Source organism: Myodes glareolus, chromosome 4 (genome assembly GCF_982192425.1).
Source record: "Myodes glareolus chromosome 4, mMyoGla1.1, whole genome shotgun sequence".
In the NCBI taxonomy this organism is placed as follows: Eukaryota; Metazoa; Chordata; class Mammalia; order Rodentia; family Cricetidae; genus Myodes; species Myodes glareolus.
Genome location: NC_142029.1, coordinates 83,702,210 through 83,766,881, shown reverse-complemented (window position 1 = coordinate 83,766,881; position 64,672 = coordinate 83,702,210). Strand labels below are relative to the sequence as shown.

Here is a 64,672-nt window from a genome sequence, read left to right as displayed (position 1 = left end):
TGCCATTTTCACTTTAAGTAGATATTTTCCCATTTTAAGGGTATCTTTATATATAAAATTTTTGTACATCTTAAAATTTTGGTTGAGACAATCTCATGTAGCCCAGGTTGGATTCCTGTTGTCACCTCCAAGTGCTGAGATAATAGTGCACACCATCTTGCCCAGCTTTTGTGTACTTCAGATTGTCTTTAGGATGAACTGTTCAGTATTTTAAGATTCCTAATGTGTGCTGTGAAACCATTTTTCCCTCAACATTGGAGATTTTGTGTGTGTGTGTGTTTGCATATGATGTATCACACACACACGTACACACACACACACACACACACACACACCTCCATTTTGAAACAAAGACAATTTGCAGTGTCAGGACTCAGTGTTTAACATGTATAAAGTTTTGGGTTCAACTTCAACAGAAAATGTGTTCTAGAAAACAATCTTGTAGTTTAAAAAATACATTAAAGGGATGGAGAGATGGTTCAGCAGTTAAGAGCATTGCCTGCTCTTTCAAAGGTCCTGAGTTTGAGGACAGCCTGGTCTATAAAGCATGTTCCAGAACAACTAGGATTGTTACACAAAGAAACCCTATCTAGAAAAACCAGTGTGTGTGTGTGTGTGTGTGTGTGTGTGTGCGCGCGCACACACACAGGCAATCATAGGCAACATTGTGGAGTCAGTTCTCTCCTTCACCTTTGCATGGCTCTGGAGATAGATAGAATCTGTGTGACCAAGCTTGTCCAGCAAGCACCTTCTATTGCACTGGGGCAATCATGCAGTTTTGTATTTCATTTATATAATGAACATTCACAATTTAGTGCTGACACAATGGATACATAAAATTCAATGGTCATACAAGCAGACTGTGAGGATTGTACATATACATCTGATTTTGCAATAGATGACTCATTTTTAGGTACTAATATGATACTTCTGGTACATGTTCTGAGAAATGCATCCTAAGGTGATCCCATTGTGCAAATGTCAATGCATTCATACAAACTAAAATGGCTACTAGGTGACATCTTAGAAATCAGTTCTATGTGGTCTGTCATTCACTGATAATCTCATTTTGCAAATGTCAATGCAATTGCACAAACTAAAATGGCTTGCTGTAGGAAATCCTACAGCCAGTAGCCCTTAAGTTATCTGCTCACTGGGGTGTGGCCTCTTACACTATTTATGCCTATGTAAAGCGTGCATCCGGCCTCTTTTCTGGCTGCGGGATTCAGTTGCTGTTCTCCATTCCAGCAGAGGATATTGATTTGTGAGTCTACCCCTAAATAAATAACCATCTATAATTCTCAATTCTGAGCTAGTGTGGGATTTCTTTTAAGCGTCCTTCTTCAATGGCTACTGGGTGACATCATAGAAACCAGTTCCATGTGGTCTGTCATTCACTGAAAAGTTATTATGTGGCCCAAACATAACCTGAACACCAGTGGATAGCCTAGTAGTTGTAAAACCTATCCAAACAACTCTCATCGAAACAGCAAGACTAGCTGTAACTGGTTATTAGGAAGCAAAACTGATATCAAGTGACAAATGCACCAAGGCTGTTGTTTCCATGAAGTCTAAATATACAAACTACCAGAATGCACTTGTGTTGGTACTTGCTTTTGTGACACTACCCTAGAATCTGAAATTGTAATCATTTTAGTCTTTGGATGTCAATGTTGGAGAATATTATTTTAAAGTGTGATGCATTTTTTCCCACTACTTTTGCTAACAATTCAAAGATGTGTTTGATTAAAGAAAATGAACCTGTGAGCAGGAGGATGAGTCACCAAGTAGCCGACAAGCAGTGGTAAGGAGGAACCATATGTAGCAAGAGTTTTTAAGTGGGGGCAGAGAGAATGATGGTGGATTTTTTTGGAAGATGCCAGCAAAAGGTTAGCCGCTTGCTATTCTGCTTGCCTCTCTGAGTGAGCAGAATTCCACCTCAAACCTTGAATTCTGAGTTCTTTAGATTTACATAGTTTCCCTTAGCAGCTTTAAAAGATTTGGGACCTGAGGGAACAGAATTCCCTCAGACTGCAGCCCTTGCAGCTGAAGCAGTTGCTTAAAGGACAGCCACTGTAGATAACAAAAAAGTCAAACAAACATAAGACAACAATTGGCACCCAGTGGGTGGTAGAACCACACAGAAGAAGGGGTCACACCAGCCAGTTCTTCTACATTTGCAGTCTGGACCTCTCTATGCTAGCAGTCCACTATGACTTGCCTGGAGAAGTCAATAGAATTAGGGAGAGATTTGGGAAATCCTTTAGAAAAGTAGGAGAGAGTTAAATAATATTGTAAGATATACTATAATAATATTATAAGATATACTAATGAAAAAGAAAAAAATGCTCAGACACAGACAGAGGAATCTAGAGCAGAACTTACCATACCATTGCGTTATGAAACTGGAGAGGAACAGCCTAAGGTTATTAAAACACCAACTTAAATATATCTGGTTACTGTTCAACAACAACTACCAGATGATATGCATCCCCAAGACTATGCAGAAGCTAATTGGAATTCTGTAGATATGTTAGACTTAAAGAGATTTAAGAGGCAGTAGTTTCATATGGCATGCATTCACCCTTTGTGAAACAAATGTCAAATTCATGGGCAACTGGAACAGAATTATTCCACAAGACTGGAAGGACTTAGTTACAGCCATATTATAATCTGGTCCTCAATTACAATAGAGAACTTGGTGTAGAGAGGAAACCAGGGCTCTAGAAGAATGAGGTAGGGCTAGAGGTCATGAGATTTCCCAAAACCAAATTATTGGTGAGGGTCAGTATGCTGGTTTGCAAAGACAGTGTATGTTGAATGATAACACCCTGATTCTATGTTGTATAGCAGATTTGAATGCTTGGAACAGGGTTGAATCAGGAAAGAGGGCTGAGTCATTTACTAAAATTTTACAAGGCCTGAAAGAATCTTTCACTGATCTTTTACACAGATTAACATCAGCTGTAAATAGAAAGATTCTGATCCAGATGCTTGACAAATATTAATTGAAACTTTGGCTTTTGAAAATGCTAATGCAGAATGTAAAAAGGTGATAAGGCCTTTAAGGCCAACATTGGACTAATGAATGTAGATCAACAAGGGATAGGCAGGGTTACCCTTTGCCATTGGGAAATGCCCTTTGGGGCCTCTCAAAGGCCCCAATATCAAATGTAGTTTAATCTGTACCTGACAGCATTGGGAAAATCTTCCACAAAATGATTAAATGATTTATGGCCTGTTGTTAAAAAAACATACTGAACTGGATGCTAGAACAGCTTTAGAAGATAAAACAAAATTTTCACAAGATATCATAAAGCAAATATTTTGGCAAACTTCTATAAATAACCAAAGGTAGAATATGAATAAACAGCATAGAAATTATTGAGGGTTTAGTAGACACAGGTGTAGATGTACCAACAATTGCACTAATCGTGGCATCCAGGTTGGCCTCTTCAGGAAGTAAATGTTCAGCTTTTAGGGACTGGCAGTTTGTCTCAAGTGAAACAAAGTGTGAGATGGGTTGAATGTATAGAGCTAGAAGGACAGATAGGAAAATTGAAACCAAATGTGGCTAACATAGCAATGAACTTATGGGGACATAATTTACTACAGCAATGGAAAACACAAGATTAACATTCCCCCAATCTCAGAAAAAAACTATAAAATAAGGAATGCTTATGAGAGAAATATCAAAAGATACTATCAAGAACAGTAACAGACCATTCAAATCATAGATAAGCAGGGCATCACAGCTGTTGGTATTCCAAAGGTACCAACAGCCCTACCTTTAAAATGACAAACCTGTTTTAAAATTGACAAACCTGTTTGGGTGGAACAATGGCCTGTGACATTCAATGATTACAGGCCTTAGGCTAGTTCAGGAGCAATTAAATGTCCAACATATTGAAGAATCAACCAATCCATGGAATTCTCCTGTAATTGTTATTCAAAAAAATCAGGAAAAAGGAGAATGGTAACACATCTAAGAGCTATTAATAAGGTGATTCAGCCAATAGGCTTGTGTTTGGAATTCCCCTGCCTTCTCTATTATCTGAAGGATTGAATATTATAGTTGTTGAGTTAAAAGACTGTTTCTTCACTATACTTTTACAAAAAAGATGAAAAATTTGCTTTCACAGTGCCTACTTATCATAATTCTCAGCCCATTAAGAGATATCAATAGAAGATTTTCCCTTGAGGGATGTTAAACAGCCCAACCCTGTGCCAATATTTTGTTAGACAGTCATCAGAAATAATTTGTGTACAATATCCTCAATCTCTTGTGTGAATTCATTCTGCCAATAGCCTTTTGGGTACCAGCCCATCAGGGCGTGGTCTGAGGTACTACATATGTACTGGTAAGAGCTGATGAAAAGCATGCTAGGTCTCTTGAATGGTGGTCAGAGTTCTGTTCTCAGCTTCCAGTGCCCAAAGAGGACCACGGCTCTCTACCATTACTGTGAGTTTTCCTAAATAAATACTTGGTATATTTTATTCTGGGCAATCATGGACCCTCTTTAATTACACCTACAATCTGTCATTATATGGAACATTTTACTAGCTGATTCAAATATAGATACTTTAAAAAAAAGGATTGAAGAAGTAAAGAAAATTTTGCCTTGCTGGGAATTACAAATTGCTTCTGAAAAAAATACAGAAGGGGAGATTCTATTAATTACTTAGGGTTTAAAATAGGTTTACAAAAAAATTCAACCACAAAAGGTACAAATCAGGAGAGATCAATTTCAGAATTTTAATGACTTTCAAAAATCGTTGGGAGACATTGCCCATATAGGGCCCACTATTAGAGTAACAAATCAAGAACTAAGTAATTTGTTTCAAACCTTAGAAGGTAACATGGACTTAAATAGTTCAAGAGAATTATCTGATGAAGCTGAGAGAAAAATGACTTTGGCAGAAAGCAGGATGCTCATGTGGATCGTTTGAATCTGGAGCTTGATTGCATTCTGTTTATTTTACCTTCTACACATTTCCCTGCAGGAATTTTAATGCAGAGAGAAGATAGTATATTAAAATAGATATTTTTTACCACATAAAGAAAGAAAAATTAAAACCTGCATGGAAAAGATTTCTGAATTGATTCTAAAAGGAAAATTAAGACTTCATTAATTAACAGGAATGGAACCAGCAGAAATTGTAGTGCCTATTACTAATGAGGAAATTGCTTCATTTTGGGCAAAGAGCTTGCAGTAATTTTTTGGGAAAGATAAGTAACAATTATCCAAAAAGCAAGAGATTTCAGCTTAAAAAAACTAATTGGATTTTATCTCATATAGTAAAAGGCACCACAATTTCTATAGCCCTGGTGTAGAAAGTTTTTCTGTTTGTGTGTTGCTTTCACTGGTTGAATAAAGAGACTGCCTTGGCCTATTGATAGGGCAGCCATTAGGTGGGCGGAGTAGACAGAACAGAATTCTGGGAAGAAGAGCAGAGACAGGCAGATGCCATGATTCTCCTGCCCAAGATGAATGCTGGTTAGATTCATGCCGGTAAGCCACAGTCAAGTGGCAATACACATTAATGAAGATGGGTTAAACGAATATGTAATAGCCAATAAGAGGTTAGAACTAATCGGCCAAGCAGTAATTTAATTAATACAATTTCCGTGTGGTTATTTTGGGTATAAGCTAGCCAGGCGGTGGGACACAGCTCGCTCCTCTCCATACAACAGGCCCCTTCATTGTATACTTATGCAAATAGTTTGGGAAAGGCACGTTACAAATCAGGAAAAATAAGTGGCTCAAAGCCCTTATGATTTGGTGCAGAAATCAGAATTATATGCCATTCTCATTACTAGATTTTCCAGAACCTCTCAATCTAATTACTGACTCTCAGTATGCAGAAAGGGTTGTCTTAAATATTGAAACCACTGAACTTATTCCTGATAAGTCAGAATTAACTTCATTATTTATACAATTACAGGAAATAGGAATAGGAATCATTTCTCTATATAATACATATCAGATCCCATACAGGTCTGCCAGGTCCTCTAGCACCAGGTAATGACTAAATTGACTGTTATTAATAGGAAATGTCCTGGAGGTCTCAGAGTTTAATAATAATAACAACAATAAAACTATGTCAATAGTAACTGAGTGTTTAAAAAGGGAATGTTCTATCACTTGGCAACAGGCCAAGGAAATGTTCTACTTGTTTCCTGTATAACCAAACTCCACTACCTGCAGAAAGTAACCAGAAGGGAAATTTGGCAAATGTATGTTTTATTTTGCAAAATACACCATATCATAGATACATATTCAGGATTTCAATGGGCAACCATTTTGAGTTCAGAAAAGGCTGATTCTGCAATTACACATCTATTAGAAGTAATGTTCATTATGCAGATAATATACAAATTAGGACTGACAGCATAGGTATCTAGTAAATTAGAACAGTTTTGGCTCAGCCTGCTCTTCCAAAGGTCCCGAGTTCAATTCCCTTGCTCATGGTGACTCACAACCATCTGCAATGCATCTGGTGCCCTCTTGAGGAAGAGACCTTGTCAGTCGTCCTCATCAACTTAGACCATGAAACCCAATGTGGACAAATTCAACAGAACCACCATATATGGGCTGCCAATGCATGCTTCAGCATTTGCCAGGGCATAAATTTCATTTCAAAAACATGTAGCATATTGGAGGTATACCATCCAACACCACAGGAAAAGCAGTTATAGGGAGGTCTAATAGAATTTTAAATGAGATGATTTTTAAAGAAAGGAATAATAAAAACAGCCAGAGATAGATTACATAATGCTTTATTAACTTTAATTTTTTAAATGTTAACGAAAAAGGAACAACAGCACAGACATTGGATAATAGAGAAACCTGGATAGAAAATTGGATAATGGATCAACCTATATATTTATGATGTATTGAAACTCAGAATGGAAACCAGGATATGTACTATGTTGGGTGAGCAGTTTTGCTTTTGTTGCACAGAAGAAAAACTATGGAAACCATCAAGATTGATAAAGAATAGATTTGAACAGGAGAGCCTTCTTGATGAGAAGAGGAGATAGCTAAGAGTTAAATTGGCCTAATGGTTTAGTATATTTCCATCAGGATAAAATTTCATGTCTCCTGAATGAGTTTTGTTGTGTTTTGCAACTATGAAAGGCAAATGGTCTTTTGTAATCCCAATTTAATTAAAATTTAAAGCTGGCTTTAGGGTTGGAGCATGACTCTCTCCTTCTCTAAACCCAAGCATGTTTGTTAAGGAAAAATCCAAAATCTGTCTCATGGCAGTAGAGTCACCTGATGTGGGACAGAAGAAACCAAAATTTAAGGCCTTTTCTATTGTCAATGATCTCATAATCCTTTGGTTTCATGATAACTATTTAAAACTTTTCATAGACATAAATATTAATACTAGCTCTAGATTTATAATACTATTCTGTATATGACATTTAAAATGTTTAAGTTTTCTGCAGTGAATAGCAACCAGTCATAACGTCTCTACAAGAAGATGGGGACCCGCAAGCATTCTTCAGGGATTGGAGTAAAGCCATTAAGGGGACAAGCACCAACCAAAGATCAGTATCAGACTACAAACTTCTCAGAACAACTCTAAAGTTGATTGCTGAAAGGGTCTAGCATCGTAGGATACTTCAGCCAGAATTTCAGATAAGTTCTGCACTTTCCCATTACACAAAGCCTGTACAACAAATGTTGCAGCTGGTTTTCTCAGGACTTGACCAATATATCAGCTTTCTTCAGGGTATCATTACCCCCAGACAACAGGAAGTAATTTTGGGGACATGATGCCCACATTCCTAAGAGGTGGGGAGAATAGCAATTGGTCATTTGGTGGGTTATGGATGATTGTCATCATTTATGGGGGTTATTACTGGTATTGGCAAGGGAAGAAATTATACAAGTGATATTACATTCAAGGATCTCTGAAAAAAATAAGAGGGTGATATAGGAATAAGATAGAATAGTAGATTACTGAATTTACTTTAAATAATAGGGTATATTATTGATTTACTATAAATTTACAACTATTGATCTCAAATATTTTGTATTTGTAAGGATTTTTGTATACAAATTTAAGGCAATTTTTGTTACACCATATTATATGTTCCTATTTTTGTTTGAGGTATTGTGCCCATGCAGTTCATTTGGAAATGTAGGGTGAAGTTCTAGTTTTTGAAAGCTATTACTATAAACTTTATAATATTTATATACATATATATATTACATTACATTGGATAATCAAGAAACATAGGTTAGTCATTATAACAATAAAAATTGTAGAAGTTAGTTATGTTTTCCAAATCATATAGATATATTTTAGATAGATGGTCTTCAAACCTTTCAAAGACCTAGAGAATATGGTATTTTAAATGTTTTAACTTAGGTCTTTTCATGACAATGAAACACATCTGCAGCACCAGAGCTGATGGGCATCGAAGAAACTCCTTATGGTGTTTGCTTTCAATGTGGCAAACCTAGCCATTTGGGCAAGAAGCTTATCTTTCCTGGACTGCTTGACAGTATGATGTATAAACTGGACATGCAAAAGTGACTGCCAGAATAGGCAAGATGATCCTTCAGGGTTCCTGCTTCCCAGAAGAAACTGCCAGGCATTCTGCAGGACAGAGAAAAGTGACTGATGCACTTTGCCAATATAGGTGGGAGTCTTTCAAATCTTCTGCTTCATTGAAAAGTTTGCTAGATAACATAGGCCTGAAGGTTGAATATGGATGCCCCAACATTGCAGAACACTGGGTGACTGTCCAGGCATTTAGCTGTCTGTCATTTTTAGAGTTTTTACAAGTTATTTGTAATCTATTTTTTGTTTACTTAAATATTATATCTTTCTGCCTCCTTTGATGGAGTTGAATACTTGTTATAGGTGCAGTTTTCCTTAGATAGTAAGTTAGGTATAAAATTTTGGATTTACTAAGATAGAATGGATTATAAAGTATTTTCTTTAAATTTACCAGACACAAATGAATTGGAATTCAGTATATTGTGAATGTAATCTTTATTTGATAATTGTTCTTCCTTTGTTAAAATTAAAATTTTTCATTTTGTTTAGAAAAAAAGGGTGGGGAAAAGTTGGGGAATGTTAAAGTGTGATGTATTTTTTCCTACTACTTCTGTTAATTCAAAGGTGTTGGATTAAATAAAATTAACCTGTGAGCAGGAGGATGAGTCACCAAACACCTGACAGGCAGTAGTAAGGAAGAAAGAACTATATAGCAAGGACCTGGGAGCAGAGAGGATAGTGGGTTTTTTTGGAAGATGCCAGCAAAGGGAGGTTAGCTATTTGCTATTCTGCTTGCCTCTCCACCTCAAACTTTGAATTGAGTTCTTTAGATTGTTTCCCTTAGTAGCTTTAAGAGAGTCAGTGCCTAAGGGGACAGAATCCTCTCAGCCCTTGCAGCTGAAGCAGTTGCTTAAGGCGCAGCCACTGTAGATAATAAAATATAAAACATGTCAAGTTTTAAGATTTATTATGTATAGTGTTCTGCCTACATGTACACCTGCATGCCAGAAGAGGGCACCACACCACATGGTTGCTGGGAACTGAACTCAGGACCTCTAGAAGAGCAGCCAGAGCTCTCAAAGTCTGAGTCATCTTTCCAGCCCTGGATGTCAAGTTTTAATAAACTTTAATCACTTAGTGAGGTTGCTACTAACAGAGGGAGGAGGGATTTTGGGTGGGTGGGTGGGAACCACAGGGATTTGAATCCAAAGCCTTGATCCTGCTAGACATGTGACCTATCATTGTCCTAAACCCTAACTCCTGGACTATCCTTTCCAATCAATGGAAAGCAGACCATATTTACAAAACCTTGATTTAGGGGAGAGTGCTGTGGTCCTAGCTCCTGGCTGGGGAAGATTTGCTTTGCAAAAACATCAATAAAATTGTAGCACAGTGAGTGACACCATTAGTAGGACCTGCAGTGTGAAGTTTCCAAGGCCATTTCCTACTGTAATAAACAATTCATATCAATGAGCTTTCCAAATCTGTCCTTAATGTTATCAGTTACCATAACAAAGATCTATGGTATAAAGGTAACATGCAACGCCATTTCTAGTAGCTTCAATTTATACAGTAACTATATATTTAAATTAGTTATTAAAATGAGAAACAGACAGATTAGAGAGAAAGAATCAAGGAATATCAGCTACAAATAGATTTCACCTTGAAAAAAAATCTGTTTTGGGATAAGTAGTTGGCCACACAGTAGCGGCCCTCAACTCAACCAATCCTCCTTGTTTTAGCTTCATAAGCAGTGAAATTATAGGCATGCAACACCACACTTGGTGAAATAGTTTTTAAACATCCAAATGTCAGCATTAAAATTGCCTGGCAGAGTAGAGTTCCCATCCCTTGAATGTTAAGTTCCTGCCTTGTGCATGTACAAAAGATCCTGGCTTAGGCCAGATTAGTCTTTTCACACTAAACTGATTCCATGACTTGACTATGTGTTGGAACACTCCCTGAACTAAATCCATTTACTGTTTCTTAAGTGGGTCCTAACCATATTCAGACTTTCGATGAAGTCTAAGCATAGAAAGGAACTTTGAGAAATGGTGGTGAGATTAGCTGGTTCAAATGCTGGATGGAAATGAACAAAGTCCGAATATGTTCTGTAAACATATTTAATGAGAAATTTATGGAAAGCATTTCATTTCTTAAGTCATGCTGTTTTATTCTGTTACGACAAAATACAACATGAGTCAAATGTGGTAATACAATTTCTTTATTAAAAATAATTTACAGCATCAATAACATATACACAATTTCATTAACTGAACTTTACCTCCAATATATTTCTATACAATACTTAACATTATTGAACTTAAAACTGTTATGCTATTTTGTTGGCTTTAAATAACAATGATTTGTAGTCACTTAAGAGATATATATATATATATGGTTTTACAGCCATGTATTATGCATAAAATTGATAAAACAAAAACAAAACGATCACATCAGCACAGTCACAGTTCCCCTTAAAGGGGAAAAAAATTCCATTGAAAAAAGTCAAAGTTCACTTCCTTTCCCTGTTTTTTCCCCAAAATCAAATCTAGTACCATTATCCAGTATCTTAGTGTCTTCTCCCTAGACTCAAAAGCAAAAAGGAAGCTTGTTTTCAACCCCTGAAAAGTGTCAATTTTTCTCATCCCGTCACCTACCACTGAGAAGAGGAATGCACACTACATATGCAAATAACTGGCTCTGGCTGAGCTCTCAGCTTTACAACATTTAGTTCAATACCAGTAAAATCCAAACAGTCTGGTGAACAGATACCTCTCATCCAAGTGCTAATACAGAGACAGAGGTACCTGCTGGAAGTCTTTCCTTCATTTGTATGAGCAGCACAACTAAGGCACACAACAGCATGGAACACAATGTTCTTGAGATTAAAATGCTGCTGTTGGTAACTGCACTATGTTCACAATACTGATTTGCTTTTTTGTGTTCACTTCCTTTCCCCCAAATTGGTAATGTTTAGAAAATAACACAAAAATACTAAAAACAGTCAAAATAAAGGAAGTAAGACATTAAACACAGGCCATTACATTTTTGTATCATTTGGCTGGAGGCAGAATTATAAAATATACGCATTGAGACATGCGCTTAGTTTCCTTCCCCCATTTAAAACCATGCTTATCAAGAGTTTTAGTTCACTGTTTATAAGCAAGAGATTGAGAACCTTGACTTTGTTCCTGAAATACAATTTTTTACACCATTCCTGGAAGGTGGACTGGAAATGTCACGTTTGATTCACAGCTGGGTTTATCACCTCTCAGATGTTTATATCCACACCCTTTAACTCAGGTTATTGACAGAGTATGCCTTCAAAATAAGACACCCCCCATATAAACATCCTGAATTACCATTTCTTCAAAGCATGTACCAGTATTTTAATATTCAACTTGTAACTTTCCCATTCCTAATGCAGGTTTCCACCAGATTAACACAGATGCACAGACAGATAAATGGCTTCTACCAGAACACAATATGATTTCAAAGTAGCAAAAACCACTTAATAACGAGACTTTGTCAAATTCTAGTCCAACTAGATATACACATCTGAAAAAGACTTCAACAGACTGTATGACCAATTATGTGCAAAGTTCCCAGTGCTCGTCACTCACTGGTTTGGGAGTTCCTGAATTTTAGCATAAATCAAGTACTTTTTGTTTTGTGCTATGCTCAAAACCAGATCAGATGAAGAAAACATTAAAAAAATCATTACACTTAACATTTTGCTGCTAAGTTTAATTTCTTAATTAAAAAGAGGTATAGGACCTTCTAAAAGTAATTACCACCCTTTTAAAAATGATTTAAAACATTTAAAACATGGACAAAGCATGTGATGTGGTGTAACAGATATAAATGCAACTGGGGGAACACATGACGTGCAGACAGCAGTGATCGCCAAGTGTCTTATCCTCATGGTCAGTCTTGATTAAAAACAAACAAATCACAATGAAATGAACAGAGTGATGTATCCCAAATATTCAAATAGCAGTAAGTCAACTTAAAGGACTGTTAAAAAAAAATAACATTAAAAAATACTTTGGGTGCATAGCCAAATAATTTTGGATAGATAACTTTTAAGTTTAGAGGAAATAAAGAATTGATTCAAAGTTGTTTTCAGCATTCATAAAAGGAGTATGGAATGTCAGCTGGTAATACCTAATTGAGGTTACAGAAGTTACAGCATCATGTAAAATGAGTAAAATCTAGTCCAAATTAATACACCAGAATTTGGGGATTGCCAGAGAGGTCACAGTGGCAAATTACTGAAAAATTACAGAGCTGCATCATAGCATATACATTTGACCTAACACATGGTATCATACAATCATCTATATTTTGCAGTTTTTTATCTTCAGGCATGGAGTAAACTTTGGCTGGACTGGTCAGAGAAACTGTGATCTGCGGCAGGTTCTAATCCTCAGACATACTGAGACTAAGGGTAAATTTGACTTACATTACAAATTGGGAATGACAACTGTGTCCAACTCAATTCTGGAAAGAAGTACACTTAAAAAATTCATTTATAAATTAGGGTCTAATTTGGATTCTTGTATTTCAACTTGCTATTCTTAAACCAACAAACAGCAATCCAATTTTATAGGGCAAAACAAAACAAACAGCTTCAGAAAGGCTACTCATATGAATCTTCAACACAAGTTCAAATTCTATCTTTATTTACAAAATGTTCTGATAAAATATAACCCCCATACTTACAGGTCTCTTCCACAACACTCTTCACACGTTGATTTTTAGCAATGTTAATAGCACCATTCGTATATTATTTAAGATCAAGATTTCATTTCAGTTACTACACTGATTCATAATCATTTACATCCATGGATGAGATAAATGAGTTTACTGGAATTGTCTGCAGCTCCATGGCAAGGGTTCCTGGCTCCAGCACAAAGGGCTTTGCAGTTACCAGTCACAAAAGATACCACGTTGAGTATATACTATGAGAATTTTCGAGCCACAAAGTTTAATAAGCCTCCATGTTTGTACAACGTTATCTCCACATCATTTTCAAATGATGCAATCACGCGGAATTCTTTTCCAGTACTCGTCTTTAAACAAACAAAAAGATGTGTGTCAGAGCTTCAAAGTGTTACTTGGTTAAGGTCATTTGTATCCACATCCACTAACTACCTAATTTGTTGCCTCATTTTCCTGGTTCTAATTCCTACATTTTTCATTGCCCCAAACCCTTCCAATATTGAAAAACATGAGACCCCTCCCAAAGAGCTAAGTGGAAAAACAGGTTGTTTGCTCTCTAATTCTAAAGAACTCTATAATTCTACAGCATGACGCGGATGCTGCTTCCCATAAGTCATCACTTACTGTGAACATTTACTAGACAGTAAGTGTCTACCACATACAATGTCTACTGTCCCTGACTTTCTTCCCTTAGTTATAAAGTCTTACTATAACACCGAATGATGAACTTTTGCTTCTCTTTGGAATGAATTATTGCCTGGGCCAAATTTAGATCAAAACAGAAACAGCTGAAAAACTGGCACAAGGAACTGAGCCTCAGTTCTCTACCAGGCACCTTTTTTCTTTTCTTTCTTTTTTTTTAAAAAAATATTTATTTATTTATTATATATACAATATTCTGTCTGTGTGTATGCCTGCAGGCCAGAAGATGGCACCAGACCCCATTACAGATGGTTGTGAGCCACCATGTGGTTGCTGGGAATTGAACTCAGGACCTTTTGGAAGAGCAGGTAATGCTCTTAACCTCTGAGCTATCTCTCCAGCCCCCCAGGCACCTTTTTTCTAGACTAACCAACCAGTTCCTTCTACTTTTCCTCAGACATGAGCTATTAATAATACAGATTAACAGGAGAGAGCTACAGCTAACATGCACTGACATTAGCATGCAATGAGAAACAGTTCTTACTCAACTAACAAAAACCCATTTGAGTACAGAGTACACAATTATGTATTTGGGAATCTTCAAGATACCTTCATATTTAATGTAATTCCAGGAGAGAGTTCTTCAGGAAATGATAAAGAAAATACTTCTCTACCAGAGAGGCCCAAAGTGTCTGCATTTTCTCCAGGAAGGTACTCAAGTGGAGCGATGCCAATTCCAATCAAATGATCTTTGTGTATTTTTTCATAACTTTCAGCCAAAACAGCCTTTACACCCTGTAATGAATATGCATTTTATTTCCTCACTTTAATTTTCATTTATCATCTTTATTATGATTTTTTTCTGAGATCTTGGTTTGTAGCCTAAACTGGCTTCAAATTCATAGCAATCTTCCTGCTTTCTGGCCTGGGGTGCTAAATTTGCAAAATGCACAATGTAAAATGTTCTGCTTTACAAGGAATATTTTGAAGAAAAAACAGAGCCTTGGGTTTTGTTTTCTATAGTTATTTTTGATGGACTATACCATTATTGAGAGTGTAAATGTATATTGTATCTACAGAAATCTTTTCTAGATTCTTCTTTAAAACAAAAACAAAAACAAAGAAACCCTATTAACACCCTTACAGCTGGGTGGTGATGGCACACCCCTTCAATTCCAGCAGTATGGAGGCAGATCTCTGAGTTCAAGACTAGTCTTGTCTACAGAGAGAGTGTTCCAGGACAACCAGGGCTACACAGAGAAACACTGTCTCAACAAACAAACAACCTCCCCCTCCCGCCCCGGAAAAAAAAAAAACAAACCAGAAACAAAAATCCTTACATTGCTTTGACCACCAATACAGCTCAAGGGTTAACACTCTGACTCTAAGTAGAACTCTGGGGGACTTTGGAGAGGTAGAAGGAGGTGGATCTGTGAGTCTCAGGCCAGCCAGAGCTACACAGAAAGATTCTGTCTTAAAAATAATAATAAAAAGGTAACTGACCTGTCAAAAGAATAAACTAGAAATAAGACACTGCTATCAGCATTAAGGTCTGAGTCAGTCTGCAAACTGATCCCAGTCAGTCTGGGATCTAGCAGGGTGAGGACCCAGGAACACTGGAGAACTAGTAAGCAGTGAACTCTAGCTCTACTCTGCGCTAATGTTTATTCTCTGGAGAAAATGAGCCAGAGAGGGGTTCTCAAGCTGTGAGTCATGACCTCTGTGCGGCTGAACGGCCCCTTCACAGGAGTCTCATATCAAATATTTAAATTACAATTCAGAACAGCAGCAAAATTACAGTTATAAAGTAACAATGAAAATAATTTTATGGTTGGGGGGGTCTTTACAACATGAGGCGCTATATTATATATTAGATGGTCACAGCATTAGGAAAGTTGAGAACCACTAAGCTAGAGGTTCCAGGCTTTAAAATAAGGTTTCTTCACTTAAAAAAAAAAATACATTGTTTCAAAAGTGTTTTAGGACATTTCCCCCACCCCCTTAATCATGCATTCTTCACTATCTTTGTTCCTCCAAAATCTGAACTGCACAAATATGCTGTATACTTGTTCAAGTATTGTATGTTTACCTTGTACTTATACTTGTTCTGAGACAGGGTCTCTACATAGTCCTGGCTGTCCTAGAATTCACTTTGTAGATCAGGGTGTCCTCAAACTCACAGAGATCCTCCTGCCACTGCCTCTGGATTAAATCCAAGCCAGTGCTTGGATTAAAGGCATGTGTTACCACGCCTAGCTCAAGAAAAACATTTAAACAAAAACGAGGCACACTGAGGTACTGGGAGGTGTGTGTGACATGAGACAGGGATGACAGATAACTTGATAACACCAGACTGAAAACAGACGGTGCTAACCATGCCTCCTGTATAGGTCACTGTCCCGGAAGAAAATGATAGACTCACAGAAAATACAGACAGGTTTCCTCCTTGGTCAAGGAGTATGATATTTGGCTACCTGAGTCTCTTGACAGAAACGAAGCTAAAGAGAGGTATTACACACAATAATTTTTTAAGACAGACCTCTCCTTTCTCTTTATTGCTCCCATGCAGATTTCCTTACATATAAAAAGATTTGAGGCTTTATCAAATTCAGAGTAGCAAAATAAAAGTAGAAATATATCATCTAAAATCATTGAAAAAATGTGAAATCTAAATAAGCATATTCAAATAAACCAAATAAACTTTGAAAATATGTTACCGAGAAAAGAAATATTAAAAATTCTTTTAAATTTAAGAATATAAAATTTAAGATTCAGTACCAGCAAATAGGGTCCTTTGGCAGCCCAGTCTCTTGAATTTCCTGAACCATATTTTTTCCCTGCTAAGATTATCAGAGGGATACCTTCTTTCTGGTATAGTTCTGCAGCTTCAAATACATCAAGCTGTAGATTAAACAGACAGGAAAATATTTAATAGAGAAGATGATCCAGTGAGCAATAGACAAGGCACTCTGCGTACATCCTTACCGTCTGTCCTGATGGAAAATGAATTGTTTTGGGAGCTGGCTTCCCAATAAACTTATTAAAAAGCTTAATGTTTGCAAATGTGCCTCTTGTCATCACAGCATCATTACCTCTTCGGGCTCCATAGGAGTTGAACTCTCGAGGAGTAAGGCTACAAAAAAAGTTATAAAAGACAGTTTTCATGACAGACAGAAAATAAAACAACTGAGTTGTAAAAAACTGTTAAAGGCTGTTGTCCACCTCCCAACCTTAAAATATCTCCAGTTAGTTTAAAACTTGAAAAGATCTCATGAGTTTACCACCAATCTACAAAACCACACAGTTCCTTAGATAACTGCCCCCATTAATCTGAAGCAAATCTCAGATCTCATTTTCTTTTTAAAAGGCAAGGTCTTAGGTTATGTAGCCCAGGTTGATCTCAAACTTGCAATACTTTAGCCCAGCAAGTTTTAGAATCTAGAACAAAACTATCTGAACAATCAACAACTAATTTTTATTAGCCTCTGATTTTACCTTTCATATGGAAGTATCAATACTCTAAACTTGTACACTTGTTTTTTTCCAAGGCAAGGTTTCACTGAGTAGCCCTGGCTGTCCTGGAACTTTCTCTGTGGACCAGGTTGGCTCGATCTCACAGAGATCTGCCTGCCTCTGCCTCTCAAGTGCTAAGGCATGAACCTGGTTTAAAAAACTTTTTACTTCAAGATATAATGGTGTAGACTAGTGGTTCTCAACCTTCCTAATGCTGAGACCTCATAGTGTGGTCTCCTCATACTGTGGATACAGTATCCTCATACAGCTCCTCATAGTGTGGTGACCCCCAACCATAAAATTATTTCTTTTGCTACTTTATAACGATAATTTTGCTATTATTATGAATCATACTGTAAATTTCTGTGTTTACTGATGGTCTTAGGTGATCCCCATGAAAAGATCGCATGACTCCCAAAGTGGTCTTGATCCACAGGGTGAGAAGCATTGGTGTAGATCCTGGGTGCCATATTTTCAGGAAACTTTAAAGCAGTGAGAACTACTAGATTAATAATACAAAACTATATATTTAAAAGAAGTGGTAACTGACTTTCTTTGTGGAAGATACATCACCAGGATGGAAATCATAGTCAAAAAATATTAGGAGAATAGGGCAGCCAGATGGTCGAGTAGGTAAAGGCACTTGCTGTGAAGTCTGACTAGAGTATGGATTCCCAGGGTACAAGAAAGAGAACTGACTTGCACGTTTACACACAAATATATATTAAATAAAAATGCAGTAAGAAATATTAGAAAAAACTTTGTAATAAAAGTTATAGTATGAGTCTGTCAAATCAAGCTTCATAGCTCCAATTTTTACACAGCATTTCAATAAAAAAACCTTATCATTTGAATTGCTCAAGCAACAAATAATGTCTAAAAGCTAATCAATACAGCAAATTAACTTTCTATCTGACACCAGAACAGTTCCTCAGTGAGAGCAACTCCACATTATTACTCAAACAGAAATGAAACAATACCTTTCTAGTTTTAAATTTTATCTCTTTGGCTCAATAGTTAAAATTGCTTGCTGTTCTTACAAAGACCTGAGTTTCCAGAAGCCAAGTCAGGAAGCTCACAGTGTAGCTTTCAACTCCAGCTCCAAGGGATTCAAAGTACCTTTTTCCTGACTCCACTGGCAATACATAAGTGGTACAGGCGCTCACGCATGTGCACACACACACACACACACACTGGCAATACATAAGTGGTACCGACACTCACGCATGTGCGCGCGCGCACACACACACACACACACACACACACACACACTACAGCTTTAAAAAAAATTATGCTATTCACATTTGATTCTGACAGTCTTCTTCGTTGCTGATACACGTCAATCCTAGTCTCACTACTACATAGCTTACAGCCCCACAAAGCACACATTTGTTACACTTTAATGATGGAAAGCTGTTTAGAACCAAAATGTCTTTGAATAAGGGCTCAACTAAAAACAGTGACTTCCATTTCTAACAGTGTAAGGAGAGAGGGTGAGTGGGTGCTACTTAGTTCCTGCTGAAGACAATGTGCTAACAATGAGATCCTTAAGACAGTACGTTATTTACAGGACAGAGGAATAGGACCAGAAGAAAAGTCTCTCGATGACTGAGTAAGAAGGTAAAGCAACACAGGGGAACTGTGGACACACATACCCCCTGTTTGTCAAATACTTAGCGGCAGCACTACTTCTAGCAATACTTCCAGCAGGCGATATGTGATCTGTAGTGACAGAGTCTCCCAAATACAGTAAGACATGGGCATTTTCAATAGGCTGGAGTACAGATGGCTCTTTGGTCTAAAAAGAGAAAATTAAAAACACTGAACTCTTCTTCTTTTAAACTGTAACAATCTCTAAAAGCTCGAGAGGTACACCAGTACTTACAAGTTTATCAAAGAATGAAGGGCATCTGATGTAAGTAGACTTCACGTCCCATGGAAACAGCACCGACTCTGGTGCTTCTAAGGAATTCCATCGTTTATTTCCCATCTGCAAATGAAGTTTGGATGGATGGATCAAAATAGGAAAAGAGACTTTAAAAATATCCATGGTAATAATACTTAAATAAGACTGAAAGGAAAACAAGTCTTACCCACTTGAAAAATCATGACATTTTTGGGTAGAATAAATAGACTTGCTTTAAAACTTTCAACTCACCAAAGTTTCAGGAGAAATTTTGAGAGATAAGTTTCTATGTAAACAAATATAAAGACTTCACAGAACTGCCCCATCTCTACTAAAAAACTGAAAAAGACATATGTGTATGTATACTCACACTCTGCAAAAAAATTGTATGTAAGGTATGACATCAATCTTCAGAAATGTCATAAAAGTTTTTCTTTACTGTTTAAAGGCAGGACTAACAGGTAGTGTTAGTGTTTTTTAAACTCCATTTCTCATCATTCTCCACTGCTACCTCAACGGCTGACTCAACTAAAAGTTTTGACTATTTGACTTGAACTTTCTGATACTACATTCCTTATCCAACTCTCTCTCAAAATAGTAGGCTGAGTGGGTTAGAGAGACAACTCAGAGGTTAAGGGCACTGGCTGCTCTTCCAGAGGACCCAGCTTCAATTCCCAGCACCCACCTGGCAGGTCACAGCCGTCTGTAACTCCAGCTCCAGGAGCTGTGAGAGCCCCATCTTCTGGCCTTTATGAGCACCAGGCACACACATGCTACACAGACATATACACAGGCAAACACTCAGACATATTAGGAAGGAAAACTACATAAATGTTATCTTTTCAACCTTGTGTATAACAGCAATGTGAGCAGGACATGGCACATTCAGCACTCAGGAAGCTAAGACAAATTATGGAATTTAATGTTGGTCTTATATATAAAAAGAGACTATCTTCAAAAACGAAACAAAATACCCTAAAAACATGCTCCCCCAAATCTGCACAACTAACCCTTCTTACCCTAAGGTCTTGCTATGTAGTCTTGGCTGGTCTGTAACTAACTCACTACACAGAGCAGGATGACCTCGAACTCATAGTCATTCATCTATCCCTGGCCCAATACTGTGAAAAAAAGTGTAATTCCAGCATGTGGGAGGCAGATGCAGGAGGATTTCTGTGAGTTCGAGGCCAGCCTGGTCTACAGAGCTAGTTCTAGGACACCAAAGGCTATACAAAGAAACCTTGTCTAAAAAAAGAGTGTGCATCACTACACCCACCTTTCTTTTTGAGACAGCCTCACAGTGTAGCTGAGGCTGGCCTGGAACTAACTCATGATGTAGGCCAAGCCAGCTTGAAATTTATGGTTATCCTCCTGCCTCAGCTTCCTGAGTGCTAGGATTACAGGAATCTGCATAGCTAGCTCCTAAGTATTTTTTCTACGGTTCACTGCCTCTGCAGGAAAATTCTTTTCTTTGTTCTGTGATATATCTAAACAGCTAGAAGAGTAATTGCCACACAGTAAGGCATTTTCTGAATGTTTATACACTACTTTGAACATAAAAGTCTGTATAAATGTATTTGCTCATTTGTGCATAAAGACAAGACAAATCTCAAAAAAAGTTAGCTATAGGACTAACTTTTATAGTTATAGGACTGCTCTGTCCTATAGAAGTAAAGCAATGGCCATGATTTTAGTGACACAAGGCACATTATTTGCTCTTGCTTATTTTGATTTTTGAACTATCTGAATGGAATGACAAACATTTCAATAAGTAACTCAAAATCAATTAGAATATTCTAGATATTCCTCTTCATAATTAGCAATTCCAGATATAAAATAGCATTCAAAACTATGAATTCACCAGAGATATTTGCACATCTATGCTTACTGAAACAACAGTAGCCTGTTTATAATAGAAATAGCCTGGATGACCATCAACAGATAAAGAAAATAGGCTTTATACAACAGTGGTATTTTTATTATGGCATTAAAAAAAAGGCTAATTGTGGGGAAAATGGATGGACTGGTGATCATCATTTTAAGTGAAATAAGCTAGGCTCAAAAACAGTAACTAACTGATTCTCTCTTACATGTAGAATCTAGATTCAAATATAATAGTAGAAACAGGATTATGTGGAGGGGCTGAATACGAGACGGTGGTATGAGTAAAAATAAAGACAAATATCACACATGTGAAAGGGGAGAAATTGTTTAAAAAAATGGAACTAGAGCTGGGTGGTGGTGGCACAGACCTTTAATCCCAGCACTCGGGAGGCAGAGACAGGCAGATCTTTGTGATTTTGGGGTTAGCCTGGTCCTACAGAGCAAGTTCCAGGAGAGCTCCAAAGCTACAGAGAAAAAGAAAAAGGAGCTACAGACCATTAAATTAAGAAAAGTAAGCCAGATTCAGAAACATACATAATGCACATTTTTTCTCTTGTGTGGAATCTAGATTTCAAAATAAATATATGTCAAATGCATGACACTCAGCCTAGTTTGAGGGTTCAACAGACAGAAGAACATGCTATACTGTCTATGTTTAACGCTCCAAAAGAGAAGGCAGAGGTAAGAGTAGGAAGATGGATTAGTAGGTACATCACTTGACACTGATTCTGAGTTTGGATCCCCAGAAGCCATGTAAAACAGGACACAGTCTTATGGACCAAGTAGGAGGTGGAGCTAAGAGAATCCACAGCTTGTGGGTCAGTTAGGCTGGCAGAGGCAGCAGCAAACCATGAGCTTTTCTCACTATGGTAGAAGGTGAAGACTAACACCCACGGCTGTTCTCTGACCTCCACACACACCATGGCACACACAGGCTCACGTTCATACACATGAACAAGTGTATGAATCACCATTTACACACAAAGATTTTAAAATGTCTGCATGAACACACATACATAGGGAAGAGGGGTACTGTTGAGGGGAGGAAGGAGACCAGCAGGAGACAGTGGGGACAAGAGAAAAGCAGTGCACAAGGAAAGTCCAATGATACAAACATGAAAACGTCACAAAGAACATTAACCCCTTATGAAGCAGAGTCTCACTGTGCAGCCCTGGCTGGCCAGGAACTCAGAGATCCTCTGACTTTGTCTTCTGAGTGCTGGGATAAAAGACCTGGTGTTTTTAAAGGTGTTTTTAATGGTTTTTAATGCGCACACACACACACACGCACACACACACACACACGCTTTAAAAAAAAAAACTCAGCCATAAAAAAATACATGTTTAAAATTTAAAAATTTTTTATTCTGCTTAGAATGCAAAGACACATAGCTCATGCCTATTATCCTAGCACTGAGGAGGCTGAGGATTGCTGAGCTCACAAGTTACTGTGGGCTATTTACGGAATGGGTTCCCAGCTAGTATGAGTTAGTGAACCTTACTTCAAAATAAAGAACAAAACTAAAAACAAAGCCCCATAAGACTCTTACCTCTACCTTCTCTTTCAGAGCTCTAAACATGGACAAAACAACATATTCTTCTTCTATCTGATGAACTTCTTCTCGACTAGGCCAAATGTCATGCAGGTAAATTTCCTTGCCCATAGAGTCAGTACCTGCTCAAGATTTTAACATGGTATTCAGTATACATATTAGAACAACACAAAACCAACACCTCAAAGTATTTCTATTTTTTCATAGACAAGTCACAGAAATCAAGTAATTAACAACAGGATGTGCTTCAGGGTTAAATATCGAGAACTAATGATATATACAGCTAAAGTTCTCCACGTCAACGTACGCATTAATAACAAGATGGATGGGGAACGGAAGTAACAAGCATTGCCTGTTTTCTTTCATATCAAGAATCTGGTTTTAACAACTTCTGGGAGGAAGTACGCACAGAATACATATAAACACACAAATAATATGTAGGAAAACACACCTAAAGGCTCTGTCTGGAAATCTATATTCACTGTGCCTGCTATGGCATAAGCCACCACTAAGGGTGGAGAAGCAAGATAATTGGCACGAACACAATCACAAAGTCGACCTTCAAAATTTTTGTTTCCAGATAAAACTCCACAGGTAACCAAATCACCCTGAAGGGAAAAACAAATATGCTTGATTCTGAGAGCCAGACAATCAAAAAACATATCACTAAGCTTTAAATACAAAACTATCAATCTTATAAATTCTAATGATTCTTTACATTACTAAAGAATTATAGTAAAAATATAGAAGTAATTCTTTATATCAATTTAAGATCCCAAAGTTACTCATTCCAAGAGTTGGAAGTACAAATACCAACATACACACCAATGCACACTTTCTGTAACTTACTAACAATATATAGTAAAAACTACTTGGGGCAACTCTCAAAGCAGCTCATACCCCTGCTCTTCAGTGTGTTCTAATTCTTGTTTCTTTTAATTAGCACCTCTTTCTTAATCTTGGTGCTTAAGCAGATATTAAAGTATCTTTTTAAAATTAAACAATAAAAAAGCACTTAGATGTGTTAATCCACATTTTACCTGTTTCACTGCATTCAAAACAGCTTCTGATAAAGGCGCTGTATTTCCCACACATGTTGAACATCCATAGCCAACTATTTCAAATCTGCATTTAAAAAATGCAGAAGTGTGAGTGGAGAGCACATCATATTTGTAAAAGACAAGATTACTCAAAAGCTACTTGGAGTACAAGAATTAACCATCAACACATTAATTTTACAACATCTTGAACATTCAAGCCTCACTGTTGCACGCTGTTTGTACTGAATGCAAATCTTAGAAGAGTCAACATATCTACAGCAGCTGTACTAGATCAAAAGTATTCATCACACACCAGATAGCTCCTCTGCTGTGATTAGAACTCTAAGTACTGAAAATATCATGCTGTTTCCACTCGAAAGGCATATTTAAAATTCAAGATGAACTCACTATAGCAGGTTCATTACAGGCCCGAAAGGGTAAGGAGGTACTTTAGTAGAGCAACTTATTCAACTCTGAACCAACTAGACCTAAAAAAAAAATACCTGACTGCAATTCCAACATAAGATTGCAAACATAATCCTCTAAGTTACTTTAGTTGTTATTCTAGAAGCAAAATAAAGAAATCTAAAATTTATGAGGCTTTTAAAAGAACCCATAATTTACATAAGAATATTATGTTCTAAAATTACACTGTCAATTTCTTTATGGAAGAAACATAAAAATTAAGTTTCTTTTAAGGTTCACATACAAATTAACCAACATACTGTACACCCAATAACTTTGCAAAATCTGAATTAAAGCAATCAGTTCTTTTTTTTTTTTTTTTGAGACATGGTTTCTCTGCGTAGCCCTGGCCATCCTGGAACTTGATCTGTACACCAGGCTGGCCTCAAACTCAGAGATCTGCCTATCTCTGCTTCACAAGTGCTTGTTCCACGACCGCCCAGAGACAATCTTTTAATTAAATCAATGCAACTTGTATTATTTTACTCTTTTCTGAACTGCAGATGACTCATGAGAATTAGGCATTCCTCACTGTGACTTGGTTTCCCCTGTCCTGACTCCCAAGTGTCTTGCTCATGACATATTTGCAATGAACATCTGAGTGGTAGGCATGAGACTGTGTGACAATGGCAAGGTAACCAGTTAGACAGCCTGAGCACGGAAAACATGGCACCGAGGTTTTGCCTTTCATCTTTCCTTCTCTCCCTTGCCAAACACCGTTAAATTACACTCTTAAAGCTAGCCCCCAAGGTCCATTCCCTTATATGGCCACTGGCTCATTTCTAAACACCAAAGTCCAACAATCAAAATTCATTATTTGTCTAGTACATCTAATCAGAACTTACCAGCTCACCCTAGCACAGACTCCCCATTTTTCTCCTTAAAAACCCACTCCTGCAAAATAAGCTTGCTTATTGCTGCTTGTAGTCTGCCTTTGCAGCCCTACCTCCACCACTTGTCCCTCCAGGTAATAAATCTCCTTTAGTGCTGATGACTTGTCTGGATGTGTCCTGTGCTGACTTAAGGGAGCCATCTTCTCTTAGAACAAGTAACATTTTTGTTTTTATCTTCTCTTGTTTCTTAAATACATTTAATACCTGGTGAATACCAACAGTAAATGTAACTTACCCTAACTTGCTAAGATAGGGTAACACTCCACTTGAACTGAGGTAATGCGTAACCATCCCACTGCCTGGAGATAAACTTGTTCTTATATAAGGCTTAACTCGCAAGCCAGTTTCAACAGCCTTCTTAGCCAAAAGACCTGTAAAATCAACAAACAACGAATAAGACAATATACCCTTTCCTCCTTCACATTAGAATAAAAACCAAGAAAATGGTGTGATTATTCTCAGACTACAATTTATAGTAAAATCTCAAACTCATAAACTTTCTATCATTACTACTGTACATTTTAATCACTGAAACTGAATTGAAATTTTTAGTAGATAAAATAGTCACTACGTTGTAAGTTATCAGGGGATAGGCAGACACCTTGGCATCACAAAAATATATAAAAAAAGAATATTCACATACAGCAATTGACTGAATCAAAAATGTCATAATTATAGTAAATAAAGAGCAATTTAATATCAATTATACATAGTTGTACAGACATTAAGAATTGTCACTGTATACCACGCGCCTTTAATCCCAGCACTCGGGAGGTAGAGGCAGGCAGATCTCTGTGAGTTTGAGGCTAGCCTGGTCTACAGAGCTAGTTCCAAGACAGGCTCCAAAGCTACACAGAGAAACCTTATCTCGAGGAGGGGGAGATTGTCACTGTGTATACAAACTGACACTAATTGCTAATGATCCCTCACTTGCATAACTTTGAGTGGGATCAAGTGTACTGTGATATTCCTTGGTAGGAAAAAGTTCAAGCAATACCTGTGGTACTTCTAAATTTACTAAAGACAGATACAATTTAAAATTAGTAGATATGTAAATTACCGTTTTCAAAAGCTACCTTTTGTGTAATAAAAACACTATACATCAAACTCAAGGTCCTAACAACTTAATTAAAAATTTCAGTGTCTCTCAATATGGAACACAAATATGGATACATCATCTAAGGAAGAGAAATGAATATAACAGAAAAACAATAATTTACAAGAGAGAATAATTGCGGTCATAAACACCAACCTACCTGCAGCAAGCATGACAGACGGATTACAATTATTGGTACAACTGATAACTGCAGCAATGACCACGGATCCATGGGACAGCTTATACTCACTTCCATCATAATGAATAGAGACAGTGTCACTTTGTTTTTCTGCTGCAACTTGAAAACCTTTAAATCCAACCTATAAATTTGCATGTAGATATTACTGACTTTGCAGAGGAAAGAGTAACAGAGAACACAGCGTGGACACCTGACACTTCAGCGTTTAACAGTTGAAGTTCTACTAAGACACAGAAGGTCCACACCACTCAGAAGTGCAACTCGATTTGAATAGTTACAAGAGGAGCCTAGTGACGTTCAGAAGCAATACTTTTTTACATCAAGTGACTGCAGTCAACCTCCCAGAGCCAGTCCTAACTCAGATGTTCCCTATTCATTCCTGTTTACAGGTGTTCCCAAAACATGGTAGAAACTCTTCCTATTCTAAAGATCTGCACCAAAGGACTCAAGTGTATGAATGCAGAAGAGAGAAAGAAGATTTGCTGAGTTAGTAAGTACTGAAGCTGCCCAACTGGAACACATCAATTCATTAGAGAAATTTCTTCTGAATGAGTTTAATATTTTCCAAATAAAAAGTAAAGAAACTGTAAAGCAAGGCGTGGGAGACAAGGCCAACTCTGGTTTTTCCTAATAAAACAGAGCAAGACACAAGACTAAATACGTAACTCTCAAGACAAAAAATAGAAACCTCCAAACCATGGTTATTCAGTTTTTGCTTTTTGTCAGATTCTACGAGAATAATTACAATGTGGTGACATCTTTCTAGCACTGAGGCCGCCCAAAAAAAACGTCCTTCACTGACAGAGATGGTCAGACTGTGCTGACAAACTCAAGAGCAGGCCACGTGTAGCTGATTATTATCAAAGGTGACTACTGTGACTAAAAAGTATAACTTTATAAACTTTTGATTACTTTTAATAAATATAATCCAAACTCCGACCCTCAGAGTAGAGTTGAAGAATAAGCTCAATGAATGACTGATGGAAGAAAAAAAGAGGTTGTTGGCATATGCCATAATATACACTGAATTTATGAAATAGTCCCAAATCCTTTACTACTTAGCACACAGCATAAAAGTAACAATAAAGTAATTTACCTTTTCATTTAAGCAAGCCTGAAAATCACTTTTCATATCTGTTATAGCAACTCTATCCTGAGGCCTTTTTGGACCACTGACAGATGCAACTATTGAATTCAGATTAATCTGTATCACCTAGGAAAACAGAGATTGGAGGGAGAGAAATCAGAATTTCTAAGTAGAGATATAAAAGCAAACGCTACTTTTTAAAATAGATGAGTACATTTACTTTCTTCTTAACACAGCTTATGAAAACTCCTCAAATGTCTTTTTTTCTCCTACAGATATAAATAGTGTCAAAGGGGCTCGGGATGCAGTTCAGTTGCTGGAGGGCTTGTCTAGCATGTGTAAGGCCCTGGAATCCACCTGAGTACCACACGGGATCAGACTTGATGGTGCACTGTCTGTAATCCAAGCACTCCAAACGCAGAGACAGGATGATCCTAAGTTCAAAGTCATCTTCCTATAGAATGAACCAGCCTGGGCTACATAAGACTGTCCTAAAAGAACAACAAAACCAAAACCACTGTCACAGAGGATGCCTGCACAATACTGAAGCAGAAGCTCTGCTATCACCAGCTCACTGCTTCTGAGTTCTACTTCCACTCACGCCTTACTCTGAGATCACAAAGTTGATGGTGAGTAAACACTGCCCCCAGTCACCTCACATGTGATGGCTGGTCAACAGAGTGTGTGCAGGACCATAGCACAGAGAGGTTTCCTTTCTCTCCGGTTCTAGATGACCTGGCTGCTAGGCTCCTATGAGTAGGCTTCTATTACGTGGTTAAAAATCTTTAGTTTTGTTAACATCTCAGTTGCACATTAGCTATTTCTTTCTCCAAATATTTATCATTTCTTTTGTGTATTTTATTTTATGAGGTTAGGTAAAGCAAATTTGAAACTTCCTCTTCATGATAGCCTTTTCACTGTTTATAGCCAAGCTTATTCTGACTGATTCTATTTTGATTTTAAGGATTTAACTAATCCTAGTTTTTGATCTAAGTAAACACCAAAGGAATTTATTATTCTTTAAAGATTTAGTTTTATTTTAAATGTATGACTATTTGCCTGCATATATTGTATGTATGTGAATCACATATGTGTCTGGTACCTGCAGATATCAGTAGAGGCTGTCAGATCCCTCGGAACTGGAGTTACAGTCATGAGATTCATATGGCTGTGGGGAACCCACTTGGGTCCTCTGTGAGAGCAGTAAATGCTTTTATTCACTAAGTCATCTCTCCAGCCTCAAGAAGTTCCTTCTGAAATCAACATCTTGATGGATTTTAGCTTTATTTCCAACTACTGTCAAGAGTTTACATGGTGGAGGAGTTTATTTTATTTTATTTTAAAAATATTCATGCTATGCAGCCCAGGTTGGCCTTCAACTATGTAACCCAAACTGACTTTGAATTTACAATCCCCCTGCCACAGTTTCCAGAGTCCTGGGATTCCAAGTGAGAACGGGTTTCCTCTGCACAGCCAGGGCTTTTTATTTGTTTGGGGTGCGGTCTCATGTTGTGCTGGCTGACCTAAAACTTACAATGCAGAGCTGAGGATGGCCTTGAACTGATTCTCCAGCTCTTTGTAGGTGTGGGTGACCAAGTACTGGAGACTGGACCCAAGACTTCACACATGATAAACACTCTTAAATTACACTAACAGAGCTGTATTCTGCTGTTAGCTAGGGTGTTTTTCAATAAGCAGTCAATGCAATTTTACTCTACTTGTCATTTTTCAGAACTGTGGATAATGCACCAGATTCAACAGAAATCAAAGGAGAAATAAAATGTAAGAGAAGTTAAAGATTTTTCCAGAATCTTGAAAATTCGATGTCTAGGTCTTTTATTCTGGCTTTTAAGGCTGCTCTAAAAAAGCCAGCTGTGGTGGCTTACACTTAAAATCAGGAAACCACGGTAATAGAACAGCCTCAAATATGAGAACAGCCTGGGCAATTAGTGACTTCCTGGTCACTCCAGAGGAAGACCCTTCTGTAAACAAACGAACTTCCTCATGCACACTTGCATATTCTGCTCTCCCCCATCTGACTCTTTGTCCATTCTACAAACTAGGAATATACATCAAAACAAAGCTCCTGCCTTCATGGAACTGACTCTGCTCTAGTTAGGGGAAAGACAAATATGTAAGTATTCAAATTGTGTGAAATAGCAACATGCTAGGAAGAAAACAAAGTTGGGTGAAAAAGAACCCCACCCCAGGGAAGGCAAAATCATAATGCCAAGTTGTTAAAAATCCTTGGTGTATTGCCCTAAAAAATAATTCCATTAAAACTAACTTTCCTGAATGTAAATTCTACCTATGGCACCAAAAATATCCAATAGATAAGAGTTATAAGTATCTTTAACATTTAAGACCATATAACAATAGAATAGTACAAAATATTCATAAACTAGACATAGACATCACAAAAATTGACATTGGTCGAGCAGTGGGAATATTAACAGTGTTCACCATGAAGCAGGAAAAAAAAACAATTAAGTGTTGATATTCTGAATAGTTAAAAAGTTAGACTGGGAGCTGGAGAGATGGCTCGGTGGTTAAGAGCATATAATACTTACTCTTTTATAGAAACCAAGCTCTGTTCCCAGCACCCATGTAACTCTAGCTCCAGGGTATCTGGTGTTCCTGTGGGCATTTGCACTCAAATATATATTTGCCCCCATAATTAAATTTAAATCAAAATGATAGATTTCACAAAGTGTTGCAAAATTTACTACCACTAGAATATGTAAATGTCATTATAAAGTCAAAATAATGGGTCACAGATGGGTTTCGTATTAACAGCTGTCACTCATTACGTCACAGGTGGCACTTCTTATTTGCAGTTAGCACTCGACAAGCACTTATTATGTGACTGAACTGTTCTACAAATCTGCATTTAACTTAAGAACTCTAAGAGTACAGCACCCAGTTACCTAGCTACTAAGTACTTAGAACTAGGATTCAAACCGAAGTGGTTATACACAAGCACTCATCCTTCTCATTACTCCTAGGAAAGTTACTTTCATATACCTGAGAATATTCAGGTTTTGAAGAAGTCTCATCATTTCGAAACAATTTCACAGCTTTAAGGTATTTTTCCATTGACTCAAGTTTGGTTTTGTCAAAACCTAAAAGAGAGAACAGTAAAATAAGATGTAGTAAAGAATCCTGAGACCCTATGACAGGATGTGAAACTACACTGGTGGGCAGGTGCCACGTACTTACATGTTTACTTGAGCTTGTCTTCTGCTCTACTTACCAGAGTCCAGACTGCATGAGGGAACCGCATGGGTACACTACATGACATGTATGAACAGATGGGCTGACAACCCTCCCTGAGCCCACAGCTGACATTCATGTAAGTAAAGTCTTCAGGATTCCAGGCCTCAGCTTGTGAACTGGGCAGCTGAGGCCCTAGACACAAAGCAGCAAGTTCTTCCTGCTGTACCTTGTCTGAACTCCTCGACCCACTAAAACCATGAGGCAATAAATGATTATTGCTAGGTTTGTTTTTGATTGGCCAGGACCCCATAGCATAAGACAAGTGCTCTACCAGAACCAAACAGCCCGACCATTGTCTTGTGAGCCACAAAATTTTAAGCTAGTTTGCTAAATAGTTAAAAAACAAACAAATGAAACAGTAGTATCCTAACTCAGATTAGTAAGTGAATAATGAGGTGAGCAGAGCCGGGGTGCAATAAGACAGTTTAACACTAACAAGGTTCAGGGGAGATGTGCTCATAAGGAACACACCTGAGAGTAGGGTACCATCTTTCTCAAAAACACCGCTTTTCTCGTAAATGCTCTACTACCATCAAATCCTGATGAAAAAGTTTTGCACTTTCCAGAAAACCCTCTTTTCAAGGGCCTGTTGATCCACTCACTATCATTCTGAAGGTAGCTTCTACAGTGATCAGGGTGACCAAAGACCCTCGTCAGTCAAGCTCCACAAAGATCTTGAACCTGAAACTCTACCCTACTTCACACTCAAAAACTTTCGTCTGGTTGCTCCTCTACTAAAGATAGATAGCAAGGTTGTTCTCTGTGAGGCAAAGGTAAAGTGAGTATCAATGTTTAAGTACTTCCTTTAACATGTTGTCTGTGGATCATAGGGGACTAGGGTTTGAGGACTCTTTTAGAGGTATCTGTTGAGATCTGAGAGTTACTGTTTCATAAACACTCACTAGCATACACGACTGTAATTTGTTATAAAGAACTGTCAAGCAGCTACTTTGCAAATACAATAATTTTACACTCTCTTACCTGTATGTTCTAAATGTTGTAGTGTCACATTGTCAACAGGGAAAAAGCTGAGGATAGCACCATATTCTGGACACATGTTTGCTATTGTAGTTCGATCAACGATAGATAATTGTGAAACTCCACTTCCAAAAAACTCAACAAACTTTCCAGCCACTCCTACTTGCCTGAGGTGCTTTTAGGGATATGCAGAAACAACACAATATCAGCAATGATAAAATTAGCATGGATTTCTAACCATTACTAATGATAAGGTCTTTTATTGTATGGAACAAACTCATTTCGGTTTTACTGGTATTTTAAGATAAGCAGCAAATAGAAGAGTGGTCTGTGTTTAAAAAAAAAAAGGAGCTGGGTATGGTGGCCAGGCACATCTTTAATTCTAGCTCTTGGGAGGCAGAGGCAGGTGGATCGCTAGATCTGTAGAACCAGAGCTACATGATGAAACATTGTTTCAAAAACATAAAAAACAAAAACAAAAATCCCTGAATGCTCAGAAAAATAATTTTCATATTAATGTCTCTGAAATCAGAGATATCTTAGACTCCTCAGGATGTCTACACAGCTGGCAAGCATTTTTTTCTTCATAACAGTACATAAAACAATGGTATTCTAACCAATGCTGGCATCCTATAAAGCTTATGAAATACTAATATACTTACGAGAGACACCCTATAGTGAACTTAAAACTGTATGCTGCTATACAAAATTCTTCAAATTATTAGTACTGGATCAAATATTTACAGGAACAGTATTTTTTTTTTGAAAGTAATTTTATTAAATTATAAAAGTTTCCATTTACGCTCCTCTTCCCAACACCCTCCCACTCCCCCCACAGGAACAGTATTATAAGTAAATTCATTTTGGTCAGATTTAACATATGATTTAAAACTGAATTTCTCCAAAAATTAGATTTCATTACTACCAAGTAATTAAAACAACTTCTAATCTTAGTTTGCTTTTATTATTTATTTTCTTTTTACTTTACAAGTGTGGACACTTTTGCCTGAATGTATGTTTATGAACCACATTTATGCCCTCTGACTGCAGAAACCAAAAGAGGGTGTTGGATCTCCTGTAACTGCATTTTAAATCCCCGATCTCAGTTTTTAAAGATAAAAAAGAAAAATTAAGGGAGCTGAAGAGATGGCTCAGTAGTTAAGAGTATGTACTTCTCTTCCAGAAGATCTGAGTACGGCTCCCAGCACCCACATTAGGTAGTTCACAATTCCAGAGGCCCTGACACCCTTTCCTGGCCAGTGTGGACACAGCATTCATGCACACAAATGCATACATGGACTCGGACATATACATAATTAATATAAAAAATAAAATCTTTGAAAAAGAAAAAACTAAATTAGGTTAAATGTTATTATCTTTACATTATGTACTTGGGAAATAAGATGGTTAATTCTATAAAGACCATAAAAAGAGAAGAACCTCAACAGAGAAATAATATATTCAATAAATACACATAATAGGTAAGAATTCTCTCACAATAAGCTGTCAAATGACACAAACAGTAATATTGTAAAGCAAGAACAGCCAGAGGAAATAAAAATAGTGTTTACAGGACCTCTGAAGAACTAGTTCCTTTAAAATCGAAGTAGAACATTTCTGTTCCTTTAGGAATAAACTGTGCACTGCTCCTTTAGAGAAAAAGAATCACTATCACTACTGAGAAGGTGGCACTGCTCTTTCACCTTGAGGAGCAGCTCCAAAGTTATCTCATCAATAACTCAGACAACACTGCTGAGGAGAGTGACCCACACTGCAATTATGAGAGACGCATGTCTCAAGTCTAACTATTTTTCAAATGGAACTTAGTGAAAAGTAGAAAAACTAGACTGTAGTATTACAACTTAATATTCAGCACACTAAACATACACAGCCAGCACTACCTCAAAGTGTGTGAAAACAGACAATGGAGAAGTCTGACGCTATCACATGTCTACCACAGACTGTTCCAAAGCATTACCTAATAATTTTTTTTTTATCTTGAGCTTTTTTTTGGGGGGGAGTAAAAAAATGGGGAGGAGGGTCAGACAGCTCAGGGTGTTAAGGTACTTCCCACCAAGCCTGATGAGCTGAGTTTGGTTCCTCAGATCCACATAGAAGAAAGCCAACTTCTGAAAGTTGTCTTCTGACTTCCACATGTAAGTCATGGCACCCATATGTACCCACATTCATACACAAATATGTAAGTATAATAAAACTGCTTTTTTAAACTAGGGATAGACACTGGAGAAACAGCGCAGTTGGCAAAGTAAAACTGTTGGCCTTGTAAGCACAAGGGCCTCAGCTTGATACCCAGAACCCGATTTCAAAGTCAAGCATGGCAGCACATGCTGTGACCCCAGCGCTGGAAAGTCAGGCAGGTGGATCCCTAGCCAGTCCAGGTCAATGAGATTCTGTCTCTAAACAAAGGCACCAAAGAACAACTATGGGTAATGCCTCTTGCACTTGCAAAAGCATGAACATGGATATATACAGATTCATACACACACAAAAATTACTTTCTGGAGTCTGGCCTCTTATTTTATGATCCTCTTGTCTCAGTCTCTTGAATGCTGGGATTATAGGCATGTGCACCACACCTGACTTCTTAATTAAAATGCTAAGTACCACATTTTGTTGTTGTTTGTTTTGTATGTATGTATGTATGTCCTGGAACTTGCTATATTGAACAGGTTAGCCTCCAATTCACAAAGAGCTGCCTCCCATGCATTGGGATTAAATGCCTGTGCCACCACCACCTGGCTTAACATAACATTTTAAAACTCCAAGTGGTCAACAAGTTATTTAATGAGGCAATAATGCATAATTGTCAAAGGCAAGGACTCCTGGGTCTGAAACCTTGGTCTTCTACTTAGTACTGAGCCCTGAGCTCCTTTGATAAATGATTAGGCTATATGTATTTTCTTCTCAATTAAAATAATTACAACAGTAACTCACCCATAAGCTTATAACAAAGTTATTTAATAAATGAGTGACAAGTAGCAAGTACATAATGACCTTTTATGTACTTCCAAGTATATATTATGTTACAATTAAAGTAATTACTATGGTAACTTTATGATATAGCTAGTAATTTGAGAACTAAGGATAAAAGCATAAATTCAAATCTGGACTCTTGTGGGGCTGCTTCACTCATGTAACAACTAATATTTGAACTTACCTTTGTAATGCCAAGGACAATATCTATGGATGTAACAAAAGCATTGGACGAGCCAGTTAGCTCACATCCAACCACCTCTGGTAAAGTTAGAGTAACTGGCAGGCCAAGCATAACTGCTTCTGTTTCAATGCCTCCAACTCCTGTTAAGAAGGACAAGTACATCAGCAAAGGACATTTAACGACAATTCAGATTAGCCATCTTCCATTTTAAAATCTCCCACATCTCACGAGTGTGACTCACACGGAATCTTACAAGGAGTTGCCACATTACTGTCACTGTGGACTTTGGACCTGAACCCTTTATAAAGGATGACTCCACTTTTTTAATTGAAAAAAAAATGGCATTTTTTATCATAATATTAAATTTAAAAAGCATTTTCTGAGAATGTTATGCACTGTTCAATGACCAACAAACACCTGGATAAGAATACAATTCGGCTTGTGCCTTAGTCTCATGAACTGAAACTAAGAAAAAAACCCAAGTTATAACACTCCATTAAAAAAAAAAAGTACAGGGGCTGGAGAGATGGCTCAGAGGTTAAGAGCATGGCCTGCTCTTCCAAAGGTCCTGAGTTCAATTCCCAGCAACCACATGGTGGCTCACAACCATCTGTAATGAGGTCTGGTGCCCTCTTCTGGCCTTCAGGCATACACGCAGACAGAATATTGTAAACATAATAAATAAATATTTAAAAAAAGAAAAAGTACAGACTGGGGTACTTTTAGATTGATGAGATTCTACAAGGATTAGAGATTTCAAGAAGCAACTGTGCTTAATCTTGAAACAGTTGTAAATAGGGATGGTGGGCAAGGCTGTGAGACACAAGAGATCATGAAGGACTGAACAAAAAGACCTGACGAATTTTGGGTCTCTAAAGGCAGCAGGGGATGTGACAACACAGCCATCAGCAGCACTGCTACAGACCTCACCATGCGGGAACTGCCTGACAGGGGTGCTGTGCTGGCAGTATACAACCTTTTTTTTCCCCATAAATCATCTTTACTATAATTAAAAAAATCTTAAGTCTGTTCCTTTGTTGCTATAATGAGAAACCGTCTCAAAGAGGGTCTCTGCCCTCTGATAATATTCTTGGTATTCCTTCTTAAAAATAAACCAAATTATACTGAGGTATTTACTTACCCCACCCAAGAATTCCCAATCCATTCACCATGGTTATATGAGAGTCTGTGCCAACTACGCTATCTGGGAAGAGCAGGTCCTTTTCTTCAAAAACTACTCTTGATAAATATTCTAAGTTCACTTGATGAGCCATTCCAGTTCCAGGAGGGATGACAGCAACATTCTTAAAAGCTCCCGAGCTCCACTATAATTTGTTTGGATTTAAGAGACACAAGTGTTAGTATTAGTACATTGTGTAATTTTGTATTCATAATCAAGATACAAATATTGACACTATAATGTTCAATATGGTCTGCTCCAAATTTATAATACTAAAAATACACAAATATTGAGCCTATGCATTTTGAAGATCATTAAAACCAAATTAAGCTGTGCACGGTGGTGTTTACCTATAATCCCAGCACTTAGAAAATGGAGGTAGGAGAAATCAGTTTAAGGCCATTCTCAACTATGTATCAAGTTCTAGGCCAGGTACCGTGCTCTAAGACTCAAAGAAAGCCAATGAACGAGACTGTGGATTGCTCACTTAAAATACGGCCATTATTTTCATTATTTTTTATGCCAAATATAAAGGTTTCCAATAATATGGTAGAAGAAAGTTCCAAGATTATAAAGCTTTTATTAAATACAAGTTTAAATATTAAAAACTGTACAGGTTTAGTATTTTATAAATGTTAATCAAGAATTCCTCAACTCATTTATACCTTAAAAAACTGAAGCCTCTCTCGATTTCTGCCGAATTCTATTTCTTGATTTTTTAACACTGTCTCAGGTCTAAAAGGATAAAAAGCTGGTATTAAATACATGTACTAGTAAAAACTCATTTGCCTTATGTCTAAGTCTTCATTGTCACACATTTAAAAAAATGCCCGTAAGTATTTTCAGTTTCTTTTTCCCAGAATTATTTTCTCTCTCAACAAGAAAGTCCTTTCTGCCTGACCCAGCACACAAGACAGTTATGGAATTATTATTTTACTGAGTACAACAGGCAGCTTCCATATAAGCGCTCAGACTGCTGTGGGAAGCCAGTCAGACCACGATAAAAGGAAACTAAGTTGAGCTAGAATGAACAGGGCAGTGAGTGTGGTCAGAGAAAAGTGTGCACATTCTCACCACCCCTTTGGCTTCTGTGCCAGTTAAAACAGGTAGATGGGAACCGGGTTACATCTTTAGAAATAAAAATACCACATTAAACACTTTATTCTGCAGTTATATAGAACCAACTTTAAAAAATCAGCAATTTGTGAGAATGGATGGCTTCGTAATTAAGGTAGCTTACTGCTCTTGCAGAGGACCCAGGTTCAGTTCCCAGCACCTATATGGTATCTCACAATCACTTGTAACTAGAATTCTAGGGATTCTGATGCCCTCTTTTGGCTTCTGAGGGCTCCTGCATGTTTGTGGAACATTTAAACTTATGCAGGTATAAACATTACATACAAAATAAAATAAAGATTTTGTTATATCAGTCATTTTGAATCAGTAAGCATTGTCAGAATGCTACTTTGTATATAAAAGGTGTTACTCTCTCAAGTCAACACACTTGCCATGGCAGGAAATGGGTAGTAAGGAGTTATTACATAAAATTATTGAAACCATACTGCAAAGGAATCAGAATACATCTAATCCTTAGAAAGGATACAGGATATCACTATAACCTAAAGTTTTATAAATAATACTAAACCAAGATTTTAGAACTAAACTGAAGTTGAAGATTCAAATCAAATTCAATTCAAAGACAGACAAAATTACTGCATCATTTCGGCATTTACCATGTATATGTGTGAATACCTTTTCTAGCTACTTAAAACTTTAAATGTTTTAATACTTCTTAAGCCAAAAGTATTTTTGTTTACTATATGTTTTTATTTTGCTTTTATGTGTATGTGGGTGACTATATATCTATGTACCATATGCATGAGGCGACCACAGAGGTCAGAAGAGGTATCTGATGCCCTGGAATTGACATTACAAATGGATGTAAACCACTGTGGGTTCTGGGAATCAAATTCCAGTCCTCTGCAAGGGCAACAAGTGTTCTTAGCTATTAAACCATTATCTCTCCAGCCCTGTTTACTAATTTTTTTTTTTTTAAAAAGTTAGTAACTGACTAGTAAAGAGCAACAAAAAAATTTGCAACTTTATAGCGGGTAAAAATGGTGGCGCACATTTTTAATGACAACACCTGGAAGGCTGGGGCAGGAAGAATGCCTAGAGCTCCGGGCCAGCCTGGCTCTAGAAAGCAAATGAGAAGGTAAGTTATAAAAGCAATGCAATAGGAATCAGACATGAGAAGTATGATATTAACTGAAAAATATTAAAAGAAACAATGTCATACTCAGGCACTGGCTGCAAATGAAAAGGACACAGGATGGGTGTATTCTCAATTTGTGAAGAAAATGTTCCTGAGTTTCGGCTTAGTTCTCCAGAATCACACGATCCTCGGCAGGTAGTCTGGCCTCGGCACGGAAGCTTCTTAGGCTGCACTTTAAGTGGAGAGAGCTTTCCTGCTTTCTGTAGATCACCACCTCCAGGATTGGGTGCATTCTGTATTGCACTATTATTTCAAAAAGGAAACAAAATAATAATATATAAGTGAAAGAAACTTGAGCTTTAAAAAAAATTCACATCAGCAAGTAAATGATGTCCAAACGCTGTGTAGTAGTTTGAATGTAACTGTTCCCCATGATCTCATAGGGAGTGACACTATTAGGAGTTGTAGCATTGTTGGAATGGGTATGGCCTTGTTGAAGGAAGTGTGCCGCTGTGGGGTGGGCTTTGAGGCTTCCTCCGCTCAAGACACCATCCAGTGTCTCAGTCAACTTCCCAGTGCTTACAAGATGTAGGACTCTCAGCTACTACTCCAGCACCATGTCTGCCAGTAGGTCGCTAATGTTCTCCATCATGATGATGGACTGAACCTCTGGTGGTAAGCAAGCCACCCCAATTAAATGTTTTACTTATAAAAGTTGCCAGGCTTATAAAAGTGGTCATGGTATCTTTTCACAGCAATAGAAACCCTAAGACAGGCTTATATTTAACTTGATGTTAGAAAAGTATTTCAGGTTATGAAAGAGAAAAACTAAGGTAGGATAGTGGCACACTTGCCATCTGAGGTGAGGGGACTGACAGGAGTTCAAGGCTCACTGTGGCTACACAGTAAGATACTGTCTCAACTCTCTCCACCACCCCAAACCAAAGTAGTTTATGTTCATGAAGGTAAAAACATAATCCCAAACACCTCATATAATCACACACCTCCCCAGGAGCAGATGTAAATTTCTTCTAATTTGACATGCTAAGAGGAGAAGAGAGTTCTTTAAGACAGAATCTCCCCATGTACTTGTGGCTGGCCTCGAACTCCACCTTGAACTCAAGAGATCCACACCTATCTCTGCTTCGCAAGTGCTGTGATTAAAGCCACATCTGACATAATCATTTTTAATGTTCTATACTAATATGAGTAACTCTGAGCAAATACAATATACTCTTTTGAAGTAAGGTCTTAAAGAACATACAGTTTTAATACATGGTATTGATTTCTTTCATGAGTTAGAGTACATTTCAGTATTACTCCACTACTCTAGGAAATGTAAAAGACTACTGGCAGAGACTACAAAGCTTCTTTAGCCGTCCCTTGGCCAACTACGTTAAAAATACACGAAACTTACTTCAATGTAAGGAAGACAGAGCTTTACTGGACTCAGCATTTTCAATCACCAGTTAAAGGAAAATCCTTAGATTTTCTCTAAAAGGTAAGTAAACTAAAAGCCAAAAAGGAACTGAAGCTGGCTGTGGTGGTGCATGCCTGGTATTCTACCGCCTGGGAGAGGAAGAGGCAGGAGTTTGAGGATGCCTGGTTTATAAATAGGGTTCAAGGCCCATCAGAGCAAGATCCTGATTCAAAAACAAAAAGAGAAAACTTAATCCAGATATCCATTCCAAAAGCAGGTTATAAGCATAAACATTTCTATCAAAGATGGTAATAGAAATACACAAATATGAAAACAGCTTTAAACTCAGAATAAGTACAGAGAATTACACTAATCTAAGTCCCACTGCTTTTTCTTTAACGTACAAGTCAGTTCTGAGCACAACAGGCTTTACTCTGTGACAGAGCCGTTACCCCTCTACCTCCACACTACCCACTTCCAGTTAACTAGGGTGACTTTTCACACGTCTGTACTGCAGTACCATTTACTGAAGTCGATCTGTAAAGAATGGTCAACTGTGAGATCTGTTGGACAGGCAGGGTGGACTTTCTTAGGATCACCTCCAAGACTTTTTACTGCCTCCCTCATAGCAGCAAAATCCACCATCGCTGGTATCCCACTGAAAAATAAAGAACAATCAAATTACAGGTCTAAATGCTTAATACTCACTTGCTTCCATTTTTAAAACCATCTCTTTTTAGCTGTGTGTTTATTTTTGATAATGTACTTCTGATTTAAAATTAGATGTACTCCCTAGTTTAATGAGAATCAACACCAACAGTATCTGAGAACTTTAGGAGTAGAACTGCCAACATCAGAAGAGATTACTTTTGGAGGTCTAAGTGAACACCATAATTGGCTGTGCAACTCTCTCCTCTAGGCCCTTCCCCCATGGCCCTTGCATTATCTCAAAGCTAGTCATAATAGCCTTTACCATTTTATATTCGTCCATATATATATATAAATATGTACCAAATGACTTCAATATTTTTCATACTGAAGATACCACTCAAATGTGACACACTGATGATTACAGAACATAATACATGCATTAATCAGCAACATACTAGAGATATCACACATCAGTGGCACGTAAGCTAGGCTTGTGTGAGTGGATGAGGGGGACATTCTCCAACACTTAGTTCAAGATTCACACTTCCAATAAATATCCCATAAACAGTCAGAACAGGAAGGGCCAGTCTTGCAGGATGCTGTAAAGAAACAGTACTTTATTCTGAGATGGAAGGCTGCATATATGGAGGAATGAATGATATAGCTTAAGAATTTTAAACAAATCAGCCCATTCTGAGGATTCTACATGTGGAAATGAGGCCATCAAGTTAGAGGCAAATGCATTTACAATACAAAGTAATATAAAAATGAGGCTGTCACTCACGTAAAATCTTGAAGAACAACACGGGCAGGGAAAAAGGGCACTTCAACATTGCTTTGTTTGGTCTTCCAGTCCAAAATGTTCATAACATCTTCCTTTTTCATTAAAAAGCCATCACAATTTCGTACAGCAGCTTCCAACAGGACCCGTATTGAATAAGGCAGAATATCTGATTACAGACAAAAATACTACTATAACTAAGAGAACAGTTGTATCTACACATTGCAAAAATTAACAACAGCAAAATCTTCAGTACAAATATAGAAAAGGATAGAGTATCAACTAATTACTTGAGTACTTCATACTAAAAAAAGAAGACACGCCTGTTGTCCCAATTAGTCTTAAATGTAAACTTGACACAGTCTGGAGTAATCAATTGAGAAACTGCCTAGATCAAATTAGCCTGGGGGTTGTGTCTGGATTAACAACTGATGTAGGAGGGCCTAGACCACTGTGGCCAGTACAAGGTCTAGGTAGGTGGTCTTGGGTTGGAGAAGGAAGTGAGCCAGAGTGCAAGCCAGAAAGCAGCTTCCCTCCATTGTTTGTGCTTCAAGCTCCTGCTTGGGTTCCCACCCTGTTTTTCCTCAAAAATGGGCTGTGACCTGGAAGGGATGAAATAAATCCCTTCCTCCCTTATGTCACTTTCAGGCATGGCATTTGTTATAGCAATAAAATCAACTAGAACACCTATATATCTTCAAATGCAGGCACCAAGCAGACAGAGTGAACTGGAAGGAGGGTGAGGCCACATACTCTCAAAGTCTGACTTCAGTGACATACTCCAATGACTCCCGAGAGACTGAGCCACCTCCCTCAACAGTGATAAAACTGGGAACCAAGTGTTCAAATAATTGAAACTATCTATGGGAGACATTTCTCATTCAAACCACCACCAGCACACACAAAATAATACATAGATAAATATATTATTTCAAAAAAATTGCAATGTTTATAATCCACAAGAGCCAACGGAAGGAGTCAAATCAACATAATTTTGAACAGTATGACGTGCATCTATCTGGTCATGGGCTAAGTAGACTAAGCACCCAAAACACACTAGCAACTAGACTGCCCAGGGCCTCTGAGTTGGCACAGTAGAAACTGGAAAACTATGTAGTAATGCTTCAAATTTTCAAGTCAGAATTATTTTTGTTCCTGAAATTTATAAACAGGTGAACAATGACTAAATCCATTTTATTTCCCAAGTATCTTCCGTTCTTAAGAAGCTGTAGAAGATATGCTTGTAGAAGAATTTTAAGTAGAAAAAAGACATAGATACTATTCTCCACATTAGCAGGATTTGACAGGAAAATGTGAAAAAAATAGAGGATAAGATGGAGTGTTGGCATGCCATTTCTTACCGCTGGCAAGTAAGTAGCCTAAGAAAAGTAGAATACAATTATGATCTGTGTTAAAAAGAATCCTTTCTGGGATCAAGACTTGGAACCAACCCATGGGAAGAATCAGTCAGTCAGTGAGGAAGGAGAGAATGAGACAGAAATGAAAAGAATTCACCCCTCAGGTCTGACCTTTAATGTCAAGGAAGGAAAATTCATGATTCAATGTGCAGACAGTGGCCTTAACAATGGCCGCTGTAGAAGAAAGTATAATCAGGGAACAGTTAGCCTCTGAACTGCCTGAATTAAGACAGCCTTTTTAGGAACCGGAGAGATGGTTCAGACTTCTCAAGCAAATGAAAGAGTTCCTCACAGTCTGGTTTGTGAGGCTGTGGGACATGGATGTGACTGGGAATCTAAGTATCATGGGAAGCAAAGAACCTGAGTAATAAAACTACTCTTCCCTTCTTGAAACAAAAGCTGCATAAGCCGAGGCATAAGCAAAATCAGTCCCTGGGGGATTTACTAATATAAACCATGAAGGACACTAATCACCACAATATTCCAGTCCCATGCATATCCGTCCCTGAAGACAATAAAAAAGGACAACCATTGCATCTGGACTTGTGAGCAGCAGTATGTGATGTTCAACTTACTTGGGCCAGACAATTAAGAAATGAAGTTTTAGTGGCTTTGCTGAGCCCCATGGTAAGATGTGGTCTTTATAAAACAGAAAAGGCTCTAGGGGATCTGAATGATTTATAATATCATGCAAATCAGGTTTATAAAGTGCTAAAGCAACCAAGAGAGGATGACAGAAGGATAAAGCAGACAAAGGGCCTTTTTAGGCACCTTCAAAGTGCATGTGCCCTGCTCTGTACAGAGTTGGTATTCCTAGGTGAAAAACTGACAAGAAGTCAAACAGTACTTGTGAACCTCTGGACAACTTTAAAACCTGAAAAACAATTTATCAAGGAGTTAGGGTATGTGTGAAAAGACTCAGTTCACCTTAGGAATGTACTTAAATTATTTAAGCTGGTGGTATAGCATATTAAGGAGTGGAGACTGCTCAAGTGTCCAACTATAGCAGAAAATGCAGCAGACAAGAGTAAGCTCCGTTCTCCCGTTCCCTGGGCAGGATGAACAGAAAAGCCAGCACCATCTAGTTCATGAAGTATGGGGAGATACAGATGCCCAATGACAACATCCAAGGTGAGAAATTAGGATGGTTCTCTGGATTACAGAGAGACAAACGAGGTGCCTCTCATCCATCATGCTGAACCCAAGATTGCTTTTTTGAGGAAACAATGGATAGAAATAATGGGTATTATTTATTTATTTAAATAATGGATAATATTCCATGAGATACTGGAATTTGTTTATGTTAGTGTCTCTTTAGATGCTGAATCTAGAGGCAAATTGCCAATTTCTTGGAAAGATATAAGATATTGGTAGACCTTTAGAGGCCCTGTTTACAGTCTCTGAAGAAAAAAGAAAAAAAGAAAGAAAAAAAAAAAGTTTCACACAATACTAATCCCCAAGTGTCTTACAGTTGTGAAAAAGCATCAGGAAAGACAGTAAAATCAGCAGTGACGGAGTCTGAAGAAACTATGTGGGTGGAAAAATGAATGTCCAGAAGCCATAGTTATTTAAAAATGAGCCGCAGGCAGGTTACCTCCCTATAAGCTGCTGGTCAGAGAGGCCCAAGTCATAAAAACTACTACTGCTGCTTCTGTTACACGCCACAAATAGATGGTAAGTTCTTGTTGCTGCCTTAATTGAACAAGATGAAGAAATAAAGATGGAACTGAAACATGCTCCCTCCCTGTCTCTGACACCATGCAGTAAACAGTGGCACTCGCTGTCACTGATTTCTGATTTGAGGTCCACTCCAGGAGAGGGCCTGTATTTTTTTTTAATTTTATCTCTACTTTTTTTAAAAAAGAAAACTATCTTTTTTTATTATATACACCAATCCAAATTCCCACTCCCTCCCCTCCTCCCATTCCCTCCACTTATCCAGCCTGTGTTTGGTTTGTAAGCCAGGGCAAAGACCTGTAGCTGTGGAGGCCATATGCCCTGGTGGGAGGCTGCTGCTACTGCTTTGTTAAACAGATGTTATGTGCCTGTCAAAATGCCTTCTAGACATCTATATTTACTCCTGCACTTACTACTGCTGTCTGTTGCAGAGGGAGTATTTTATGTTTTGCAGTGGGCGGTAGTTACTGTAGAGACTCTACCAGTCAAACTCCCGAGAGTAAGTGACTATCCCTATAGCACAGTGGCCCAGTGCTAAGCTATAAATGGGAGAAAATGAGACATGGACATTTCCCATTTCTATTCAAGGCTCAGGGAACAGTGCTACAGAAGGCGCACAAGTAATGGGAGAGGAGGAAGAGATGGGAGTGTTATGTAGCTGCATTCTTCATATTGAGACATTCTCTCCTGTAAAGAGGAGGGAGGCTGAGAAGACTCAGGAAGGGTCACGAGGCCTTTCCTATCAGCAGTAAACAATGGCTGGGAGAGCAGAGACTCTATCAGCTGTTATGAATATCCTATATTCCTGTAAGTAACTCAAATAATCCCCTGGTTCACCAAACATGAATGAAGTGGTCTTTTTGGTCTGTTATCTGGAGAAAAGAAGCATTTTTTTTCAATTTTCCCCAAGAATAGCCACACAATACTTAGCTTTTCTGCATTTTCAGTTAGTCTGTATTACTTCCCTTATTCAAGAACTGCTTTTTTAAACAAAAATAATTAAATTGAGACACATTTTGCATCTTATATTTTACCCTTTCCAAGTGAGCAATTTAATACTTTTTTAGTTCATCCCTATTACATTATGTATCCACAGTTAATTTTCTTTTACTAAGTGGCATTCCATTACTCAGCAAATTGTGCTTCAGTTTACCAACTGTAGGAGATTTAGGGTGGTACAATTTTTAGCTCATATAAACAAGGGTTCCTAAGATTACCAATTTTGATTTTTCTTGTGCACATACATAAGAATACTATGTACAGAGGTTTGGCAGTTAAGAATATTGACTTCTACAGGAACCGAGTTCAATTCCTAGGACCCACAGACGGTAGCTCACAACCATCTGTGACTATAACTCCAGGGGACCCAACACCCTCCTCTGGCCTTCACGGGCATCAGGCACACACATGGTGCACAGACATACATGCAGGCAAAATACCCATATACATAAAATAAAAATTAAACATAAATACACATAAATCTTTAAAAAAAGACACTGTGTACATACAATAGCTAGGTCATATGATAAGTTTATGCTTAACCATTTCATTTGTTCATTCATTCACTGGTGCTATTAAGAAGGGTTGAAACCTGGGACTTGTAGATGCTAAGCAAACATGCTTCCACTGAGCTACATTCACAGCCCAACTATCTTCCGAAGTGGTGGTATCCTTTTATATTCCCACCAGGATTGAATGAGGCTTCTTTTTTCCATATCTTCCCTAATACTCATTTTGTCTCTGGCATCACACCCACCATGCCTAGTTAAGAGTTCTAATAGCCTCTCAGGAAGTGAACAAAGTTAATAATTTTCTCTTTTCAAACTTTTTCTATAGACTCACACAATAGTTCTTTGCAATTTTCTCCCGAGCATGTCGTTTAAAGACAGTTTTCCATGCCTTCCAAATGATGTGCCAAAAGGCGCTAAATTTCCTGTTTGTTTTCAACCTGGAGGATGAGATCCCTTTGGCAAACCTCTATCTCCAAAAATATTTACATTATGATTCATAATAATAGCAAAATTAGTTATTAAATAGTAATAAAAATAATTTTATGGTTGGGGTTACCAGAACATGATGTATTAAAGGGTTGAGATCACTACTTTAGAGTAAAGAGTAGACAATGCTTATTGCCCATTTTAAAGATTCAGGTTCCATTAGTTCTCAGTTTTGCATAGCCAGCTTGTATTACAGGTATTACGTACGCAGCCCTATTCAACAACATGCCTGTTAAGAAACCAATACAGATATAGTCAACTTCTTAACTTATCTTCAAATGTAGGCTTACTTCTCACACATTAGTGCTCTCCCTAGAAGTTCTAGTTGCTACTGTAGCTTCAATCATGCCTATCTATCCACCTTCACTCATTCTACACCACCAATAATCCTAAAGTATTTTCTGCAGATCAGATTGGCCTTCTAAACTCCAAAACTACATACCTAGTTGACTCCCGGTAAGTTCCCACTCAAGTGATTTCCACTCTGCCCTGCCTCCTTACTGCCACCTCTGGTTTTACTTCCTGTCACTATCATCCATTCAGACATCTATGTCAGCACAAGCATCACAGCTGGGCTTGGGCACAGGCAGGATTAGAAGTTTAAGGCTGGCGTGGACTAGAGTAAAGTTAAAGGCCATCTTGGTCAACTTATTGAAACTTTATCTCAAAATGAAAAATGAAGGAAGGGTTGAAGAGTTCAAATGAATGCTTGCCTAGCACACTCAAGGTCTTAGGTTCAATGCCCAGTACAAGGAGTTTTTAAAAAGAAGCACTGTCTTTTCAAGACTGTGTTTTTTTTCTGTCTAACAGTCCTGGTTGTCCAGAACTCAATCAGTAGACCGCTGACCTCAAACTCAGAGAGATCCACCTGCCTCTGTCTCCTGAGTACTGGGATTAAAGGTGTGCATCACCATACCTGGCTTTGAAACAATGTTCTTGACCCATCTTTTGTGTCTATCACCACTCACAGTCCAAACTCCCACTACAAATAGTCAACTTTCAAGCCTGATCCGTACTAGTATTTTCAAAATGTGGTCCCTAGGCTCCAGAGAAGGATTCTAAAATCCTTCCAAACAACCAACCAGGTCAACTGAGACATTGTTTTCTCTTTCCCTTGTTAACATTTTGACCTTTCCAGTGTTTTGTTTTGTTTTTCTTATCATGGTGGTGGGAGGGTTATGTGTCACATTATGATGGTGGAGAACAGAGGACAACTTGCTGGAGCTGATTCTCTCTATCACCTGGAACCCAGGGATCAAATTCAGATCATTAGGCTTGGCAGCAGGTACCTTAACACACAGATATTTTGCCTGTCCTTCAATGATGGTTTAAAACCAATAGTGAAGCCCGGCAGTGGTGGCACATGCCTTTAACCCTTGCACTTGGGAGGCAGAGGCAGGAGGATGCCAGCCTGGTCTACAAGAGCTAGTTTCCAGGACAGACTACAAAGCCACAGAGAAACCCTGTCTTGAAAAAGCAAAAACAAACAAAAAACCCAACAGTGAGGCCAGGCTTAACAGCTCATGCCTATCATTCTAGCACTCAAGAAACTGAAGTAGGATTTCCTTGAGATCAAAGCTGCTCTGGCCTAGAGTGAGACCCCATCTCAGAACATCACCAGAATAAACTGAGTGCTTGATGACTCAGGGCAGTGGCACCTAACTGTACTAGTATTTATATGGTTTAATCACACAAAGACCAATTTCATTTAAGAATGTCATTGAAGCAGAGTGTTGATTTCTTAACATTTAGCTGCTAAAATCTTTTCTAATTCTGTGTGATGAAGTACATATACAGACTTTCTGCTTAACATCAAAGTACAATGGCTGTGATGAATGAAAAAGCTATAAGAAAACTTGCTACTTGTAAGCTAATTAAAAAATAAACTTTAAATTGGGTGGTGGTGGCACACGCCTTTAATTCCAGCAATGGGAGGCAGAGGCAGGCGGATCTCTGTGAGTTTGAGGTCAACCTGGTCTACAAGAGCTAGTTCCAGGACGGGCTCCAAAACTATAGAGAAACCCTGTCTCAAAAAACCAAAACCAACCAAACAAACAAAAAACACTTTAGAAAAAGTACTATAATTGCTTAACTGCCTGGAGAAAAACATCTGTGATACTACTAAGAGTTTCAAGTAAAATGATTTTTTCAAGTTTTCACTTGAACAACTCATAAACCACGGCTACTCAAATGTGGGCAGTTAGCAGATATTTCTCAAATAAGTGCCAAACAAATGCCTTTAGTCCCAGCACTTGGGAGACAGAAGCAGGCAGATCTCTGTGAGTTCAAGGCTAGCCTTGTCCACACCGTGAGTCTCAGGATAGACAGAACTACATAGGGAGACCCTATCTCAAAACAACAACAAAATAAACTTAACTATTAACTGTCTAGTGCTACACTGTCTGGTCATTATATTTAATCATCTTTGAGATATTAAGGTTGCAATGAGTTACGCAGATTGTGGTGGTTTGAATATGAATAGCCTCTATAGGTTCATAGATTTGAAGGCTTAGTCACTAGGGAGAGGTACTATTTGAAAGAATCCAAGGATTAGGAGGTTTGACTTTATTGAAGGAAATCACTGAGGGTGGATTTAAGATTTCAAAAGCCCATGCCAGTGCCTGCCTGCCTACGGTACAAGATACAGAATTCATAGCTACTTCTCCAGCAACATGTCTGCCTGTATACCACCATGTTCCTCACCATGATGATAATGGACTAAACCCCTGTAAGCAAGCCCACAATTAAATGTTTTCTTTTACAGCTACCTTGGCCATGGTGTCTCTTAACAACAGTAGAACAGTGACTAATACCTTCCAACTGTATTACACAACCTATTAAAACAACAACAAAAGCAGTTGCCAATTTCACTATGGCCTTCTCCACATGGGAACTGGTGCTTCAACATTTTGTCAGCACTCTTTTGAAATAAACTCAGGAACCATAAATATCCTTGTGAGCAGTAACTTTAGGTCTAGTTCTGAAAGACCGCTATCACATATGAGAGGAAGTTGATGAAAGAAACCCAGGCTTCCAAGACAAGGCTAATTGGCTGCTATAAGACTAGGCAATACAGGGTTGAGGATGTGGTTCAGCTGTAGTTGACGGAATGCTTGTCTGGCATGCATAAATCTTGGGCTTGATCTCCAGCCCCATATAAACAGCATGCCTATAATCCTAGCACTTAGAAGTGGAGGCAGGAGGATCAGGAGGAGTTTAAAGTCATCTTCAGCTAAATCAAGAGTACAGGACCATCCTGGGCTGAATGAGATCCATCCTAGGAAGGAAAAACAACAAAAAAACTAAGCAAAGGACTGAAATTTCTTATTTGGGATTTAGGGATATGTATGAAGTAAGCACACCCAGAAGGCTTGTCTTCAATCAAATGACCTGAGTAAAAGGGATAGAAAAATCAAGTCCCTGGGAGAAAAACAAAGAATGCCATCAGTACTGGCCCACTGCCTATATTCTTGACAGTCAGCCAGATTTAATTGGTCTGAAAGTTGTATACCATCACAATAAATTCCACTTTGGCTGATCTACCAAGTGTCACTCACTTTCTTTTAATCAGAGACTAGTCAGGAACAAAAGATGAAAAACAAAGCTAAAGTCAAACTCTTGAACACAATGTTTCAGGTTAAATGTATACCTGATAACTACAGAGTCACGTTATGTGATCTTTAGAAACATATGTACTGTGTACAGTTTGTAAGTAAGCTGGTCACTGCTTACCCAACCTACAGCACTTTCCAGAGTTCAGGGAAGATACAAGATTAGAGAATACATGTTTACCCGTCCAGTAGGATTACTGGGATCAGCAAAGGAAAACCAACAAGCCCAGCTAAAGCAATAGGTGAAAGTCACTCAGAGATATCACCTTAACTGGATAGCAAGCCATTCACAAAACACAAAGATGGTCGAGTGGTCACAGAGGGACTTACTCAAAAGTAAGCACCGTGAGTTAGACAGACAGAAAACTCAGGTAGACAGTAAAAAAACAAATAATGAGATCAGTCTTCAAAAGGCAAATAGCCTCTGCCTGGTTTTGTCAAGACTATATTTTTCCTCCATTATCTTTCTATGTCTGGAAACTGTATTATATTTTCTATAAAAGTCTTTGTTATTCATAGACCATGATAGAGTCTAAGACAGCATATACTAAGAACATAAAAGTAGAAGTGTGTGATGAAGGTCAAAGAACAGCACACTTTCAACCTAACGGATCAATAGCTTGAACTAAAAGTGTGTGTGTCTATGTTAGAAGCCAGGGATGTAGACCAGTGGTATCACATTTGCCTAGCATGTATTAAGGCCATCGGAGTTCCATCTGCAAGGGAAGAGGGGCTAGAGTAACCACAAAGAGAAAAGTCAGTATAACTTTTCTATGTAGCCATTAAAATCAGTAGCAAAGTACAGATAGCACTCTCTACTGGAACTCACGCTCCCTGACTCAGAAACCAAGCAGATTCAGATAGCAGGAATACTTGAATTAAATGACATGGTGAAATGTGCATAATATATTAGGTGAACAAAAAGTCACATAACAATACACATTGTATTTTCATTGTAAGAATAGTCATGTTTTATATATACACAAAAATGTGACTTTATCCATGAAGGTCTTATCTTGTTTGCAATTCTTATAAATCACAAAAATTTTCCTAAGATGTTAAATACAGATTTTTCTTTCAGAGATTGTAGTGTAGGAGTTGGCTTCTGTTTTGTTTTGTTTTGTTTTTTCTACTGCTGAAGATCTAATCCAGAGCTCTGTGCATGCCCTACCACTGAGCTACATCCTCAGCCCTTATTAGAGCTGACTATGTAGCTTGGGTTGGCACTGAACCCATTTCTTGACACTGAATGACAGATATGTGCCACCATGCCAGGTTACAAGATAATGTATGAATATAGTGCTAGCTATGTTTCTATTTACTGTATTTAAGAAAGTAGGCAAGAAGGAAAAAAGAAAAGGTAACAGACCCTAAAATAAAGGATTCATGCAAGCTAAACATGTCGATTCCATTCTAGCCAGTCTCTCTCTTTTTTTTTTCACGTGTGTCTCCAAGACCTGAAACTGAAAGCCACCAGCCAGCCAGTCAGTCATGTGTCACTGGAAATCCTGTAGCACTGGAATGGAACCCGCCAACCACAGCAAGACTGACAGGTTACGAACAGTGCTCCCTAGCCAGTCTCTTTACTGCCCCCCCCCCATCCTAACAACTTCATTCATGCTTCTCTAAAGCTGCTCACTTAATTCTAAGGTTCACTCCCTCCACATGCCCTTTGTCCAGTGGCAATTCAGCTGCTTCAGAATGCAGTCTCTACTACAAGCAAGAGAGACTGTTCTGCCTTGGGAATATATATATTCTTAATTCAGAGAAGACAGTCACCAAGCTCCCTTACCAAGCTGCTGAGTATACTAAAAAAGTACCAAACAGGCAACTCAGAAGTTTAAAAGCACAGTTTTCCAGGAAAGTAATCAGGTCAAAATGTTGTCAACATCTCACAAGTGTCCACTTCCACACCCTGAATAAAAATTTGAAAAGCAAAAGGTAAAATGGCCAGAGGCCGGCTCATCTCTGTGATTACGGCTACTGTGGTCTACACAGTGAGTTACAGGACAGCTACGACCATGGAGAGACCCTGTCTCCAAAAATAAATAAATACAATTTAAAATAATTTTTATAAAGATAAATGACATTAAAAATAAATAAATTTGCATTACACCCTGTCTAAGGACTAAGAAAGGTAGTGCACACCTTTAATCCCAGCACGTGGGAGGCAGAGGATCTCTGTGACTTCGGGGTCAGCCTGGTCTACAAGAGCTAGTTCCAGGACAGGCTCCAAAACTACAGAGAAAGCTGATCTTGAAAAACCAAAAACAAAAAGAACATTAGGTTAGTGAAGCAGATGGTATATGCTGGCTTACTCATCATTTATTCTCAACAGTTCTTTTTCCTTACCAAGAAATCTTAAACTGTTTTTGAAGGTATTTTATTTATTACAGTTATAATAAATATAACTTTGGTAATTATGAGAAAATAGTACATATAGATGTCCATGACAGCTTATCTTCCATCAGATAAATTAACTTTTATATTATTAATCATCCCCTTTCATTACAATGGCTTTAGATTCCCTACTGATTGCGTTTCTAGGTCATCTTCAAGTGGGCACATTTCCAAAAATTATCCTCAAGTACAAAATACTATCCTTATACATGGTTTTTATAAATTGTTCAAATTGGGTTAAAAAAAACTTTTGTATAAACGAAGATGCAATTTGGATGGCAAAGCGCTTGCTTGGTGTGGAAGAGGCCCCAGGCTTGACCCCTAGCACTGTCTAAATCATGTGGGGTGTCACATACCTGCAATCTCAGTATTTGGGAGATGGAGGTAGGAGAATCAGAATTTTGAGGCCAGCCTGGGCTCCATAGTGAGTTCCAGAATATACTTGGCTACATAAGATACTATCTCAAAACCAAAACACATCAAAAGCAAAACTCCTTTGAGGCCAGTGTGGTGGCTTGCCCCATAGGCTCATATACTTTAATACTTGGTCCCCAGTCAGTGGAACTATTGGGGAAGAACCGGGCGCTGTGGCTGTTTGAGGTGGTATGTCACTGGGGGTAGGCGTTCAGGTTTCAAGAGACCAGAACCAGTTCTAGAGTTCTTTCTGAGTTGTGGCTGTGTCTCAAGATATGAGGTTTTCAGCTACTGTGCCAACACTGTGCCTGCCTGCCTACCTACCTGCTGCCATGTTGGCTATGAAGACTAAACCTCTGGAACGGTAAGCACAAATAAACTTTTTTCCTGTAAGTTGCCTTGGTCATGGTTTCTTGCCACAGCAACAGAAAAGTAACCAGACAGAGAATTAGGTATTTTGAAGAAAAGAGTTTATAAAGAAAACCTATTGTGAATGTGTGTATGTGTGATATGTGCCTGTCTGTGCATGCGTATACAACAGAGATCAATGTCAGGTGTAGTTCACTATTGCCTTCCACCTTATTTTCTGAGAGAGATAGGTTCTCTCACCTAGAGAGTTTGTCATGTTGGCTAGACTGGCTGGGTGAGTGAGTCCCAAGGTCTGCCCCCCAGAGCTGGAACTACAGATACACACGAATATGCTGAGCTTCGCATGTGGGTTCTGGAGATCTGAACTCAAGTCCTCAGGCTTATGTGGCAAGCACTTTACCCACTGAGTCACTGTCCCAAGGCCGAAGACCCCTCTTCCTTTTTTGGTAAATAATTTTCTAAAACCAACACAAAATCATTAAGGGATAAAATAAATAAAAGACAAGAAGTACAAGAAATAAACTAACCTCTCTTATCTATGAATTATTGCAACAGAAGGTATCAAGGCTACTGCTTTCATTATGAGGGTTAGTTATTTTTGAAGAACAATCTAATTCTAAGATGGGGATCTTCTAAGACATTAAAAATTACCTACATTGTCTCACAATGCACCCAGACACACTCTACGCGACAATCTAGAATACTTAAATTCATAAAAATCTACACTGCTTATAAAAGAGAAATAAAAGGATTAAAGAAAATCTCTTTCCAAACTGTAAGGCTGGTCACATATTTTTCATAAAGCTTTAACAGAAAGTTCACCAGCAACCATGCTTCCTTAACAGGTCTTTGGTCTGGCAGGAAAGTTACTCAACTTTCAACTAAGTCAAAAGCTGGGCTTGGTGGAACATTCCTCCAATTCCAGACAGGAATGACAAGATAATTCAAGGCCAATCTTAGTTACTTAAAAGACCCTGTCTCAAAACATAACACAACTAAAAGTCAAGACTCCACCCATCCAGTGCCAACAGGTTAACTTTCTTCTGAGAACCTGATGAAAGGTCTGACCCCAATTAGGAATGTGCAAATGTTTATCAGAGTGTGAGAGAACCACACTGCGTAGTGAAGAACAATTTAAACCAGTGGACTCACTTGATGATCCTATTCAAAGATGGTGTAAAAAATAATCAGAGGCTCTGGGCACTGGTGGCACATGTCTTTGAGCTCAGTACTTGGGAGGGAGAGGCAGGTGAATCTCTGAGTTCTAGGTCAGACTGGTCTACAAAGTGAGTTCCAAAACAGTCAAGTTCTACAGAGAAATCCTGTCTCAGAAACAAACAAAAACCATACAAATAAAAAAAAGAATAACTTGAAGCACTGGCCACTTGAAAAAGTTAACGTATGCTTTAAGTCACTATAGATAGTGCTATGCTTTCTTTTAAAATAATTAGCTTCTTTGGGGGGGTGGGAGAGTCCATTTAATTAAGTAAACTCTTTAAAGGGGAAATTAATGTATGGGTTTCCATTTTCCTCAACCAGATGTCCCAAGAAAAATTTTGTAAATAAGAGATATGGGTAGGTGTACCTGTTACCACATGGTGGAAATAAATTTAAAATGTCTTCAGCTCTGCTTGACCAATGTGCATAATTATAACTATATTATTATTTACATATAATTATAATTACCAGAAACTGAAGCCCAAGAAAATGTAAGGCAACATTACCATATTTGGTGCCTCCAAGTTTAGGTACATTGAAGAACTTCTTATGTGAATTGTCACTCAATGTTTCAATAAGGTACTCAAAAGTGTATCCTGGAAGAAGAGAGAGGGAAAAAAAGAGCAAACTTTTCATCAAATACAGTTACGAGGTATTTCTTATTCTCATTCAAAGAGAAAATGCCTCAAAATTTTGTTTTGGAAAATGGAAAAGTTCTATTTGCATTGCCCAGTAAGGCAGCTATGAGGTACAAGTGGCTCTAAGTGTGGCTGCAGTGATGGAGGAGTTGAACAGTCCACACTATAGACACAAGGCTAGTCTCCACCATACAGGGATAGCTTAATTCTAAACCATGACTCTTGTCAAGCAGAAAACTGGTAATTTTATCCATTGAGACACGGTGTGCCACTGTAGCCCAGGTTGGACTTTAAGCTCATTGGCAATCCATGAGTGCCTCCAACCAGAGGCACACATCCTTTCTCTGTCTCATGAGTGCTGGGACTACAGGCATGAGCCACCAAGCTCACTTAGTGACTTTTCACTCTTTAAAATGTTAAAAATCCAGGAGACAATAAGGATGATTTAAATGATTAAACCATTAAACCAAGCATTCGGAAAACATGCCCTGAAAATTGCTTAAGTAGAGAGAGAATGTTTTGAGAAAACTATTATGTTAGGTTTTTAAAAGAATCCAAAGACAATTAACAATCTAACAATAGTTAGAACACTAAAGATTTAAAAAAAAAAACAAAAAGACCAAAAAATATTTAGATAAATTGGTACATTACATTCTCCTAAGAGACATGCCCTTATGGTTACGTACTAATTCAAGATGCCCCTACACTCAGGGTTGTGGGGAAGGGTGAAGCAACCTTGGGGTTGAAAAGATTCATTGTGCAGACTCATTACGTGGATGGGCGGGACCCCTAAACACTGCCACTATCTTCTTCCAAAAGGAGAAAAGATAAGCACAGTCCACTCGGAACGGATAGTGTTTTTCTTTTGTGGAGGGAGGTGGATGGGGGAGGAGACTCGGCGCTGCAATAATCTGGGAACCGGTTGACTAGCGTTCAGCCTCGACGGCAAGCCCCTCACTCCACTTCCAGAAGCGAAGAAAGAGGGAGGGACTCCAGGCTGCTGAACGCAGTGAACAACCAGCAGCGTGAAACCCAAAGGAGGGAACCCAGGTCTCCCCCACCTCAACGCTCACAAAAGGGGGGCGGGTAGAGGAAGACGTGGGCTTGTCCGGATCCTAGGACTTATTCCCGGGGGCCTGGAGGCTGCCGATATCAAGCAGCGGCTCCCGACCAGGGGCGTAATTACCGCCCCGCGGAAGAGCGGGACGCGAGCGGGGAGGCCTGGCTTTGGCGGCCTCGGCCCTGAAGGGGGAACAACCAAGTCCGAGAGCCGGGGAGACCCCCGGCGGACTGTAAGCAAAGCAGAGCTAGGGCCACGGCGGACGGCAGCGTACGCCGCCAGCGCTAAGGCGGCAGCCATGAACTGACCTGCACTTGGGGAGTCCATCGCCGGAGACCATATTATCCCTGCGGGGAGGGGACCGGCAGGGGAAGGAGGGGGAGGCCAGACCGGGAAGCTAGGAAGGAAGGCAGGCGGACTGGCAGGGGAAGGAGGAAGGAAGCAGTCTCGCGCAAACACCGCGAGAGCCGCAGAGCTGGCCCAGGGTCTGAGCTCGCGGGACCTGCCGGCTAACTCTCGCGAGATTTTAGGACCCGGTGTTGGGGGGGCAACAAAGAAAGAGAAGGGCGGAGCCAGCCAGTAGGCGGGTTCCTGCGCAGTCTCCGCCGTTCTCTCAAACTGGTGTGGGAGGTGGAGGCGGAGACTTGGGAGGTAGGAGGTTTGACTGCCGGGGTCCGTTACTTTGTTGTAACCAGAAGAGTTCAGTGAGGCTTTGAGGTCCAGCGACGTCTTCAGGGTGTCTTTTGGAGGAAAGAGTCAAGACCTGAAAAACAGCTTAAGGAGAATTAGCTCTGTCCCCCCACCCCCACCATGGTAAATCCTTGTGTTAAGCCGTGATGTATGGGGCGCCCACTCCCGGATTCTCAAGAGAAGATGGCCAATGAATTAAAATTGCCTTACTGGGCTATAACTTCAACCTTTCTCTTCCTAGTAGCACGTAGTTAATCATGATGGTGTCTTAAGTTCCTCTGCCCCAGCCAGGGAGAGTCCTTACGTTTTCCTGTCTGCTGCTTTGTGCCTTGGTTAGCTGACTGTGTGAGAAAGTTAGGGACAACTACATGCTAATACCTTTCCCACACCTTGCTTTAACTGCTCTTTTTCTTTTGTTGAGACATAACTCCTAACTATTCAGTACTTCCTGCCTCTAAGCCTGCTTCATCTCAGTGGTCACTGCCAGAGCCTTTTTCTGCCCAGCTGCAAAGGTACCGGCATGAATTCTTTCTCACGTTTTGCACCAGATCTCATTTTCTCTGGCTCACTTCGCCTCTCCATTGGCTTCAATTATTCGTCCATATGTTGATGCTTTCTAGCCTACCTGTAACACAACTCATTTCCCAAGCTTGGAGAATACTCTAATACTTGTTACCACAAGCACCTCGTGTGCAAAACCTCTCCAAAACAATCACCACAACCCTCAAGCCCTCTTGTGCTACCGGTTCCAGTAAATGGCACTGCCTGATCACACACCAGCACATTGGCCTTGACTACCTCCTCTCCCACCTTGACTGATAGACGTCCACTTGATCTATTTGCTTTCTAATTACTTCCCTTGTTACCATCTTGGTCTAGACAACTGTGACAATCTCCTGAAAAAGTCTCTGGGGCATGACTATTATAACCATTTCCATGACACTGAAACAAACTCAAAAGAGCATGGTAACTGATCTCAGATACCAAGAAACTGACTTAAGGTTTGAACTCCATTCAGACAGGAGCAAGAGCTCATATTTAACTTAGATGCTCATGATCTGGTGTCCCATGCCTATAGTTTATATCCTGACATGCTGAACTTCAGGCTGAATTGCCTAATATCTCTAGACTATCTTGGTTTCTTTTTTTTTCTTGGAATGCGTCTGTGCATTGTCAGGCTAACCCTTACTAATTCTTCAAGACTCAATCAGGTTTTTTTTAAAGATGTATTTATGTGTGTACCTATGGTCTACATGTTACGTTATGACATGTATGTATGTTGTATGTGCAACTACCCAAGGAGGCCAGAAGATAGTGTCAGATCGTCTAGAATTAGTTATAGACAGCTGTAAGCAGCAAGTGCTCTTAACTGCCAACCCATCTCTCAAGTCCCATGGTTTTTATTACTTAGTTGGGCTTTTAAGAATCTTTTGTTGTGTTCCTGGGGGTTGAATTGAGGTCTTCTATAAGAGCAGAGAGAGCTGAGCTATCTCTCCAGGCCCCCAGGACAGTCTCTTTCTTATACAGTCACACTTCGACAATTAAATTCAAGAAACTTGGCACTGATACAGTACTATACATATTTACATTTTATGAATTTGAATAATCAAGCCTTATAAAATTCTCTAATCAAACATTGACACAGTTTACAACCAATACTCAAATTTTGCCAGTTGCTTCAATTGTCTTATTTTTCTTTTGTTTGTTTATTTGTTTTGAGATACAGTCTTGCTGTGGAACACAAGCTGATCTGGTACTCACCACATGGCCCAGACTAGCCTCAAACCCATGGCAGTTTTCCTGCCTCAACCTCCCATGGACTGGGGATTACAGACATGTGCCACCATGCCTAACTAATCTTTTTCTTCTATAAACTTTTTTCACCTCAGAATCCAATCCTATCTGGTCTATAACTTAGAACAGTTTCTTAGCTGTTTATTTTCCTTGGAGCTGTTGGTATTTTTCAAAGCAAGCTAGCCAGTTCTTTTGCAAAATGTTCATTAACTGGAGCTTGTCCAGTGGTTTCTTCATGCTATGGTTTGTTAGGGAGTCCAGTCTTTTGGCATTGTGTCACAGCGTTGTGATTACAAAGTTCATGAAAGTTGGAGCAATCAAATTAACAAAAAATCATGCTGTATTTATTTACAATTTAAAGTTTTTTATGGCAAAAAATATGAACTGGCACAACCACTTAGGCCTCTGGAATGACATCTACTAAGTATGTGTCAGCAATGTCACTCGTGACTCTGTGTGTAAGAAGATGTATGTAGGGAAAGCACTAGATTACTGCTTATAATCAGATTTGAAGCAGTTTCAATGCCAACCCCAGGAACATGAGTAAAAAGTGCAGAACATTCACATAAGGGTGCGCTACGAGGTGTTAGAAGTGACTTTGAGCCGTATGTATTAACATACAGATTTTTAACAACTCTACATGTGTATAAATGTATGTCTCTCTAATATTCCTCTGGACATTCCCAACACGTCTCCCTCCTCCCTTCAATACTTCTGTGAGTTTAATTAGAGTCGCTTGCATATCCACAAGGGTGGGCTTATGTGCAGGATCAGGGACAACGTACCTGTGGCTATACCCATGAAGAAAAATAGCCACTCCAAGCAGCCATTACTCATAATGCCTTTATGGTTTTGTGTTGGGTCACATTCCTAGTCCTGCTTGGTCACATGTTTCCTAAAGGCTTGGGTTGGACTCACCTGAGAGAGGAAGCATTTGGGGCAGGAATGCTATGGAAACAATGTCACAATGATGCTGTGCTCTTTCTGGCTCATTGCTCCAGGAGCCAGCTGAGTTCACTTAGCTCCCTTTCTGTTGGGAATCAAGTTGCTTCTTGGGGTAGGGGACAAAGAGACTTTGGTTTGGTTTGATTTAGTAAGGGTGAGGCTGGAAGCTCTCTCAGGCTTTGGAAATTTAGTGTGTCCGTAGTAGCTAAGCCCAGAGGTCTGCCATGTTCAGCCAAGGTATAGCTTAGTTCCATTGTCAAAGCCTGTTTGATTGTTGATGTTTCCACAATAAATAGTGTGTGAATAAGCAGGATAAACACAAGTGCTGCCATTCTGAGGATCACTTTTGAAGCCATTGCTGCATCTGACCATGGATAAGATAAGAGCAATGGGTTGCCAGCCCTGGGTGTATGAAATCAAAGAGAGCCATTGTGCAATCAAAACACGGAGCTGCGCGTTCTGCCCAGCCAGCAGAACCAGTGCAAACTCAGGGTTGGTTTTTTCTCTTCGCTAAGAACAACTTTTAACTTTTTTCTTTTTTTGAAAATAAGAAAAGTACAAAATGAAATCTTCAAGTTTTTAGAAATGGACGTTGCCAGGGTTATGCTATATAGGTTATGAGCTATAGAGTGAGACTTTTTCTTTAAAAACAAAAAATAAATAAATAAAGTGGGGGAGGGGGTTTGGAAAGTGACTGAAATCTCTGCTGAGAGCAGATAGTAAAGAATGTTGATGCAGGCTTATGGCAAAGAATACCTTCTTGGATGTGTTCTAAGATAAAAAAACAAAAGCAGAAAGTACAGAAAAAAAAATAGAAGAGATCTTTACTCCCCAGGCTCCTACAGCTCTTGCTCCTCTTTTTAAGAGAAACAAAAACAAAACAAAACACAAACCTGCTATTAGCAAAAAGAACAAGAACTTAAGATTCAAAAGTACTATTATGTAAACAAGGATCTGGGGATGCAGCTCTATTGGTAGAGTGTTGACTCCATCCTTAGCTCCGTATGAAACAGGCATGGTGGCACACACCTGTAATCCTAGGACTAAGGCACAGGCCACTACGCACAAGTGCACAAACATGTGCGCACATAAACATGCAAATAATATAACTCTTTAAAAACAAGTTCAGGGTCATCTGCTGCCACAGACCTGGAATACCTGGGACCCTGTCAAAGCAGCAACAAACCCCACCCTTGCGAATTTAATTGCTCCACCCCCAAGTTCATGCTAACCCTTCAGTTTGGAGCAGGTTTGATTGGTTGGGAGCCTACTGGAGCAGGATTGATCATAACTCAACAAAATGATCCATGTCACCTACAATACCTGCACTCAAAAGTGGAGGCCGGGGCAGGAGGATTTTAAGCAAGAGAAAGAGAAAAGGAGAAGGAGCAGAGGGGAGGAGAAAGCAAGCCTGCAGGCACAGAGGGAACTTAGCACTGTGAAGAAACAGATGGTCCAGCGTGAGAAATGAGCATGAGACCAGGTGATCGATCTACAAGCAAGGGCAGGCCTGACTAAATCCTTCCTGTAGCCTTCACAGGGAACCAGCCCTGCCAACCTCCATCTGGGCTACTAGCCTCCAGAACTATGTGAGCTTCTGTTGCTTTCGCCACCCACTTTGTGGCACAGAAACCCAAGGACACTTACACTAATGCCTTCTTTGATTAGCCAAGGTATAACAGAGACAGTACTGTCAAGAGACCTGGAGTTAATGCCAACTTAGGTTATACATGGTTATACAATCATATCCAAATGGATCTATCAGGCCTCAAGCTGTGAAATTCATCAAACTAAATAGAAGTAAAATGTCTAGGTTCAGGAATGATTTCCCATGACCTGTAATTGTGTTTCTATTGTCTCACATAGACCTCATGTTTGTCCACTTCATGGAAGACACTGTGCTGTTATAATGGAATTCCCAAATGTTGCTTGATCCCATCCATCAGTACTATAATTTAGGTTCTGGTCATTTCTTTCCTGGCATTAGGATGAGCCATCTCAAATTGACAGCTCCAGGCTAGTTGCATGTCTCCGTGGATAAAGAAACTTGCCTTGCATGCCTGGCAACCTGCATTTGATTCCTGGAATCCATGTAAAGATGGAAGGAGAGAACCAACTCCACAAAATTGTCCTCTGACCTGCACACACATGCTGTGGCACTTTCACATATCATGTGCACGTGTACAATCACACACACACACACAAATTCATAACCTTTGGCCACTGTGGCCTAAAAGTGGTGATTCTATATAATTCAGCTTACTAATTTTCTAACAAGTCTCCCTGTTTCATACTCGACTTCTTCATTCACCATTGCTCCAAACACCCTTCCAACCCCACCCGTAAAGGAAAATCTGATTATGTCTGCTTAAAACCCTTCAGAGTTTCTACACATGTCTGTCTATCAAGATCAGATTTTTCCAGCACTTGGGAGGCAGAGGCAAGCAGATCTCTGTGAGTTCGAGGCCAGCTTGATCTACAAGAGCTAGTTCCAGGACAGGCTCCAAAGCCACAGAGAAACCCTGTCTTGAAAAGAAAAAAAAATCAGACTTTTCAGTTCAAAGTCCGAGGTCCTCTTGTGCATAGATTTTTTTTAAAAGCATGCATCAGTGTGTGGGTGTGTGTACGAGAATGTGTGTTTCAAGTTAAGGTTCCATATATCCCAAACTGGCCTCCTACCTGCTGTGTAGCTGAGAATAACTTTGAACTTCTGATCCTTCTGCCTCTGTCTCCTAGTGCTGGGATTACAGACATGGACTACTATATCTGATTTCTCCAGGCTTACTGTTGACACAAGCCTCTTTTCCTTCCTCTGTCTCTGTCTCTCTCCCTCCCTCCTTTCCTCTGCTGTTGACAAGGTCTTATTTTATAACCCAGGCTGCTCTCTAACTCCTAATGATCCTCCACCTTCAACTTCAGAGTGCTGAAATTATCAGCACATGCCATTGCACTCAGCCACAAGCCCGATTCTTACCTAGCACTATGACAGAGTTTCAGATCTAGTCCCTGGACTCAGGAGTCTCAAAAGACTGCTCTAGCCAATATCCCAATATACCAGTTAAACAATAAACCGAAGTTCCCAGAAAAAAAAATAGCCACACCTATGTGAAAGTGTCTACAAGGATGACTTTGTACAGTCAGGATGCTTGGCCTAGTTTTTGTCCCCTTCATAACTACCCATTGCCTACTCGAAGTGTGACCCGATGTCCCTCTGACTGTCAGGTGATCTCTGGAATACATTCTCAGCAGACTATCAGCTTCCAAAAGCTGTGGTGTTTTCCCTTCTCTTCTGGAACCCACCTGCCTGACGTCCCTGTCACTTTATTTGGTAAGTGCCTGGATGATAATTCCTTCGTTCTACGAAAAACTCATGAAATCACTTCCGCATGGGAACACATCATTCAGGATACCCTGGACCCGTGCTCTCAGGCCATGGTCACTCATCTTTGGCTAAGCCTTCCTTTGGAGAAGAGGTCTGAGTTTTTGTGTTGACATGTTAGGACTTACAAAAACAGAGAAAAGAGATCTAATTAATCACTGTGGCCACACTGGGAGGAAAGACAAAGAGGCCCTGGGTCCTCCATATTAGGGCACTGACACGAACTTTAGGTTTAGACGGTGGAGTAATTATGGAAGGGAGAGAGTGGTACCTAACTAAGCAGGCTTGGCCAAGCCGTATGTGGTCTGGTTACCAAAGTTCTAGTTCTGTTTGACTTCCTGAGACATCGCTTTCCACTTGAGGGAAAGCAGGTTGATTCCCACAGAGATCATCAGTTCTGTTCCAGGCTGGAGCCTCACCACGATAGATTAACGCCTTCACTTGGGAGCCATTCATTGCTTGTGTAGTAGTTTCAACCCTTATCATAGGGGTGCCTGTTGACCTGTTGTTCTTGGAATCTAAGGTGAATGCAGGTCTAGGACAATGACTCGAGACATCTAGTTCTTTTTTGGACATCTGGAACAGGACGGTGTAAAAGCTGATAGGAACATCCAGGCAAGGATAAAGGTGGGAAGGACTTTTTTAGCTCCCTTTGACTACCAAACTTTTGAAACAATGGACATTTGCCCATGCGCCTCATGCTGAGAGAATGAAAAGCCAGAAGTCTAATACTAGCCAGGGAAGGACTTGTCTCTTGGAAAGAGGGCTTACAATTATTTCCTGTCAGACCACCTTGCAGGAGAGATTGAAAGGGAGGCGGGGATAGGTCACTGGCAGCTGAGACCATAACTTGACCAGAACGACTTGTTTATACACTCCTCTCATCCCCTATTTAAAGCCTGAACTTTATATCAGGACCAAAGATCACCCCAAGAGATGAGCTGGTTAGTGCTAATTGTCGCCTTAGTAGGGTCTGGAATCGCCTAGCCTCTGGGCACATCTGTAAGGGCATGCCTGTAGGGAGGACCTTGATTAGGTCCCTGCCGTGGGGATAACTGCTCACTCTGACTGGCACCATTCCCTGGGATGGGATCCGGACTGTAGAAAAGGCAGACTGAGCTGAGCAGGAACGTGTGCTGCTTTCCGCTTCGCAATTGTGGATGCGACATGACCAGCTGCTTCACACCCTGCTGCTTCGACTTCCCAGTTGTTACTAGTGACTATTCTCCAGCAACAGCAAAATAAACCCTTTGTCCTCCGAGTTGCTTTTGCCAGGGTACTTTATCAGAGCAGCAAGTAAAGAAACTAAGACAAGGGACCATTAGGCCTCTTTATCTGTTCTTCTCGATGTGGCCACATACTTTTTACCATTCCATGTCTGCATATTTGACTATTTATGGGTAGCCCAGCTTGGTTTATTAGGCTCCAAGTCGTCTAAGGCCTCACAATGACTAAAGAAAACAGATGCAAAATGAAGGCAGAAGCGACAGACTTTTAGCCATTTCTGAAACAGGTACTTAAACGTTGCTTCTTCTAAAAAGCATTGTCTCCTAGCTTGAACCCAAAAGGCAGCTAAAGGCAAAGTGACATTTCTGCCTTCATTTTGTATCTCCTTTAGTTGGCTGAAGGCATGAAAATAAATAATTGTCCTAAGTCAGTAGTCACTTTGGGTTCCAGGAATAGGAAAGCCCATCAGAACAGGCCACCTCCCACTCCCCATGGAGGGCCGTTATCCTGGAGCAGGATGATGTCCTCTAGAGCAGAAGCAATCCCTCTCTGAGAGCCACCTTCAAGCACTAAGGACTTCTTAGGACCACCTTCCAGGGTGAGAGTTAAGGCCACCCATGATGCATATGT

At 39.1% G+C, this 64,672-nt stretch overlaps 1 protein-coding gene and 1 non-coding gene across 3 annotated transcripts; both read right to left on the bottom strand.

Annotated features, from left to right (window-relative positions):
• Window positions 1–10,728: 10,728 nt before the first annotated feature.
• Ireb2 (iron responsive element binding protein 2) lies at window positions 10,729–56,490 on the bottom strand. Of its 2 annotated transcripts, XM_048417594.3 has the most exons (22): window positions 56,316–56,490; window positions 54,816–54,905; window positions 41,209–41,374; window positions 40,294–40,431; window positions 38,438–38,656; window positions 36,804–36,873; window positions 36,100–36,283; window positions 34,959–35,098; window positions 31,784–31,955; window positions 30,551–30,648; window positions 27,536–27,652; window positions 26,401–26,560; window positions 25,380–25,515; window positions 23,787–23,871; window positions 23,198–23,354; window positions 22,744–22,868; window positions 19,289–19,393; window positions 19,059–19,201; window positions 16,876–17,023; window positions 16,669–16,791; window positions 14,500–14,685; window positions 10,729–13,598 (listed from the first exon to the last, which is right to left on the bottom strand). In XM_048417594.3, exons 1-22 carry the CDS (start codon window positions 56,332–56,334, stop codon window positions 13,488–13,490), a joined length of 2,892 nt encoding a protein of 963 aa, XP_048273551.3. In that variant the 5' UTR covers window positions 56,335–56,490; the 3' UTR covers window positions 10,729–13,487. The 2 variants fall into 2 exon arrangements, with proteins under 2 accessions (XP_048273551.3, XP_085544900.2); XM_085688774.2 differs by lacking the exon at window positions 54,816–54,905.
• Window positions 51,351–51,477, bottom strand: LOC125389179 (small nucleolar RNA SNORA54). The gene has a single exon (XR_007228416.1). It is a non-coding gene; the product is annotated as a small nucleolar RNA SNORA54 (small nucleolar RNA).
• Window positions 56,491–64,672: the final 8,182 nt, after the last annotated feature.

What these genes read in the sequence shown, in the direction of transcription:
- Ireb2 (XM_048417594.3), bottom strand. An exon ending in AGAGGCTTCAGTTTTTTAAG is followed by an intron (nt 36,284 to 36,803) that starts GTATAAATGAGT and finishes AACAAATTATAG; the next exon opens with TGGAGCTCGGGAGCTTTTAA. An exon ending in AAGTATTTGACAAACAGGGG is followed by an intron (nt 17,024 to 19,058) that starts GTATGTGTGTCC and finishes CTTTTTTTGTAG; the next exon opens with CCTTACTCCTCGAGAGTTCA.